We start from the raw sequence: 60,948 nt of genomic DNA on the forward strand, positions 1-60,948 counted from the left end.
AGGACCCTATCCGGAGGGTTTCACGCGTGGTGAGTGCACTCAACTTTTTCCACCTTTTGCGCACATATTCTCTGAGAGCTCTAACCTGTAGGAATTCCAATCTGTATTAGGTCGGCATTGGCTTAGGCGGACGCGCTGGCGGGCTGTCGACCCGGGGTCTTGAGGAGACGTCCCTTGCCCCTGCCTGGAGGACGGGGTCCTCACCTGTAAGGAGGGCCGGCTGCCAGCCCTTCGGGTTGCTTTCTGTTTTGTCTCTGCCGCCTTATTGGAACGTTTGTTACCGTGTTCTTGTTACCCGTTTTGCGTGCTGGTCTGTGTTACTATGTCCTTGTTAACTGTTTGTGCATTTGTCTGTGTTACTGTGTCTTGGTTAACTGTCATAACTGTTTACATAAGGAGATGGAGATTTCAAATTTATTGCATATCAGAATGGCCAACCTTTGGTGTGGGATGGCCCCGAGAAGGAACTTTCCACCTACCTATTATCTTACAGGTTAAGGCCGTGATCTTCAGGGACAAACCAGACGGCCACCCTGACCAGGTGCCCAACATCCTGGTCTGGCAGGACATGACCGGAAATTCCCCTCCTTGGCTAAAACTCTTTTTTACCCCCGAAAGCGCACAACTCGGCTGAAGGTAAGGAGAGACCCCGGGTCCACCGCCGGACTCTAGGGCAGGTCTCCAGGCTGCCGCGCGCAGCCGACCAATCTGGCCGAGGTATATGATGTGAGACAGGGTAAGGACGAGAGTCCAGCAGCCTTCTTAGAGAGAGTCATAGAGGCTTTTAGGCAGTACACCCCTATGAACCCAGAAGCCCCGGAAACAAAGACCGCAATTATCATGGCTTTTGTTAACCAGGCTGCTCCGGACATTAAAAAGAAATTGCAAAGAATAGAGACACTGGGAGAGAAGAGCTTGCAGGACGTAGTGATAGTAGCAGAACGAGTCTATAATAATATAATAAAGAAAGTCCAGAAGAACAACAAACCAAACTAAGTGACCGGCAGACCCGAAACCTGGCCATGGTCCTGCTGGCCACAACCATGGACAACCCACGGGAAAGACGGTGGCACCTCAAGAAGCTGGCTTCAGGGACAGGTAAGGAGGATGGCCCTGGTCCCCCTCAGGAGCGCCCTAAGCTGAACAAAAACCAATGTGCTTATTGCAAAGAGGGCCACTGGGTAAAAAGCTGCCCTAACAAAAGATCTAAGGCCCCTGCCAAGATCTTGAAAATGGAGGACCTGGACGACTAGGGGAGTCGGGGTTCGGCACCCCTCCCCAAGCCCAGGGTAACTCTTAAAGTGGAGGGGCAGCCTGTTGAATTCCTAGTGGACACTGGGGCACAACATTCGGTTTTATTACAACCCCAAGGGAAATTGGCAAACAAGACTTCATGGGTGCAAGGGGCCACGGGCACCAAACAGTACTCATGGACTACCCGAAGAACTGGGAATCTCAGCATGGGCCAGGTATCCCACTCCTTCATGGTCAACGCTGAGTGTCCCTACCCATTGTTAGGTCAGGATTTGCTCACCAAGATGGGGGCACAAATTTGTTTCCACCCCGAAGGGGCAAAAATCCTAAACAAGGAGGGGCACCCGATTCAGGTGCTTTTCCTGAGTTCAGAAGACAAATATTGTCTCCTCTAAATGCCCTCAGTCCCAATGACTGACATGGACTGTTGGCTGCGGGAATTTCCCGAAGCGTGGGCAGAACCTGAGGGAATTGGGCTGGCCCGGCACCCACCGGCCATAACTAAAGCCGGGGGCCGACCATGTCAGGGTGCGCCAATACCCCATGCCTCTCATCTCCCTAACCCAGACTGGGACTCCCCTCTGCATGACTGTCAAGAAATTTTGGCACAGGTGCATGGAATCAGAGCTGATCTCCAGGACCAGCCACTGTAGAATGCGGACACCACCTGGTACACAGAAGGCAGCCGTTTCATCTGAGAAGGAATCGGATGCGGGGGCTGTAACCATGGAAACGGAGACCCGATCGGGGGGGCACCGACCCTGCCGGACACCCCCAACTATACTGATGCTGATTTACACTGGATCAAATGCTTGCCCATGACCCAGTGCTTGCGTGGCTGGTGGAGGGCCGCAGACTCCAGCATCATCCTGCCAGAGGAAGTAGGATGGCGAGTCCTATCCAGAATGCATTGAAGTACTCACATGGGAACAAGGAAGATGAAAGACCTCATACGACATGCAAAGATCACTATTAAAGACTCTGGAGCAAAGATGGAGCAGATTGTGGCGAGCTGCCACCCATGCCAGTTAACTAATGCCACCGCCCATGGATCTAACCCTGCTCCGAGGTGACCGCCCAGGAGCCTACTGGGAAGTGGACTTCACTGAGGTAAAACCTGGAAAATACGGATACAGGTATTTACTAGTGTTTGTAGATACTTTTTCAGGATGGACAGAGGCATTTCCCACCAAACATGAAACAGCACAGACCGTGACCAAGAAACTGCTAGAAGACCTCTTGCCGAGGTATGGTTTTCCTGTTAAAATTGGATCAGACAACGGCCCAGGATTCGTCTCTAAGGTAACACGGGGAGTGGCACTAGTACTTGGGGCAGATTGGAAATTACATTGTGCACATAGGCCCCAGAGCTCAGGACAGGTAGAGGGGATGAACAGAACATTAGACCTTAACTAAACTAGCCCTGGAGACTGGCGGGGACTGGGTGACTCTTCCCCTTCGCCCTATATAGGGTGAGGAACTCCCCATATAAGAGGGGACTGACTCCGTACAAGATCATGTTCAATCGTCCTCTACCTATTATCCCCAATTTAAAACCTGAGGTACTTGCTGAATTTGATGATCACCAACTTCTTTTCTCCCTCCAAATGTTACAACGAACCCATGAGCAGGTGTGGCCTAAGATGAGGGCCCTTTATGAGACTGGGCCACCCCCGGACCCCCATCGATATCGACCAGGTGACTGGGTGTACGTGTGGAGATACCAACACCAGACACTTCAACCTCGCTGGAAGGGACCTTACATCATGATCCTGACCACTCCCACCGCTCTCAAGGTCGATGGGATTACTCCCCATGGGGAGTAATGGGTCCCCGTGGGTCCACTACACCCACGTCTGGCCAGCTGACCCACACGCCGTTCTCAAGGACTTTGTTCCAGAATGGAAAAACCAACCAGACAAGGACAATCCCCTAAAGCTAAGACTGGGCCGTTCTCACTTACTTCCCACCTCCAAGACTCCCTAGTCTGAGGTTGTCCTTCAACATAAAAGGGGATTAGACTTAGTCTTCTTACAACAAAGGGTGTGTGTGGGCGGTTATGTGCTGCCTTAAACGTAGGATGTTGCTTCTTCACTGGAATGTAAATGGGAGCGAGAACAGCAACAAGGTTGGTTAGAATCTTGGTTTAATCATTCCCCCTGGCTCACTCTGAGAGCACCCTGGACCCATGATTGGGTCCTTCCTTAGGTTCCTCTGAGAGGGGGAAATGTGGAGGCCGAGAAAATTAAGGCCATTCCACTTTAAGTTCAGGGTTAGCACAAGTACAGCCATCCCAGGCCCCTGTGAATAAGAGCTGAACTTTACCTTACTTCAGTTACAGAAAGAAAACAGTTTACAGCTTAATGTCCTAGAAAGCCCCATATTAGAATAAAAACAGAGCCCAAGCCAAGGGCAGGAAGCCCCATATTAGAATAAGAACAGAGCTCAATGCCCTTGAAGGCCCCATATCAAAATAAACAGAACTTGAGGAATTGCTCCACTCCTTCTGGAGGTCCCCTAGACCAGCCCTTTTTTTTTTTTTTTTAATATTTTATTTATTTATTTATTCATGAGAGACACACACACAGAGAGGCAGAGACACAGGCAGAGGGAGAAGCAGGCTCCATGCAAGGAGCCCGATGTGGGACTCGATCTCCAGGATCCTGGGTCTCCAGGATCACACCCTGGGCTGCAGGCGGCGCTAAACCGCTGCGTCACCGGGGCTGCCCCTAGACCAGCCCTTAAAACTAAGCTGAAACCCACCTTGGGGTCCAAGTCCCTGCTCCGCTGTGTCGGGTACACTTGGACCCAAGCTGGAGCTTGTGAATAAACCCTCGTGTGTTTGCATCGGTGTCAGCTCCTCGGTGGTTTCTCGGATTCACAATCTTGGGCACAACACTGGTATTTTTTTTTTTAAGATGTTATTTATTTATTCATAGAGACAGAAAAAGAGAGAGGCAGAGGGAGAAGCAGGCTCCATGCAGAGAGCCCGACATGGGACTCGATCCAGGGTCTCCAGGATCACGCCCTGGGCTGCAGGCGGCGCCAAACCGCTGTGCCACTGGGGCTGCCCACAACACTGGTATTTAAAGTAGGGACAGTATATGGGACCAAGTCCTTTAGCTTATGAGATCTGATGTTAACTCCAGGTAGATAGTGTTAGAACTGAATTGAATTGAATTGTTGGACATGTAGGTGGTGATAGAGAATTGGAGAATTAATGTGGAAAAACAACACATATTGGTGTTGGAAAAAAAACACATGGGAGTCAGGAAAAGAAACATGCATATAGAAATTGCGATTCATAAGGAAACATCATCAGCTTGGTTTAAAGAAGACAATTTACAAAGCAGCTCATGAACTTCACTTTGCTTATGACTAATGCAAAGACTTTTTGGCTTTAGACCCAACCTATGAGACAAACAGTCCACAAAACCTGGGCATCCCAGGAAAAACTCTATCTTCTCTTCATTTTATGGCAAGCTGGGAGGCTCAGATAGAGGCACTGCAGTACACAATGTCCCCCAATTCCTATCCTCTTTGTCCACCGGGCTGGTATCAGAGGAGGGCTCCTAGGGCTTCATGGCCTGGAAGCTCACTGAAGGCAGTTCCTTGTGGAAAGATGTGGAAGGAGGATGAAGGACCCCAGGCTCCAGACTTCTTTTCCACAGATGCCCTCCTTGCCTTTGAGCAAGTTGTTTCCATCTTGGCCTTCGTGTTTTCTCATCTGTAAAATGAAGAGTACTGGACTTGATGATTTGCTAAATTCCCCCCAGCACTAAGATTGGGATCCATGGCTCTAACCTATGGAGGATACCCAGAGATTGCTGGAGGACACCGGGAAGGAAAGGACATGGGATTTATCACATTGAATTGCAATGAGTGTTGAATAAAAGAATTCTTCAGAGAAGAACACAGCCCCAAATTATTCCCACCCCTGTCCTGAGCCATATGCCTTCCATGAAATAAAGAGAAACAGATAGGGTTCTGCCCCCAGGTCAGCAGAAGCTGTCCACTGAGTGATTAGAAGGGGGTGCCATCAAGCATCTTATCCTTTGGATCTTGGCTTCCCAGTGTGACCTTTCTCAGGAGGGGCACCAAGATCACCATTCATTACATTTTCAAAGGCCTGCTAGTCTGATGAACCATTAAGACATTGAAAACCCATTTGATATGCACATGACACAAAGGAGGGAGGGAGAGCTTCTATGCTGATGGTAGAGTTAGGATCCAAAAATATGTCTGCTGAGTGAAAGATGGGTTGAAGCTAACAAGATTATGTTTAATAGGGAGAAATGAGAATCCCAAGCTCAGATCTAAAAAAAACCAGCTAGATCAGGGGTTGGCAAACCATGGCCTGCATGCCAAATCCAGCCTGCAGCCGTTTTTGTAAAATTAGATTTATTGGAACACAGCCACGTTCATTTGTTTATATACTATCTGTGGCTGCTTTCACGCTACAGCAGCAGAGTTGAGTAGTTGTACAGGGATCGTATGGTCTACAATGTCTAAAATATTTGCTATCAGAGGTTACTGGAATTAGATAAGGAAGTCCAGTTGGAGAGATTTGAATTTATGACAGCTCAAGGGAAAAGGTTAAAAAAAAAAGAGTGTGTGATCATTTAGTCTGCATTAATAGCATTAAATGTGAAGACAAGGAATGTATTAGATAATTAGTCTCCTTTAGATGTATGTGACCAAAAGTAATACAGAATTAGCTCAGCACAGGAGAAACGTCCTGGAGGGACACTGTGGTTGTGGTATTGAGCAGAAAACAAGCCCTAGAGAAGGTGATGAGTATCAGGAGCAGTTTAATCTGGAACTTTCCCCATCTCTCCCCCTCCTGCCTGTGATTGCTTCTCTCAGTACAGACCAGCTTTCTGCACATGGCAAAGAAGCATGGCAACAGCAAGTTTCCTATCACAAGTTTGATAGTTTTCACCAATCTTTGTTTTTTCTCTTCTCCCTCAGTGCATAGAAAAATGATATCTCCCAGTCTCCCCTGCGGTTAGTTAAGTGAGACTTTAGACTGAAACCTCACTGGGTAATGTGGGTGGAAGATGTCCTCCCCCTACACTTCTATTCCCTTCACTTCCACCCATCTTTGCAGCTGGAAGTGAAAGACTTTTAAGAGGATAGAATTTCAAGATAGAAGGATTTTGGATCCCTGAATCATCACTTGGAGAAGAGTGTCCCAGGAGAAGTATCCAACCCCCATCAAACTTTGCATGGAAAGGAAATATATTTTCATTGGATTAAGGCACTAAATATCTCAGGATTGATTCTTTTCCATAGCATAGCCTACTCTGTCCAATCAATATAGCTGCCAATAGCTGCTGAGTTTTATATCTCACAGTTTTAGCCACCAGAGAAGCACTCATCCCCAAATCCCAAGAAATTAATTGATTGGAGCAGCTTAGATATAGTGCCAACCTCTTGGCCAATCAACTGGCCTTAGGGGCAGAATCATAGCTGAACATGACATCTCCTATTAGGACCACATGCATGGAGTTTTGTGGTGTGCAGTTTCCAGAAGAAAGGCTGGAGAGTTGGAGGGGGTGGAGAGAAGACATGGCAAAGAGAGACAATAGACATAGTCTCAGCCTACCAAGCACTGGAGTGTTGTGCTCTGAGAATAGTATTTTGAAAGGGATCTTGAATTGGGATTCCTGGAAAACCCATTAGGACAGATCGGGAAGAGAGGGAATAGTGTGGTGAGGAAAAAGCCTCAAAGAACTCTGACCTAAGAGGTAGAATGAAAGGAAATGGGGATGTTTAATCTAGAAAATAGAAGAGTTGGCAAGGACACAAGGACTCTCTTTAAGTTGATGGAGGACTGTCCCATGAGAGAGACCCTGCAATCTTCCAAAGGGCCACACTAGCTCCAGAAGATGGGCATGACAGAAAAGTCACACTGTAGCCCAACTTCAGGAAGAACTTCTGTTTGGGCCAACTAGGAGACTCCCCTAGCCCTAGCTTGAGGCCCATGTTAGGCTGAGCTGGCCATTACAAGGGCATGCCAGTCAGTGGGGTTAGAGCTGCTGAAGATGACACTCCTGCATTCCTGACCTAGCTGCCCATTCCCCTCCAATACTGAGATTCTCAGAATTACATTAAATTGGTCATGCAGTGTGACTAAGGAGCCCAGCAAACTTTGATGTGTGTGTAGGGGGGAGATGCAACTTATGGGCATGGTCCACACTGTCCAGAAGCCCACCTCTTTCCTCGCAGCACCCGGGAGCTCTGTAAGAGGGCTGCTATGGACACCCAGGAGACCCTGGGGAAGATGCTATTTCACTGCCCTGGTTGCTGATCCCTGAAGCCAAGGCTAAGAGGCAGGGTATGGCAACGTAGGGGGCAGTGAGGAGAGATCTCCGGACAACCATCCCAGCACGTTGTGGGTGTCTCTGATGAGCAGAGACAACACACTCTCAGAAACAATTTAGAGGCTACACTGTGTAGAATCAGAGGTCTTCTCCCCTCATTTTACAGATGAGGCCCAAGTGACATGTGACTTAAGTTACTGGTAGGGCCAGGATCAAAATTCTACTCTTTAGGTCTTACCAGAAGCAGGGCAGTATCAGGTGGTGGTTAGGAGCACAGACCAGAGGTAGGCCACCTGACTCTGACCTACCAGCTCTGTGACTTTGGGCAAGTTAACTTACCTCTTCGTAGCCCCGTTTCTCAATTATAAGATAATACTAGAAGGGTGCCTGGGTGGTTCAGTTGGTTAAACATCTGACTCCTGATCACAGCTCAGGTGCTGATCTCAGGGTCATGAGTTCAAGCCCCACACTGAGCCCCATTCTGGGTGTGGAGCCTACTTAAAAAAAAAAAAAAAAAAAAAAAAAGGTGTAACTAGAGATAGCACTTACCTCAGAGGATTTTCTTGAGGATTGGATTGGTTATGATTTCCAAGGCTCGGAGAACACATAGACAGGAAGAGGCAGATCCAGGATTTGAACCCAGATCTACCTGGTCCTGAAAACCAAGTGTCTCCTGACCCCTACCCTCACCAGGCTGCCTCCCTTGGCCCACAAAAGGAAGTCTTTTCAGTTCTGGTCTCAGGGAGGGCTCCCTTGGTCAAGCTTGTATGTGCTAGAAGCTTGAGAAGTTTCTGTTCTCATACATGGGGAAACCAAGGCACAGACTGTCACAGCAACATGTCACCTTAGGAAGGTGAACTGAATAGTGAAGCCTGCATCAGATGTTTTTTGAATCAGATTATTGAGGTGAAAAGCAACCACACCATGCAGAATAATAGGCCTGAGCTATCAACTTGGCCCCAGGACTGTATCAAAGAGCCTGGATTGGGTCCACCTGTCCTTTTGCCCCGATTCAGGTACACCATGAGCCTGCCTGCAAAGGGAGCCCCTGAGGGATGGAGCAGGAAAGCAGGGGTAGGGCAGCCTAGGACAAGCACTCTGGCAGCCAACTGGTAAGACAGCAAGTCTCCTTGGGGCTCCAAGCCCTGCCTGGAATGTTTCATATCAGCTTTGCAGGTCCCTTCGATGCTGACTTGCTGAATCCTTAACCAACTTCCCTAGGCTGTTGTCTTCCCATCAGAGTTATATAAATAGATTTCATCTGCACTTATTTTTTCCCCAAAAAGTTGCTGATGGATTTAGCTGTTCCTAATCCCGTGCCAGGTTGGCATCTCTGTTGTGGCAGGTTAGAGGCTCGGAGTTAGGGTGAGCAGCCAGGGAGTAGAGAAGGGGTTGCCGAGTCAGCAATGTGCATGGGGTACGGCCACCTGCCGGGCTTTGGCTGAGGTTCCCAAGTTGCCAAGAGAGTAGCACCGGAGATGACTCAGGTGTAGAGCTCAGCCGAGAGCACTGAGGAAATAAGAGAGGCAGTGAGGACGTCATCATAGATCCTGGCTCTGTCACTTACCAGCTGGCTGATTTTTGGCAAATTAATGTCTTTGAGCCTCAGTTTTCTTATCTGCAAAATGGGGAAGGATACCTCCTTCTCAGGAGGATCTCTGAAAAGATACCAAATCATCAGGTATACCAGCAGCAGAGCGAGGGCTGGCTTCAGAGCAGCATGGGATGGGAGTTAAGAGCCTGGCTTCCAGGTCAAAGTGCTTGGGTTCAGAGCTTGGCTCTATCACTTCCTGGCTGCTTGGCTCCAGAGGTAGGGTGGAGGGTAAGGAGGAGTACTCTTTGTTCCACCTATAAAATAGAGTCATAGGGGATCCTTGGGTGGCTCAGCGGTTTAGTGCCACCTTCACGCCCAGGGTGAAGGTGGAAACCCAGGATCGAGTCCTATGTCAGGCACCCTGCATGGAGCCTGCTTCTCCTTCTGCCTGTGTCTCTGCCTGTGTGTGTGTGTGTGTGTGTGTGTGTCTCATGAATAAATAAATAAAAACTTTAAAAAAATAAAAAATAAAATAGAGTCAGTTACTTGCTCCATGCAATCATTATGAGGATTTAAATGGCATAATAACTTACAAAAACACTTAGAACAGTGCTCGGCACATAATACATGAGAATCTGTTAAATATCAGTTGATATTCTCTTTCATCCTTATAATCTCATGCAACTTTACCTGTTGAAATTTCTTTTCAGCATCTGGTAAACAAATCCTCCTTGATACTGTCTGCCCTCCTTTCTATTAAGGATTGTTTTATAAATCCTTCTTTCCTTCATGTAACACTAACTGCATAGCATCCCCCAACCTTTCCCTGTTCCAGCCTTCTGGTTCCATTCTCCTCCAAAAATCAGCATAGACCACTATCCCCTCTTTCCTGTTTGCAGCACAGGACTCAGCGGGGGGCTTCCTGAGAAGGCAGAGATTCAAAGACATATCCAATGTGCTCTGTGATCTGAGGGCTCTCCATGCATTCATTCGTCAAACGGTAATGGAGACACCATCATGTCCTTGACATTGTGTCAGGTATGCATGCATAAGATGAATAGCCAAGAGATGAGGAAGCCAAAAAGTAAGAAAACAGATCATTGAAGTAAACTTTGATAAGTTAAATAATTATGGGAAGCCCTCAATCCCACTGGAATACAAAGGAGGGCCCTAACGTAGACTGGGGGGTTGGAAACAGTCTCCTGGAGCAGATGATACCTCCTAAAGGGCACCCTGCCCTGGCCCACGGCACCTATCGAGCACATCTGGATGCTACTGAATATCTGCTGCTTCTCTGTCCCCTCCAAGGTGGCTGACTCAGTCTTATTCCCTTACTCCTTACTCCCCAGCTGACCCTCAGTTTCTCCTCCTTGCACATTCCCTTCTGCCACTGGGCCTTTCACATGGCATCTCCTCTTTCTCCAGTATTCTGTGGCTCCCAGTTAATGACTTTCTTTGTTTGGATCTTGGCTCAAATGAACTTCCTCCAAGTAGCTTCTGCTGACCTCCCTGATTAGGTCAAATCTCCCCAGCAGAGACACTCATAGAAGTTTATGCCCCTGTCTGATAGCCCTGACTACATTATACGACTATTTAATTCTTAGCTCCTACAGATCAAACACAAGGTTATATGAATAGCTGAATGACTACATAATCAATGAGTAAGGCAGGACAGTGTATATGTTAATCCTGAAAGACTATGTAAATTACCTCTTCTTTTTTAAAGTTATTTCTAATAATCACATATTTATAATAACTATCATTTATTATAATAAACATTGCAAAAAGTCCATTTGTTCACTCACAAATATTAATGAAGCACCTGCTTTGGGGCAGACACAGTTCCTAGCCCTGGAATGAGAAAGCCGTGAGAGAGTTAGCCATGTGCCTTGCCCTCTGGATCTTGTTTTGGGTGGAGAGCAAATACAGAGACAAAGGCATGAGGAAAGAAATCAGGCTTTGGAAAGTGACGAGTTGTCACAATCCCACAGCTGTAGATCTTCACAGCTCATCCTGTCCTCTCAGATATCACAATGAGAAAGATGGCATTGACTCAAGAAATGCAGGAAAGCTCCTTGGGAAAGTCCAGCCAGTGGGCCAGGCTTGAGTCACTTTGAACTGGCTCCCTAGTTCAGGCCAGCCAGGGGGATGGTCTCTGCTGTTGGTACCGAATGCTCAGGAGCAGCAGCCTGGCTGGTCTAGGAGATGATAGAGCACCTGAGGTCCCAGCTGGAGGTAGATCAGGGCACAGCTGTTGTCTGGTACCAGGTGTCCTCCACTGGCCCAAGGGCTGCTGTTGGCTGCTGACACAATGGCCTCGCATTCCCCTGCTTCAGCAGCCAGGAGCGGGAAATGAGGGCTGAGCTGGCCAGTCCCTTGTGGCAGTGAGTCCTGCAGCCCTTGAAACCTGAGGAGATTGGCCTGTGGTCGGTGCTTGCCTCTGCTCCTCCACTGGGGATAAACTTTAGGCTTTGAATCTCTGCTGCCCTGAATGTAGAACTTCTTGTAGTAGATACAGGGGTGATAGGTTGGGGACTGCACTAGGGAGGATGGATATGGAGGTGCAGCTGGAGTGGAGGGAGCCACCCCCTCAAGGCTCTGAGTTGATGGAATGATGTGGGGTTCTCTGCCCTTTAAGGACTCATGGTAATATGTGCCATTTCCCTTGTACACTCAGCAAATATTTATTGAGCTCCTACCGTGTGCCAGACCCGCGCTGTCCTGGGTGCTTGAATGAGATGTGGTCCCAGCCTCCCTCCTTCAGACTATCTACGCAACATTTTGTTCTTTCTAAAGCACTTGTCAGGATCTCAAGCAATCCTTGTTATAGTCTTGTGAGTCCCATGAGACTATTACTGTTGTTCCCATTTGATAAGATGGGCAAGAGAGGCAGAGAGAGGTTAAGTAATTTGTTTAAGGGGAAGTAAGATAAACCTAGCAACCAGGTCCTGTTTATCCTTTTGCCGAGCCCCACCAAGGGGAGTCAGGGAAGTGGTACTTTATATTGATTTTTAATGTTGACCCTCACCATTAGAGTCTGAAAGTAAAATGTGACAAATTAGGGAAGGCTTCATGGAACCCTGACCTTGTTTTTCCTACTCACTCTATCATTTTTAGCATCTTCTTCCTGAATAGAACTAACACCCTTGACAGGCAAAAGAATAAATCAGAGATCTATTTAAAGTTCTTGCTATTCACCACTACCGTCACATTCTGGTCCCACCTCGACCAGTTCTGCTTAGAAGACCTTACTGGCTGAACTCAAACCCAACTTGGTTTGAAGTTGTAATGCCTGCTTGGTTACATGTACACTTCCTAAGATTCAGAGAATATCGTGCTTCTATGCTTATGCTTCTTCGCTTCCTCCAGCACCAGAGAGCACCCTGTTCCCCACACAGGCACTCAATAAACCCTAATTGATTAGTTGATTGGGAACAACAAATATATAGCTGAAGTGTCTGGAAATACAATCTCCCAAAGGCTGCCAGTCAGCCAGGGGCTCGGGGGATAGGTGTTTTCAGATCCACGTGCTTGTTCATCCCCAAGGCAAAGTTTAAAGTGAGTGTGCATTATTTTAGAACAGCGTAAAACTGGAAACATGCAAATTCTCAATGATAGGGGAATAGCTAAACTATCTGGGTTATATTAATATTCTGGAAGACTCTATAGTTTTTAAAAGTGACAATATGATGCCACACAGAGAAATATGTACCAGGTACCAAAGTGAAAAAAAGCAGAATATGAAAAGAGTGTTGAAATATATATACATACATGTAGAAAGATGAGAAGAAAATTTAGTAGGCCCTTTGTGTGTTTATGTGTATGGATTAAGTTCATTAAGCAAAGAGAATGGTTGTAGGGTCGAGTCTGTCACACTGTGTGGTGTAATGGAGAGAGTCCCTGGGACTCACATGACCCAAGGATCCTCATGCTGTCAATTCTGGACCGTGTGATCTTGAACAGTCCACTATTGTGATCTTTAGTTTGTTATCTGTCATTTTATACTTGCCCTGTCTGTTTCACAAGGTAAGGATTGTATGGCCATTTAGAGTTTTCTATTTACCCCCACTTGATATGATATTCTAGATTTCCTTTTTTTTTTTATTCTAGATTTCCATGTGGAAGTAATGTGTTTGACTATGAGGTACTGACTCACACCTGGCTCAGAAGCTACAAAATATACAGCATATAAATATATTATTTTTATGAAATCCAAAAAGCTTTGCAAAATCCCATGGGTTTTTAAATTTTTTATTTTTATTATTATTGTTTAATATCTTATTTATTTATTAATGAGAGACACACAGAGAAAAAGAACATCAGAGGGAGAAGCAGGCTCCATGCAGGGAGCCCAACACGGGACTCGATCCTAGGTCTTCAGGATCAGGCCCTGGGCCCAAGGTGGTGCTAAACTGCTGGGCCACCCAGGCTGCCCAAAATTTTATTATTTTTTTAAATTGAAGTTCGATTTGCCAACATATAGTATAACATCCAGTGCTCATTCCATCAAGTCCCCTCCTTGGTGCCTGTCACCCAGTTACCCCAAACCCCCGCCCACCTCCCCTCCTGCAACCCTTTGTTTGTTTCCCAGAGTTAGTTGGTTTGTCTCCCTCTCTAATTCTTTCCACTCAGTTTCCCTCCTTTCCCGTATAATCCCTTTCACTATTTCGTATATTCCCCATATGAGTGAAGCCATATGATGATTGTCCTTCTCTGACTGACTTACTTCACTCAGCATAATACCCTCCAGTTCCATCCACGTCAAAGCAAATGGTGGGTCTTCGTCCTTTCTGATGACTGAGTAATATTCCATTGTATGTATAGACCACATCTTCTTCATCCGTTCATCTTTCGATGGACACTGAGGCTCCTTCCACAGTTTGGCTATTGTGGGTATTGCTGCTATAAACATCGGGGTGCAGGTGTCCCGGGGTTTCACTACATCTGTATATTTGGGGTAAATCCCCAGCAGTGCAATTGTTGGGTTGTAGGGTAGCTCTATTTTTAACTCTTTGAGGAGGGCAGCCTCAGTGGTGCAGTGGTTTAGCGCCGCCTGCAGCCCAGGGTGTGATCCTGGAGACCCAGGATTGAGTCCCACGTCGGGCTTCCTGCGTGGAGCCTGCTTCTCCCTCTGCCTGTGTCTCTGCCTCTCTCTCTCTGTCTCTCATGAATAAATAAATAAAATCTTAAAAAAAAAAAAAAAACTCTTTGAGGAACCTCCACACAATTTTCCAGAATGGCTGTACCAGTTCACATTCCCACCAACAGTGCAAGAGGATTCCCCTTTCTCCACATCCTCTCCGACATTTGTTGTTTCCTATCTTGTTCATTTTCACCATTCTCACTGGTGTGAGGTGGTATCTCATTGTGGTTTTGATTTGTATTTCCCTGATGGCCAGTGATGCGGAGCATTTTTTCATACACTTGTTGGCTATGCGTGTCTTCTTTGGTGAAATTTCTCTTCATGTCTTCTGCCCATTTCATGATTGGGTTTTTTGTTTCTCGGGTGTTAAGTTTAATAAGTTCTTTATAGATCTTGGATATTAGCCCTTTATCTGATATGTCATTTGCAAAAATCTTCTCCCATTCTGTACATCATCTTTTAGTTTTGTTGACTGTTTCTTTTGCTGTGCAGAAGCTTTTTATCCTGTTTAAGTCCCAATAGTTCATTTTTGCTTTTGTTTCCTTTGCCTTCATGGATGTATCTTGTAAGAAGTTACTGTGGCCAAGTTCAAAAAAGGTGTTGCCTGTGTTCTGCTCTAGGATTTTGATGGATTCTTGTCTCACATTTAGATCTTTCATCCATTTTGAGTTTATCTTATGGTGTAAGAGAATGGTCTAGTTTCACTCTTCTGCATGTGGCTGTCCAATTTTCCCAACACCATTTATTGAAGAGACTGTCCTTTTTCCAGTGGATGTTCTTTCCTGCTTTGCTGAATATTAGTTGAGGGCACATTTCTGGGTTCTCTATTCTGTCCCATTGACCTATGTGTCTGTTTTTGTGCTAGTACCACACTGTCTTGATGATCACAGCTTTGTAATACAGCATGAAATCTGGCATTGTGATGCCCCCGGCATTGGTTTTCTTTTTCAATATTCCCTTGGCTATTCAGGGTCAAAATCCCATAGGTTTTCAATAAGGAATTGTGGACCTGTACTGAGCATGTTAGACATATTATTTTATTTATTTATTTATTTATTTTTTATTTATTTTTATTTTTTTATTTTTATTTATTTTTTTTTTTATTGGTGTTCAATTTACTAACATACAGAATAACACCCAGTGCCCGTCACCCATTCACTCCCACCCCCCGCCCTCCTCCCCTTCTACCACCCCTAGTTCATTTCCCAGAGTTAGGAGTCTTTATGTTCTGTCTCCCTTTCTGATATTTCCCACACATTTCTTCTCCCTTCCCTTATTTTCCCTTTCACTATTATTTATATTCCCCAAATGAATGAGAACATATAACGTTTGTCCTTCTCCGACTGACTTACTTCACTCAGCATAATACCCTCCAGTTCCATCCACGTTGAAGCAAATGGTGGGTATTTGTCATTTCTAATAGCTGAGTAATATTCCATTGTATACATAAACCACATCTTCTTTATCCATTCATCTTTTGTTGGACACCGAGGCTCCTTCCACAGTTTGGCTATCGTGGCCATTGCTGCTAGAAACATCGGGGTGCAGGTGTCCCGGCGTTTCATTGCATTTGTATCTTTGGGGTAAATCCCCAACAGTGCAATTGCTGGGTCGTAGGGATATTATTTTATTTAACTTAACCTTCACAATAATCCCACAGAATAAGCTTTCTCATTCCCATTTTACAGATGAGAAAACTTGTGGTCTGGAGATGAAGTAATTTGTTTCCCTATTAAAAACAAGTAGACCAGTTCAGATCAGAAGCATTCAAAGCCAGTGATTTTGGCCACCATGACCACATCCAGAGGAGTCCAGAAATGCTTACTGGAGTGACAGCTGCTTGTATTTGACTTGTGAGACTAACGAAGGAGAATATTTCTCCTAATATCTGACACTGAGTGCATGCCAAGTACTTATTGAACATTGTCTCATCTGATTTCCACAACTCTGAGGGGTTTGGACTAGTATTAGCCCCATTTTTAGATGAAGAAACTGAGGCTTAGGTTACATAACACTCCCAAGAAAGTCAGGGACCTGGGATCCAATCTCAGGTATAACGATTTCAAGGCCTGGGATGTTGCATTTTTCATTAGGCAATCAGGAAGTTCTCAGGGCAACTCAGAGTGTAGAAGGCCATGTTCCAGAAAGACCGAGAAAGGGGCTGGTGGCAAAAGAGAATCATGAATGGAGAGCAATCTGGCTCCTTCCATTTCCTGGTCCTTCCCCTTCCCTTCCTCTCCCTTCCCCTTGCCCTTCTCCTTCTGTGCAATAAGGTCAGCCATCATCTCAAGGACTTGAAGTGTAAGTTAGGATTGAGTGCCAAGTGTCTTTGGCCAGGTTATAAAAAGGAAAAATATATGAAAAATATATCTGATATACAGATACGTCAATCCAAAGAAGGAAACGAGTTGTTTCTTAGGATGTTCAGGGCCTATACAAAGGTGGAAATGATGAGATAGTCCTGCAAAAGGCGCCATCTGGTCCTGCTGGTCAGCAGGCCTAAACCCTGGGGGAACAGATTGAGTGAAAGTCAGCAAAATAACACCTAATGTCATTTCGAGTTCATTTCTAAAGCAATCCAAGGAGGAGTCTTGGCTTTTTTTGGTATTGAAGAGGTCCAGACAAGATTCTGCCCCGTCTTGACCCTCAGCTTTTGTTCAGCAAAAAGGAGGGTCTGTGAGCAAACCAAGGAAGAAGTGAGCACTAGATGATCTTGACTGTCCACCCAGAGGTGGTTGGCAGGCTACCTACCTCTGAAGGACTCCTAAGGACCCTACTGCAGAGAAGGGCAGCTCCTAAATCAGATTAATCTCAACTGGATTAGAACTGAATCCTGGGGTATATACAAAACTTGAAAGGTCATGATCTGCACTTCTGGGTGCTTTACCATTTATGAGAGAAGAGCTTGGGTTGGGGTGCTCCCATGTCAGAACTTCCTCCAGGTTTCAGCAGTCAACCTAAGACTCAATGACAAGTGCAGGAGTGTCAAGCTTAGACTGTAACAGGCAAGATCTCCTGGAGGTGGAGTGGGAATGAGACAGGAGGTGTTAGTTCAAGGCATGAGCGGCATCTTGTGAAGGTTAGGGAGAGGGAGTGTGAGGGCTAAAGATCTGATCACAGGTGACAAATGTTTAAAAGAAGTCAAGTGTATAGCAGGGATCTGTATTGTCAACCTGCACAAGATTCTCACTACTGTGCAGAGAGTAGGGGAGGGGTTGGTTATAAGCAACAGAATCAACCAACTAAATAAACCAAAAAGGAATTAATTGGAGAACTGTGAGGAGCACCCCAAGGAGTTAAAGCAAAGGCCAAAGAACATGCTAAGAAAACAAAAGAAACCTAAATGGTAGGATGTTTTAAAATCCTACCAGCTAGGGTTACCAATTTGCCCTGGTTGCATGAGACTTTCCCAGTTTTGGTACAGAAAGCCCCATATCCTAGGAAACCCTGTAGTCCCAGACAAATCAGGATGGGTGGTCACCCTACGACCAGCAGGGTGGTGGGCCAGAGTTGACCAGTGAAAAATCCCCTAGGGGCAATGCCCCAAAACATTTATTTTAATTTTTTTTAATTTTTAAATATATATTTATTAATTTTAGGGAGAGAGAGAGCGTGAGCAAGCAGGGGGAGGGGCAGAGGGAGAATCCAAAGCTGACTCCCTGCTGAGCCCGACAACTTGGGGCTCAATCTCAGGACCCTGAGATCATGACCTGAGCTGAAATCAAGAGTCAAGTGCTTAACCCACTGAGCCACCCAGGTACACCCCCATCCCCCCCAAAAAAACTTAAAAACAGGAATGTCTAATATTCCATTTAAAAATATTTGCCACAACAACAACAAAAAAATGTTTGCTGCGCTGCACTGGAATCTAATGCCCCCTCTGGTTGTTCTAAGCCTTCAATGCAGTTGCTTTTATTTTATATTTTAAATTTTTATTTATTCATTTGATAGAATGAGAGAGAGAGAGCATAAGCCGGGGGGTAGCAGCAGGCAGAGGGAGAAGGAGAAACAGACTTCCCGATGAGCAGGGAGCCTGATGCAGGGCTGGATCCCAGATCCCTGGACCCCAGGATAGTGACCTGAGCTGAAGGCAGACAGATACTTAGCCAACTGAGCCACCAGGCACCCCCAAAGTTGCTTTTACACTCAGTCTTAAAGAGGAAGCTAGAATGTGCTCCCAGTGAGTTAAACTAAACTGACTATATTTGAACTGCATCCACTGAGCTAAATCTCAGAGGGGCTCAGTGTCTCGTCAAAAGCTGTACAGATAAAAAGTGGCAGAGCCAAGGTTAGACTTTAGTCTGTCTGATTCAATAGCTGTGTTGTTTCCCCACCATTGTCCTACTCCAGGGTGTCCTAATACTGCCAGACCCTAGAGACTCCCAGGTCTGTGGGTAGGATGGGGACTTGAGCTTCCAGGTAGCTTCAGGAGGGCCTCTGCAGGCCCATCTCACAAAGGTTAGAGCATGTGAGGTGAGGTGAGGTGAGGTGAGGTGAGGTGAGTGTGTGAGAGAGAGGGAGACAGAGAGAGACAGAGACAGAGACAGCTTTAGTTTGTAGAGCCCTGCAGGACCCAGCCTGGTGCAATCTTCCCCAGGGCAAGAATGTTTATGTAACAGGTAGAGAGAAGGGTTTGCAGAAACCAAACAGACCCCCCTTTCAGTTATGCTAACTCAACCCATGACCCAGCCTCTAGGAGGACAGAACACATGCTGAGGGTATGAGGGACCCCAGCCTCTGCCTGCTGTCCTCCTCTTCAGGAGGGGCTCCCTGGGGGACTGAGCCAGGTCTCACAATTCTCCATCCTTAAAAATTCCTTCTCTCTTTCCCATCCCCTCCCCCTGACAAGGCCTCCGAGGGCCTCCACACTCTGACCTCCATACCTGTCCTGCACTCCTCCTTACCCCCATCCTCTCCAGCACCAGCCACAGGGGCCTTTTATCCGTTTCACGGACTATCTGAACTCATTCCCAGCTTCGGGCCTTCATACTAGCTGTCTCCTCTGCACAATATCTTCCCCATCTTCACAGGCTGACCCTCCTCATTATCCAGAATTCAGGCTAGGTATCATCTCTCCCCAAAGACCTCTCAGGGCTGCCCAGTCTAAAGGAGCTGCTTGTTCATTGGCCTACCCCTCTGTTTTAATGTATTACAACCTGTAATTTTCTTGTTTATCATCCATCTCTCCCTGCCTTGGTTTATAAGACCATTTCATGATCTAGGCCCGGCTTCCTGCAAATGCCACTGTTCACCCCTGGGAGCTAATGCAGACCGTCAGAGACCCTGCTCTCTCTGAGTTCCCAGCCTCTGCGCATGGCTTCCTTTCTACCTGGAGCCTGCTCTTCACTCCACCTCCCACTTCACCCCCTCCCCTGGTTATATCAGACATAGAAATAGTTGCCAACCCCTACATCGAGTTCATTCCTTTTCCCCTCCATCAACCCATCAGGGTTCTCAGCACCCTATAATTCAGGTGAAGCCATCACGCAGGGCGGGGAGAGATGAGTCCGCCTTGCTCACTGCTGTGCCGTGGGCCAAGCACAGGACCTGGTGCGCAGCAGGGTGGGTGGACGAATGAAATCCACTGCCACTGGCAGGCTGTCATACGGAGCGTTTCCAGGGAGACAGCTCCCACCCTGAGCTGCGGTAGATGGAGACCATGCTGCCTGCTGCCAGAGGAGTAAGAGTGATCCAGTGAGAGGCAGGGGCAGGGGGCAGGGGCTGCGGGGAAGTTACATGCTGTTCTCTCCAGATTGCACGGGACTGATGAGGAGATGAGGGATGAGGCCAAACCACAAGAGGGCTGTATAAACCTGGAGGAGGCAGAGAGCTTGATACTAAAGATAATGGGAGATCATTAAAGAGTCTGGAGTAGGTAGTGAAATGGTCAGATCTGCATCTAAACAGAAAAACCACAGCAGGTGGATGTGTTTTGGGAGGGGGAGCTCCATCCCCAACCTAAATCCTTGAATTCTCTCACAGATTACTCCACACGATACTTCTAGCACTCGCTCTTAATCGGTATAGGAGGCAAGGGCTTCAGTAGAAATCTCCCCTCAATCCCTATAGTAGGTTGAACAGTGCCCCCAACCCCCCACCTCAAAAAGGTTTAGTCACATTTTGGAACCATGTGAACGTGACTTTATTTGGAAAAAGGGTCTTTGCAGATGTAACTAAGGGCCTTGAGATGAGATCCTGGATCGGTGTGATGGGCTCTAAACTCATTGAAAAGTGACCTTGAAAGAGGCAGAAAAGGAGAAGACCCAGACAGAAGAGGAGCAGGCCGTGAGGCCAGAAAGTGGAGTGCTGCCGCCACAAGCTGAGGAAGCCAAGACATGCCAAAAGCCACCAGAAGCTAGAAGAGGCAAAGAAAGAGTCTCCCCTAGAGTCTCCAGAGGGAAAGCCCAGTTAATACCTTAATTTTAGATTTCTGACTTCTGAACTATGAGAGAGTAAATCTGTGCTGTTTTAAACAACACACCTAGTTTATGGCAATCTGTTATGGCAGCCCTAGGAAACTAACACAGTTCTGTACTCAAACTAAGAAGATTCAGCCTCAGAACCCTTCACCACTGGTGGACTCTTATAAATCAGGAAGCTTCTTTTCTGTTTGGAAGATATGATTGTGACAGAAGCATGGAGCCAGTCCAGCCTTTCAATGGACCCTCCTCTGTAGCTCTTGGCACTGAAAGACATCTCTGCCCACATCAAGAAATGTATCCGCAGAATGAAGCAATGGGCAAATTAGTGGAGCTGGGTCTTGGGCCAAGCTCCAAAGACTCTGAGAGTGAAACTGGCAGGGCTCTGTGGGGACTAATGGTTTGGAAAAAGAGGGTAGAACAGCGGGTTGCTCAATGGTGGTAGGCACAGATATGGTAGGAATGGTCATTGTTCAAAGAGGATACATAGCTTCAGGTTCCCAAAAGGGACTGTGGGGCCCTGGAATGTTCAGCCTGGTCTTCAGGGTGGGCTTATTAGGGCCAACACACTGTCAGACTTCATTCATCAAAGGTTCCTTAAAATATCCACTGTGTACTGGCTTTCTTCTCCACTGTACCCATCTAGGCACCTCCCACAGCACAGTCAATGTCTGCATTTGCAGTGAGCAGAGAGCCCACCAGTGGAAACACCAGTATTCAACCTGAGGGTCTGCCCTGCGTGTGTGAGTGTGTGTGAGTTTGTTTGTGTGTTTGTCTCCTCCCTCCTTCCCTGGGGAATCCTCAACTACTCCTGTAGATGAGTCAGCTTCCTCTGTTAGAAGTTTCTCTTTTGGAGGACTAGTCAACATTGCAGTGACGTAACTTATCTATGTGAGTATCCATCCAGCGTCTTTCTCCCTGGCTAGCTGTAAGCGCCCCCATGACTCCCCCTGGCTCACTGTAGGTGTCCCATGAGAAATTGAACAAAACAGGCCAATTCTCATGTACACTCGAGAAAGATTTCATCCAGTTGTTTCAAACCCTCAGAGAGTGCCAAAAGCTAGGGGCTCAGGCTTAATCTTAAGAGATGGAGAAGCAAAGGGAAAGGCCAAGGGCAAAAATAAAGCCACATGTGGGAGGGTAAGAAGATTTCAGTCCCAAACCCAGGGCTGCCAGAAGCCAAAAATTTTACAGCCCTCTCTCCACAGGAGGGATCCTTGTGATCCTTGTGCCCATTTTTTTAGGTCTTGGCTAAGATGGCATCCTATACCTTCTTCCTTATAACCCAAACCCCCCACTCCCAACTCTTCCCCTCCTAAAGATTAATTTCTCTTTGTGAATAGAATTCAGATGGGCTGGACTCTAATGACATCCAGAATCTCATCAAAGTAATCTCATCACAGATTCTCCTGAAAGAGTCTTCTGCTTACACTGAAACAAAAAGGGACTTGCAGAGAAATGTGGTAAATCCGTGTTGCAGACTGGTTGCCACCAGATTTCCTCTATTAACGATCAAGAGAACAGTACCCATCTTGAGTGGGAGAACACTTGAGATCATGCATGCACACTCAGCACTGTGCCCAGTTGCAGTCCCCATGGTCAGTACAAGTCTTGATGTTAACAGTGGTAAGAACCGCGGCTGTTATTAAAATTATTACGACCAGTCCCTCTAACTTGTGGTGTGATCAGTCAGTTGCTACCTTTTTCCGTACCTGTTTCCCTCATCAAATACAGACAGCCCAGCCATCCCCAGCTGCAGCAGGGGTGTGGACCAAGCTACCCTACTGAGATGGGCACCTCAGAAGGAAAGGCAAGGTTATGGACATTCATTCCTTGTTATTAATGAAAGATTAGGCTCTTGTGAAGGGTGGGCAGATGTCAGAAGATCAGCCAATGTCCTTGGCATTTGCTTTTCCGGGGCATTTCTCTCAATGTAGCATCATCAGATGGTCCCTTTGATTGAATGAGGTGGGGCAGAGGAGATGAAAAAGGAAAGTATCAATAAAGGAAGGCATCCATTGAGTAGAGTACAGAAGGAACTGGCCAATTAAGAAGGGCCTTGGGTCTCCTCAGACTTCTTGTTCTGAGCCCTACCTCTTGCTTTTTCTCTGAAGCTCCATAAAGTATGCCCTGTTTCATGACACTTGACTCTTTCTCTAAAGACCTGCTCTAAGGCAAAGCCTTATATATTTGTTTATACTAACATGTAAATGGCTATTGGGGCTTTATGCTTCCTTGTTTTTTTTCTTAAGATTTTATTTATTTATTCATGAGAGACACAGAGAGAGAGAGGCAGAGACATAGGCAGAGGGAGAAGCAGGCTCCCTGTGGGAAGCCCGATATAGGACTCGATTTCAGGACCCCTAGATCATGCCAAAGGCAGATGCTCAAGCACTGAGCCACCCAGGTGTCCCGCTTGCTTGTTTGTGTAAGGGAAGAAGGTTTCAGTCGAAGAAATGAATACTTTCAAGTGAGTGGGGGGAGGCAGAGGGCCTTCACAATGACTCAGAGAGCACACTTGCCTGTTCTATCCAGAAAATCAGTGGCTGTGGTGGGGTGGCGGGGGGGTGGGGGGGCTAGGGAGAGACAAACCATTTGGGTTTAGTTGAATTGACTGAACAATTTCTGAACCCAACGTTCTATCTGGAAGTAGGAAAGTAGGCAGGAGCATGGTGGGAGGAAAGGAGGACGAGGGACACTAGACAGAGCAGAAGTACCCAGAGTAGGAAGGGATTGCTCCCTCTAAATGCACCTCTCAGGGAATGAAGAGTTGCCAGGGAGGAATGCAGAGCTCTGTTACTTCAAAGCATCACTTCTGATGTAATGAAAAGTAGGGGGCTAAGGTGGCTTAGCCCTTTGGAGTACCCTCAGCCTCCTCCCTTGGCCCCTCTTGGCTTGTGAGATACCCCAGGTCATGGCTGGAATGTTTCAAGAGGAGCTCATCTCCAGAGCCGATGCAGCCAACCTGGATATCTGCCTAGGCCTCCCTGGGCGGCCTAGGACCAAAGTAAGATTATGGGCCAGGTTTATGCTACTGGTGAGGAGTAGGGGGGGTTAGGTGGAGAATTCTGGTTACCAGGAGGATCAGAGCAGAGGTAGGGAAAAAGACAGTCAGGAAGTGCCACTTGCCCTCCCCAGCAGCCCTCTTGGTTTAGGACAGCAGCATGACTCGGTGTAAGGGGCTTGGCCTCCAGCAGCCCCTAGAAAAGGGACTCCAAAATAGAAAAAAATAGAGATGGATCAGAGCCAGTCCTGGAACACAAACACCAATATATTTGATGTGCATGAAGGCGAAAAGGAAGAGACAAAGAGACCAATGGAGACAGAGCAGGCAATGGGCACAAACCAGTCCTGTGTCCTGAAGAGCTGCTGAAGTTGGGAGACAGTCCCCCCCACCACCACCACTTTAAAGTGGGAGAGCCGGGACTTGCAGCAGCTCTGGGTCTGTGGTAGCCTCAAGGTGGAAGGTACTATCCCCGCCTTAGCCATAGCTGGTGGGCCAGGCCTCTCTGCTTTCTGCATCCCCGCCGCCCCTGATGAAGTCTACACAGCCCAGAGCTTCATATATGCAGGTTCTCAGGAACTGACCCACTCAACACTACCTCCCCAAGGAGACCCATGCAGAGAGTGAGGGACTAAGACAAGGGGATTTCGTGGGCACTCTCTATGTATTATTGCTGTAGATAAGCATAGGCCATTGTGACTTACTGGCAACAGAGGGGACAGGGGGCAAGGTACAGGATGCCTAGCAGACATCAGAAGCATTTCAACCATGCAGGGCAGCACGTGGCAATCTGTCACTCAGAAATGCTGCCATGTCCAGTGGAGAGAGACCCAGGACACTGGAGGTTCACAAACAGTAAGCAGACTCTTCCCGCCAGCACCCCCACCGCTTGGCAGAGCTGGGGTGCCTGAGCACTAGGGGATGAGGGCCCTGAAGATACCCCGAAAAGCTAGAGTTGAAGTCTGGGCTACCTCTGGTGGATTATGAGCTTGCAGACCCTGAGCTCAAGACCTGGATGGTTGCCTCCCTCTGCTAGGGACTCTGTGCCCTATGAGGGACAGCAAGAGCCATGGGGTACGTGGATGAAGCAGACAGACAATGCTCTGCACCTATCAGGCAGTCAGGTTTACTTTGGAACCTCCTGTACTTGAGAGTTTGTAGGGCCCAGAGAAAAGATGGTGCCAGGTAATGCCCACTGGGCAACATCTGGAGTAGCCAGACCTGATGCGCCATATGAGGGCTTGCTCTGTCTGAGATCACGGAGGCCCTGTGCTGGCAGACATCAAACAAGCTGACCACAGATTCGGTCATGGTAGAGGAGGGCAAAGGTGGGTAGTGTGGTCTGGGGGTCCCCATGAGGGGCCTGGAAGGGTGTTGGGAGTCCAGATGACTGAGATACCACAGAGTTAGGGGACAAATCCAAGGAAATAATTTCCTAGAGGGGACAGGGAATCCAGACAATATTTTTTCCTCTGGAATCCCTTCCACCTGTAGATGGAAACCTGAATCCCTGGATGCCCCAAAGCCCTGGAATTGGGACCACAGTAAATTCGAAGGTAGGTCTGGGCCCTGCAGAATGTAGTTCATGCCTGGATTTAAAGAGCCTGGCCAGGAAACAGAGGCTGGGAAATGCCCTTCACCCTGTCCCAGACAGGCCAGCTGCACAACACAACCATGTCAAAGGCAGAGTCTCCCAGCCTCTCTCCCAATCCCAGGATACCACTCCTGCCCATCCCCAGCCCACCAGCCCTGGCTCACACCCTGGCTGGTGCTATGTACACAGTCTAGGCGAAGCAGGAGAGCAAGGAAGAGGAGATTCTCTCCACAGGTGGTATTATCATTTTTTTAATGATCTATAAAAAGGGAAAGGCTAATTCTAAGAGTCCTAGTGTGGTCAAGAAGAGACCATGTACCATGGCATAGGTTGCATTCTGATGGACCTCTCCCTCAGGGAGTGGGGACAGAGCCAGAAGTGGGCTGGAGTGAGGATTTCACCTGTCCACTGCCAGCAATGGACCTGTCCCAGAGGACAGGTGGGGGCAACCAAGGTTACAATGCCCATGAGCATGGCAGGGTCAATACTGTTTAAGGAGTAAGCTCAAAGGGTCAGCCTTGCTGGGAGGGGTGGGACAGGGGTCACCCTGAAGAGGTTTTGCTGCAGGGCTCGGACTACGGCACAACTAGCTGACTCCTTCCCACTAATGATGCTCCAAAGACCTTCCCAAAGCTCAAAGGCTGTCTTCTTTTCTCCTTCCCTTATTCTCCATGGGTCTCCAACACTGGATACCCGCTTCTTCCTCCTCTAGAAAGCTCTGTTGACTCCAACTGGCTTGAAAAGAAACCATATGCTTTCTTCCCTCCCACCCCCCAGCTCCCCTAAACTGATTTGTCTCTAGGTCCCACTGTGGGTCTGGGGAGGCCCATCTTGGCCTGTGTGTTGGGAAGGGTATTCTTCAGTTTTAGCTGGGCCACTGCCGGAAGGGGGTGCAGGGAGCAGGGGGCGCTGCCACAGCCCACCAGACAGGTGGGGAGGTGTAAAAGCGAACTTCCCAGTCATTGGAGGGAAGACGGCAAGAGGGTGGGCAGGGTCCCTCTCAGGGATCTATCTCTGGCAGCTGCTGTGTTGGCCAGGGAGCTGGGGAACAGAGCCGGCGTGGTGACTGACACGGAAAAAGGGCTGCTAGTGGTAAAGGCCTTGAGAATAAGAGAGGAAAGGGGGAAACGCCACCGAACACACAGGGATTGAGACCTCCAAAAGCCCAAGGTTGGTGGGAATCCAGCACCAGGGGGGGGCCCCCAGAAGGCCAAGGGAGCAGCGGCGCCCTGGGGGAGGGGAGGGGAGCCAAGGGAAGGCCTCCAGCCCTTGCACACCAGCACTGCTGCCAAGCAGCCTCCTGGCTGCCCAGTCTCTCCTTAGGCTGCAGCTCAGCAGGCCCCCGGGGGAGGTATTGGTTGCAAGCAAGCACCTGAATATTGCCTAACGGAACCAGCCAAAGCCCAACGAAACCAGGTGAGAGGGAGGAGGCCACGCAGCAGCCCAAAGCCTCCTCGGGCCTTGCCTCCCACCTTCTGCCCAGTTCTCAGAGCCTCTTAGCCAGGACAGGGCCTGCTGCTTCCAAAGTCACCCGGGGGGGGGCGGGGGGTGGCGGGGGGTGTCCAGTCGCTGCTCAGCCACAGGCCTGAGGCCGCCAGCCTCTGAGCTGGGCGGGGCCTCCCAGAGTCGCTCTGCTACCTCCGCCCCGCCCCTGGCCCCGCCCCCGCCGCTGGCCCCGCCCCCAGCGGAGGGCGCCGCGGGGCGGGGGCCGGGCCCGGGCCAGGGCTTGTGCTGCTCGGGAGATGTAACCCCGCCGGCTGGGAACCTCCGTCCACCCGGTCCGTGAGCGCCCCCCGCCCCCCAACACCAGCCCCATTCAGTCTGTCTTGACGTGGCCGTTGGCCAGGGCCAGGGCGCCCCCGGGCTCCCCGGGCTCGGCGTCCTTGTCAAAGCGGAGGCGGAGGGTGTTGCGGATGATGAACTGCTCCACGATGAGGGCCCCGCAGAACCAGGGCACGGCGTACTCCAGGGTGATGAGGCCCATGAAGTCAAAGTCGAACTGGGAATAGTCCCAGGGGCAGGCGTTGAACTGGCGCAGGATGAAGCCGGTGGTGAACTCCCACAGGTAGGTCCAGAGCGTGTAGATGAGGCAGCGCAGCAGCAGCGGGCAGCGGCCGCGCAGGCGCAGGTACATGCGCTCCACGATGAGGATGGAGGTGCCGTAGATGAAGAGCGCCCACACGCTCGTGACCCCCGGGAACTTCCAGTTAAAGTTCACCACGAACTCCCAGGCCGCCGTGAACATCACCTCACAGAAGTAGCCGTGGATGGCATACAGGTACCAGCGGGACAGCGCCGTCAGAGGCTCGGCCGAGGATGCCATGCTGCCGAGGGGGGCTGGCTGCTGGGACACAGAGGTGACAGGTGAGGGGGGCAGGGAGGGAAGGAGGAAACCCCTCCTCCCGCCCTCCCATGCCCAGCCCAAGTCTTGGCATGACCAGGCTGGAAGGGATTCCAAACCTGCCTCTACTTTCTCTTTGGTTACCAGATTCTTGGCCCTATTTCATGTCCCTTACTTTGTTCCCCATTCCTTACCTTGGCCAGGTGGGCATGAGAAAGGAAGGGAAGACACTTAAAAGTCCCACTGGTTTCCTCTGACCAACTCTATTCAAATGATACTCGGAAGGAGGTGTCTGCTACACTCCCTAGGCTTTTTTTTTTTCTTGGATTATCTGTGGTCAGTGGAAGAGCTGGCTGTCCAGGCCCACCAGTTACCTCCACTGCTAGCTGATTTCTCATCAGGCCCATCCACTGAGATCACCATTTCTTCCTCCACTTCTTCTCAAACAACTCCACATCACTCATATTTCTGAGATCTTTTTTTTTTTTTTAAGATTTTACTTATTTATTCATAAGAGACACATAGAGAGAGGCAGAGACATAGGCAGAAGGAGAAGCAGGGGGGCAGCCCAGGTGGCTCAGCGGTTTAGCGCTGCCTTCAGCCCAGGGCCTGATCCTGGACACCTGGGATCAAGTCCCACATCAGGCTCCCTGCATGGAGCCTACTTCTCCCTCTGCCTGTGTCTCTGCCTCTCTCTCTCTTTTTGTGTGTGTCTCTCATGAATGAATTAATAAAATTAAAAAAAAAAAAAAAGAAGCAGGCTCTCTGTGGGAAGTGCAATGAGGCACTCGATCCTGGGACTCCAGGATCATGCCCTGAGCCAAAGGCTCAACCACTGAACCACCCAGGCATCCCTTTCTGAGATCTTTCTAAGCAACCTATCACATGTCTTTTGTGTATGTGTGTGTGTTAACATGTACACAACACTTACCATGTCAGCCATTTTTAAAGTAGATAGTTCAGTGGCATTAAGTACATTCACACTATTGTGCAACTGTCACCACCATCCATCTCTAAAACTTCATCATCCCAAACTGAAATTCCATACCCATTAAACCCTAACTCCCCAACCCCTCCCCAGCCCATGGCAACCACCATTCTACTTTCTAGCTCTGTGAATTTGATTACTCTAGTTACTTCTTTTAAGTGGGACCATACACCATTTGTCTGTTTGTGACTGGCTTATTTCACTTAGCATAGTGTCTGCAAGGCTCATCCATGCTGTAGCATGTGTCAGAATATCCTTCACTTTTAAAGGCTGAATAATATTCATTCCTTTGTGATCTATCTATCTAGATACATCACATTGTACTATCCGTCTGTCCATGCATTAATGGTTTGCTTCCACCTTTTGGCTATTGTGAACACTGCTGCTATGAACATGGGTATACAAATACCTGTTCTAGTCTCTGCTTTCAAGTCTTTTGGATTTATATCCAGGAGTAGAATTACTGGATCTATGTTTATTTTCTAAGGAACGGCTTGCTGTTTTCCACAGCAGCCGTACCATTTTACATTCCCACCAGCAATGCACAAGGCTTCCAATTTCTCCACATCCTTGCCAGCGCTTATTATTTTCTGTATTTTTGATGATGACCATCCTGATGGGTGTAAAGCAGCAGCTCCTTGTGGTCACATTTGTCTTTAACTGCTCCATTAAGTGGGTTTTGGTGTTTAGTTTCCATGTTGAGAGGAAACCAGTGGGCTGACAGGAGAGAGTCCTCCTCTCTACTTCTTATTCCCTTCCCCTCCTCTCTTTTAATAAGCCCCATCAGGCTTTAAGGCCCCATCCTGTTTCCATGAAGATTGGCCTGGCCCACAGACCTCTCTGCTTTCCCTTGCCCTCCATCAATGACTGTCTGGGTGACTCACTTGGCCCTTTATCTCATGCTACCCTGCTTCCTGTTAGAAGGCATTTGCTGTCTTGATCCAACTCGCTAGCCTGCATACTCCCCGAGGGCAATGGCTCTTGTGCACAGGCCTTGGCACAGGCCTCTCGGGGGCAGGCACTGTCTAAATAATGCAGGCTTATGTGGGGGCAGGGAGGGGGCAATGGGGGGAGAATTCAGGGCTGCATCAGGAATAGGAAGGCAGAGCATGAAAACGGGAATCCCAGCTCTGCCAGCTGCCAGTGGACCCCAGGCTTGACACCTCTGCCAAGGTGGGAGAGGGGACAGAGGTTAACAAGACACATCTGCAATCTGCCTGGTTGTCTGGGAATCCCAGCCTCATTTTTCAGCTAAAGCAGACCTAGTCACAGTAATACCTAGCGCACCCCAGCCCTGCCCTGGGCATTGCTTTGTGTTCTTCCAAGCACTTTCATTCACATTTTTGTTGTTGTTTCTTACAAAATTAAGATCATGAGAAGGGCAAGTAGTTTAACTCCCATTTTTTAAAGAGAGACAGTTGGGGCTCAGAGAGGTCGTTTGTCCCATATCCCAGGGCCAGTGAATGGAAAGGCTGGGATGAGAATCCACATCTCCTGATTTCTACTTTAGTACTCATCCCACTACACACTACTGATCATCTCCTAAACATGTGTGCCTAGTGTCACTCCCCTCCCCCGGAACATTTAGTGGACCCCCCCATTTCCCAATGAAACACCACAGTACCCTTGGCCTGGGACCCAAGACTCTCTAGGATCTCACTCCAGCTTCCTTTTTCAGCCTTATTCTCACAGGTTGGCTCTCCTGGGCTTCCCTCCTGCCTCTGCAGATCCTATCTGAGTGTTTCCTATGCCTTTCTCCTCTCACCATCCACAAGTACAAACCCAACTTCCAGGTGACCTTCAGAATAAAATTGTCTTCATCCCCACTGCCGCAGGCCTCTCTTCCTCCCCTGAATAGCCACAGCACTTACTCTGTCTCTTTCCGGTCCAGATGATTTCCTTATTTTTTATTATGTTGGTAACTTCCAGTCCCCATCCAGACATCTTTCCCATGTTCTGCACCTATGTATCCCACTCCTTCCTGAACACCTCCCCCTAAGCATCCTATAGACATTTCCAACTCCTTTCCTAAATCAAACTCATCTTTCCCCCAAAACTTGTCTTCCTCCTGCGACCCCACTCTGTACTTAGCTAGCAGCCAGAGGCCCTGGGGTCATTCCAGCTTTCTCTGCTACATCCTTACCCGAACATGAGCTCCCTGAGAATAAGGACTTTGTCTGGTTCAGCACCACATCCCCAGTGCCTAGAACAGTGCCTGGCACACAGCATTCAACTAAAAAAGACCTTTCTCAATCAGTTCGTAATTGCTACATAGCAAAGCATTTCAAAACTCAACTCTTAAATCAACTCTCATTTATTATTACAGCTTGCACGTCTCTGGGTTGGTAGATCTTGGCTGGCCTCAATCATGAGACTGCTGGTCATCTGGGGCCTGTGTCCTATCCTTACCTGGGGTGGCTCTGATTCACTTGTCTCTCATCCCTGGCATGCTTTCTCATGGCAAGCACAGAGGCACAGGGACAAGCAAGCCCTACTGCACCACACTTTTCATAACTCTGGTTAAGTTATGCCCACATCTTATTTGTCAAAGCAAGTCACATGGCAAAGCTGCCAAGTCAGCCATTACCTCCTGTCCTTACTACCACTTAAATATCTTTGAAATCATCTTTTCTTCTTGACTCCCCTTTCTCACTGCTGCTGCTCTGCTTCAAGCTGTCACCATCACTCACCTGGATGCCCCCAATCATCTGCCAGCTGGTCTCCCCTCTTGCCTTTTCCTTTCCAATTCAGCTATCACTAAGAAAGAATATATGGAAATAGCTGTCTTTCTAAAACACAAATCTGATGCTTCTCCCCAAGTAAGGCCCATTAGTGTATCTTTATCCACCTACACAGTGAGGCTTGAGCCCCTAGGGATGGCTGGCAAAGCCCTTTGTGAGACACTTCTGCCTCAGATCTTACTGCTTTTGCTACCTGAGGTGCCCTTCTGAGCTGCTACTGCCACCACCACCCCCCAACCCTTGGCCCATGACCCATAATCTTCCTTCAAGGCTCAGCTCCTCCTCCACTGCCTCATTCGTCTACCTCTGGACCCAGTTCACTTCTGTGACAACAGTTAGCACTGCGCTTTGCACTAATGGCTGCTTGATGGATATCTAATATAATGTTAAGAGGAAAAAAAAGCAGCATTCAAAACTGAATAACTAACATGATTTTGATTTTCCAAAAGCATACATTCATGTAAATGTACAAAAAAACTAATCATAATCATCTCTGAATGGTGACATCACAAGTGATTTTTATTTCCTTCTTTAAGCTTCTCTCTGTGTAATCTAAAATGTCTAACAAATAGGTATGCATTTTTATAAAAATAAAATTTTATCTTAGAAACATTTGTTGTATGACCACGTATTAATTGTCTTTGTGCCTTGTATATAGAAGATGTTCAACAAATTTGCCAAGCAAATGAACCTCAGGAAACTTGATGTCCTATAAAGTTCATGTGGGTTCCTCCCTCCTGAGCCATCACCAACAATAAACCATGATTCATGGTTTAAATAGCATGAAGTGGTTAAGCCTGGGGGTCCCAGATCCTAACTTCCTGGTCTCCCTCTTGCCCTTTCCTTTCCAATTTCCTGGTACCCTTCACCTGTGGGATGTAGGGCATGTTCCCTGACATTTCTGTGCCTCGGTTTTCTTACAGGGAAAGAGAGAATAATAGGAGTAACTACTTTTGGGGGTATTGTAAGGATGAATGAGCTAATAGATAGACACTACTAAGATTACAGCAAATGCTCAGGAAAAGGTGGCTGTCACTTCTGCCACAGAGCTAGGCTTCCTGGTCAGCTTCTCCAGCTCTGAGTGCCACTTCCTACCTGAGGCAGGGTCATTCTGCCCCTGCTTTTAGTAGCTGTTGGGCAACCTTCCTTGCCAAGCAGGTCAGGTCTTCACCTCCACCCAGAGCACAACCCAGCAGCCAAGCAACCTTGTGAAACCAATAATCGCCTACACAGCCCATGGGAGAACAAAGACTGAGCTGAGGAGAGGCAAGGTGAGCTTCCAGCTTCTGTGCAGCTCAGGAGTTTTACTGAGGGGGTGGGAAGGGGTCTCAGAACTAACTCTCTGAGGTCCAGGCTTGACAAGAAGGGTGAAATGAAAGGGCTAGTGTTCCTTGCACACCTTCTCACACCATCATTTTATCCTGCAACTCCAATAGGTTGTTAGCCTTCCAGAGTGGGAGAGAACAGACCCAGGCTCCAGGGAAACTCACTGAGAATGAAGAAGAACCATGACTGGAGGTAGGTGGGGCTGTGGTGGCCTGGAGACCACTCTACCTGCCGCCCAGCTCTGACTCCTCTGGCCCACAGCAGCCAGGGGAAAGGGCTCCCTGTTCATCAGACGCAGCAGCCTAACAAAACTAGTGGATTTCTCAGGTCTGCCCCCACCTTAATGCTGACTTTAAAACCCTGCTCTCCTTGCCTCATGAACTCATCTTTAGACATGGTCAAGGATGTCCCAGCCAGTAACAACTCAGGGGCTCCGGTCACGCCTCCCTCTCCCCCGTCCCCCAGAGCAGATGATTTGGAAGAGGTGGACTTCCAAACCCTTCGAGCAGAAGTAAGATGGAAGGAGCAGCTGTTAAAGGGTGAAAGAGGGCAAGCCGTTGAACAGAAGAGAAGATGGGGGCAAAAGAACAGGGTGAGCCCGAGGACGAGATTCCATTTCTGGAATCTTCCATACTTCGAAGAACAGGGGTAGGCGGAGGGGAAGCATACCTAGGCAAGGTCAGGCCACGTCCGAGGGATTGTGCCAGAAGAACACGCCTACTCCACACGAGACAAACAGGGAAGCTGGAAGTCCTGACTGGGGCCAGGAGATGGGGGTGAAGACAGAGAAATGGGATATGAGACAGTGTCATCAGCTGGGATGGCCACTCACACTGTGGTGGCACAGGCACTAACATTCGGGGCAGCGTTGGTTTGACTGGATTTTCAAAACTCCACTCCCTGAACCCATTGTTAATACTTGCAAGAGTGCTTAAACGTTGAGTTAGGACAAGATCCCCCACCCTGTGCTGGCCCAACAGACCCCCATCCTCCCCCCACCTAAACTCCTTTGCCCCAGACTCTCCCAGTACCTCCTGGCTCAGCACTGGGACCAAAGCCCTGCGAAGGCCTGCATCAGGAAGAACCAGCAGCTCACTGGACGTTGGCCTCTCTTTCTCCTGGTGACAGACACAACCATCCTGAGGACCGTGGCACAGAGACAGGACAGCCGGGGAAACAAAACTCAAAGTGAAGTAAAGGGGAGAGCATGGGCAAGGATAGAAACAGGAGAAAAGAATTTGGAGAGCTGAGGATGGTTTTGCAAGCAGGATACTGGGGAACAAACAGCACCCAAGTATAAGAGTCTACTTGTTGATAAAAGGGCCTGTGAACCAGTAAAGGGCCAGAACTCAAGGTAACTTGACAGAGCAGGGCACTGCCCCACTAAGGGGACAGCTTATAGGTGCTTTGCAGGGGAGGAGTTCAGAGTCTTACTCCCTAAGAGTATCTCCCCAGCTCCTGGAACCTGCTGAGCTATTCCTGAGAAAGAGAGCAGAGCAAGTTGAGAGGGACAAAGAGAATGCCATAAAAGTCCAAGATAGGCTGGAGGCAAAACCAAAGGAGATGACTGCCTTTGGTTTTACCCCAAACTCCCATCTTATTCCAGGGAGCTAAGGTGCCACAACACAATGACTCTGGGAATTTCTGTCCAGAGGAGGATCTTGCTAGAAAATTGGGATTCCTCTTCCATGCAATTAGACTAGGCAGGACTTCCTCTTTCATCTCATTTACTTCTTCATTCCCAGGTGCCACCATTGCTACAGTTCTGTGTACTGGGGAGCTACATAGCTCCCCTGGGGGCCCCTGAGAACAAGGCAGTGGGGGACGCTGAGTCCAGTTCCCTGGCAGGCTCTGTGCTCAGAGTGAGTGGAATCAAAGAGGAGTGGGCAGCTGCCCTAACATCTGGGTGAAAGATGCAAGGTCTGAAACCATCCTGAGCATCCTCTGTGGTTATCAAGTTGAGGGTGGGGTGGGGTGGGAAGAACACATGGGCTTGCTCTAGGGCCAAAAGGGAAGCAAGTGGAGCTAAATACCTGTGGTCACTGGCTAACCCAGATGCCATAGAGTTCCACCCCTCCTTGCTATGGGCATCCCCCAGGAAATTCCCCTGGGATGGTCCTCCCTCCACCTCCCATGTCACAGGAATAATCAGGCACTCTTCTCTACACTTACCATGTATTAACTCACATAATACTCAAGCCTATTTTATAGATAGGGCAATTGAGAAAGAGAAAGCTAAATAATTACAGCTATAAAAGGCAGAACTCAGATTCAAAGCCAGCAAGTCTGGCTCCAGATCCTTCTCAGCACACTGCATTGCCCTTGAAGCTGACTACAGGCTCCTCGGTGGGTGACACCATTTTCTGAGTTTCTACTTCTGGAAGGCTAGAATGGTATATGGAGAGGCAATAGGAAGCAAGAAGGATGTGAGCATCTAGATAGATCATTAGTGAAGCTCAGAACTGGTGTCAGAGCAATTGAAGGCTTCCAGCACATTCTGAGAGGCCAAGTTCTGGTCTAAGGCCAAGTTCTGGTAAGATCCAACTGACGATCCTCCAGAGTCATAGCTGACCCTCAGAGGACCACAGTGGCAGCCACCTCTGAGGGCCTCAAGGCACGTGCCATTCAAAGACCTTTTACGAGGACACAAAGTTTCCCTGACTGCCAGCCCACCCCCGTGTGGCTGGACATCTCAGATGGCCCAACCCAGCCATGCAAATACCAGCCAAGAGCAGTGACCAGCATCACACTGCCCAGAAAAACCCAGTGCCTGGAGCAGCAGCAGACCACTCCACACAAGGCAGCAGCCTGGGGAGGATTTTAGAAGGCCTCAGATGCTAAGCAAATCCTAGCTGGCAGGCATGATGGGGCAATCGGACTTGGAGAACAGAGTCAGCTTGGCACAGAAGTTCACGAGGGCTCAGGCAGGGATGGACACCCTGTGGTGGATGGGGGCCTCAGGCTGGGCATCCTGTGTGTTGTCCACAAGGCTCTTCCCAGACCTCATGCAGCTGCCTCTCTCGTTATTCAGATTTCAGCTCAACTGTCACCCCTGAAACCTTCTCTAGTCTCCAATCCAAAATAGCCTCCCCAGCACTGACATCATCCTGTTTCAGTTCTCATACCGCTTTCACTTTCTGCTATTTTCCTACTCCTTTGTTGTCTACCTCCCCCAGTTAGAACAAATGCTCCACCAGGCTCTGTCTCGTTCAGTACTGGATGCCCAGTGCCTACAACAGTGCCTGGCAATAAAACTTAACTATTATCTGTGTCATGAATGAATGAACAAATGAATGCATGGATGGGCCCACACAGGGCAAGTATAAACACTGATGAGGGCAGGGATAAACAACTAGCTGCCTCAGCCTTCCTCTCTTCTCTTTCTTGGGAAATACAGTCTTTTTAAAATTTCAGTTCTAACATTTTTAAACATCCTTATTATTTTTTCCCCAATTGTAAAAGTCACATGTGTTCATACCTAAAATTTAAATATCACAGAAAGGAATGGCCTAGAGAGCAAAAGTCCCGCATCACCCTACATCTTAGAGAAAGTCACTATTAATGGTATGTTGTGTATTCATTCAGATTACATTCAGTTTTACAGGAAGCAAATCCATGTATCATAGAAAAGGAATTCATAATCCCACCAGGCTAGCCACCACTATCATTTTTCCCTGGCAATCTCTCTCATGTGTTTATTTTACAAGTTACCTTAATGTACTTATTCTCTAACCTGACATTTTCACTTAGTATATCATAATAATTTTTCCAAGTTGCTATATTGCCTATATTCTCACTATTACAATGGTGCTGTGATATTCCACCAGGTGGAAAACTATAATTTCCTTAACCAGGTATTCAGTAGAGAGAGGGCAATTGTTTCCCATTCCCAATATTACCATGACACCACAAGAAATATCTTTTTTATGCCTGTAACAAAAGTATTCAGTCCTTTTCTTCTCTGGGACTATTTCTTTCTTTTTTTTTTTAATTTTTATTTATTTATGATAGTCAGAGAGAGAGAGAGAGAGAGGCAGAGACATAGGCAGAGGGAGAAGCAGGCTCCATGCACCAGGAGCCCGACATGGGATTCGATCCCGGGTCTCCAGGATTGCGCCCTGGGCCAAAGGCAGGCGCCAAACCGCTGCGCCACCCAGGGATTTCTGGGACTATTTCTTTTTTTTGGGGGGGGAGGGGGGGACTATTTCTTAAAGAAAGATTTCTTAACGAGTATCTCTAGAAGTGGGATCACTGGGCCAAAGGGTACAGCAGTCTTAAGACTGATATTGTTGGCTGCCCTGGGGAATTCTGCATTATGTGGAGAGTAGTCTCTGGTCTGAGTCACCGTGTTGCTGCCGTGGCCTCTGTGGTCATCTCTGTTCCTCCCCCTGACTCCCGCAGTTCAGGTACACACCACCCTGGCTACAAACCAACTCAAACACATGCTTCCTGCAAGGCCCTCCAACCACAAACTGATTTTGCAAGCCTAGGCTGAGAGAAGAAATACATGCCAGCCCTGAGTTTTTAATTGTCAACTGACTGGGTCCCCTGGGGAGCTCAGTTGGGTGAATGTCTCAGCCTTCAGCTCAGGTCCTGGGATGAAGCCCCACATTGAGCTCTCTGTTCAGCGGGGAGCCTGCTTCTCCCTCTGCTTGTGTGCTTTCTCTCTCTCTCTCTCTGTGTTAAGTAAATAAATAAAATCTTAAACAAGACAAAACAAAAATCTGTCAAATGGCAAGATCTACCTAAAGCTGAGAAATTCCTAGTTCCCCTTTTCTTTCCCTGCAAGCTCCTGCATGGAATCTAAGGCTCCGGGCTCCCATGGACCAGCCCAACAGCTCCCGAACAGCCTGTCCTGTCAGGACTGCAAGAGCACCAGCTCTCCCTGCCCTGTGTTTCAGGGGAGTTCTCTCCCTGACCCACAGTGGGACTGTTTGCATGAGACCGACAACAGCCTTTAGACTAGACAGGCCTCTGGAGCTTGGGAAAGTGGCCAATCATCATTTTTTAAAGCACCATCAAGGAAAAGCCAGAGGTCAAGACCAGAAAGAAAGGTCAGGGGGTTCTCGCTCTACACACAGCTTGTCTGGACTTAGGAGGAGACCCTCAACAGGCCAAAAGCAGCGGAAGACTTTGTCCTCTTTCTTGGTGGCCACTTTCATAGAGGCTAAAGCACCACAAATCCTGTGCCTCCCAGTGCCCTGGATGCTCTACCCAAGGCCAATGTGAGCCACTCAATGGTTCTGGAATCCCAGATGAGGTAGTTCTCACTACACAAGGGTAAAGCCTGAGGCCCAAAGCATCCATGAGCCTACAGATAAGAAAGAGAATTTAGGAAGACGTCTTCTCCCATGTGCTGGGTGTCTGACATCACTCACGTCAGCCAATCTGGGTCTGGCCCATATTTTAGAGGCCATGTGGCTATAAGATGGCTCCAGCATGTGGCATGACCTGACACTGCTGGGCACTCTGTTCCTATCCAGAACTACAGCCCTGTGACAGGCCCTCGGACAGAACACAGGCTCAGAACTGGAAACCCCAGGGATCACGGCCTTCCCTGTCTCACCAGCATAGACAAAGGCCTATAACATACTCACTTGTCAGACCTTTAAGTGCACGGCTCAGAACAGACATCAGGATCACTGTCCAGGAGTGTCCCGGGTTAACCTTTGTCCTGGTGCCTGGCTGGGCCTTGGTGCCATTCTCAGCAGTGTAGGCAAGCATCAGCCCCAGGGCTCAGCTGATCCTTGGCTGGTAGGCTGGAGGCTTCCATGTGTCCCTGGGAATAAAAGAGGAGGTGTTCATTACTTTATACTGCCCCAGCTCTGAGCCACCAGGCCAGTGGGAGAGGCAGCATCAAGGCAAACACTACAATTGCCTAGGCTCCGGGCTCAGCACCGGGCAGTCATCCCACCGTGCCCACTGGGCTCCTCTCTTGGAACCTACTACCTCCTTTATGCTGTCCTGTTTGCTCAGGTCTGGTTAATCCAGCAATGACAGCCTGGGATGGGTCCCAGGCGATTCACACATGGGGCTAGGACTTAGGGCTTCTTGCCCTGTGAGTAAATGTGTACACATTTGTAAATCTGAGAGGGGGTATAATTTTAGACTCCAGTGCCTTTCTCATTTAGCTTCAAATTACACTTGCACCTTCGCCCTGCAGTGCCTACATCTGTTCTCAAGGGCGGTCAAGAACCTCATAGAATGCAGACAGCACAGGACATTTGTTGTAGCATTTGGGGAGTCCAGCACAACCATACACAGGAAAACGAGCACCCCAACAAAATGTATGCAAGACCCCCTCCCCACAATCCCACCACCCTTATATCCCACTTTATTTTACCACTCTTCTTGTTAAGGCCCTTCCTATGAGCATCAATAACCGGCTACAAGCTGATACAAACCTGATGTTAGGATGCCCCTGGCCACATACACATTTTTAATATATCCCTAAGAGTCGACCATTTGATAAAGATCCTGATTTTAATGTGAAGGTCCTGCAGCTTCTCTGAAAACCCCTTGGATGCAGCCCCATCTGCATGAGCCTGAGGACAGAGCTCAGGTCCAGTGCACCCCTACAGCAGGATGAGGTGGAAGCTGGCACCATCCCCCCGCCCCCTGCTATGTGGATGGCCAAGCAGGGTCATCCGTGGAGGTGCCACCTGAGCTGGTGCCCACAGCCGGCTTCCCCCCTCACCTTACCTCCCAGGCTCTCTGAGCTGGGGTGACTCTGCCTCTGCCCTTTGGAGGCAGCAGGGGAGTTGGAGGAGAAGTGAAAGGGTAGGAGTTGGGACCAAAATTCACTGTATCCATATATGCTTGTGGCCCGGGAGGGTGTGCACCCACACCCGCCACCCCCGCTCCAGAGGCCTCCGCACTGAGACAAGGACGCACTGAGACAAGGACAAGAGCAGAGTGCAGTAGGCTGCCCTGCTCGGCTCAGCCCTCTCAGGCTCCTCCGCACACAGGAGCCTCCACCTGCCCCACCTGTCCATCCTCCCCCTTCTCCCAGCCTGCCTGGCATATACCCATTACCTGGAGGAAAGGGCTTTGATGGGGCATGTCCGACATCCCCTCTACCCCCAGCACCACCATGACCTGTGCCTGGGGAGTTCAATCCCACCCACGGCACTTCCCCTTCCCTGAGCCCTAAGCAGGCTGCATCAGCAAGCACAAGACAAAAGAGAAAGAGAAACCAACGTCCACATCCTCATAGCACAGCCTGCTGGTTGCTGCAGTCAGCCCAGGAGCCTGCTGCTGGCTGAAGTGCCCCCCTGGCAGATGAAGCCGCTGCGGTCCGAACAGGCTCCCTTCCGAGATGGGCCTGGCACAGGACGCGTCCTGCTTCCTGGTCTGCAGGCTCTTTCCGCCAGGGAGCTGGTGGGGGCTGGATGAGGAGGCGATAGTCTAGCAGGAGTCCCACCTCTGTCTCTATGTGCACGAGCTGTCCCCAACCCCCTCTGACACTCCCTGGTCCCCTAGAGGAAGTCCCTGGTGTAGATGGCATGAGGCTCCTTTGTGGAGTGCAGGGCCTGAGCTCTAAGTTTCTGGAGAACATGAATGTGTGAAGAGCCCTTATAGCAACTAACGTGGGCAGAACTTAAGACTTTTTTGAGTATATCATCTCTCACGATTCTCTCAAGACTCCTGCAGGGAGGGCAGGAATCATCACCGCCCACCCCACCCCCCAGCCCCATTTTAGAGATGAAAACTCTGAATCTTGGGACATTAAGAGATTAGGCCAAATCTACATATTTGACTCAAACCCTGGTCCTTGGGCTCCAGAGTCAGCCCTCTCGCCATACAGCGTGCCTTCGAGCTGCTTCCCGTGCCTCTGCATGCACTTTTCATTCACTATAATCTACTTAGTCCTTTCTGTAAGCTGCTTATTTGTAAACATACAGCCCTGAGTCTGTCCATCCAGCTTCATCAACATGCCCAGGTGCTCCTGTGAGACCCAGCTCCCTCCTCATTCCTTTGTGATGCCATCCTCCTAAGCCCTCAGCTATTGCATCACTAATGTGGCCATAGGACTTTGAACATCCTTATCCTGAAACATAATGTCCCATCTCAAAGTTATTATTGTCAAAAAAAAAAAAAAGTTATTATTCTCTGTTTCCCCCTTCACATGGTGAATTCCTCAAGACCAAGGAATTTCTTTTGGATGGATGGACAAGCAAGCTCCAGAAGGGCCCAGCTTAATTCTTGGGTGATTGCACTATCCAGTGTTATTAACTAAACAGCGACATCTCGTATTCTTCTCTAATTTCAAGGCCACTGTCATGAAAGGCCAGTCTCCCACAAAGCACCATAAATGTTGGTTTACAGTGGCAGGGCTGTCTCTGCAAATGAGGGAAGAAAGGAGGATGCTCACTCTCTTTCTCCCACCTCCAAGAGCTATCACCTAGACCAAGAGGTGAGGACAGACGAGTGGGTGCCTTGGGTCTGGGCAATACAGAAGACATGTCACACGAAGAAGGCTGGGGGCAGGAACCAAGCGTCCCACGCATCCTGGGAGAAAGTGCAGGCTCCTACGTGGGCAAGGGGCCAAGTTCAGGCTCAGGTCAGAGAATAACAATGCCTATTCTGTTATTTTTACAATGTGCTGGCACTCTCCAAAGGCACATCCAGTTTTCATGTGCATAGCATTCATATCCAAAGAGGTTTAACCAGCAGCTCCTGCATCATTCTCTCCCCTCCCCTATAACTATTTAGGGTAAGCTGGGCTTGCGGGATTCAATCTCTACTTCTCTGGCCAGGACCTAACAACCAAACCTACCCCCTCTCCACCCTGTCCGTCCTGTCTGTCTGGTCTCCGTCTCTGTCTCCATGGCTCAGAATCTATGAGACTGGAGGCAGGAAAAGGCAGGAAAACACCATCCCTTCTTCCCTCTCCCTCTCTCCTCTTCCCCAAACCTTCCCCACCCCAGGTGCCCACAGAGTAAAGAGAAAATGCCCCAAAAACCCACTGGGGGAGCTCAAAGGGCCCTGGTTCTTCCCACATGCCCCCGAACCATGAACCACGGCTTTCACTTGTCCTGTAGTAAGACCAGTCCTGAAATGCAAGTGGGTTCAGTAACTTCCCATGCTAAAGTACACATGCAACAGGAATTCCAAATGCCCCAGGGGAAAGGCTGTGTCTGCTCAGCTCCCTTGGGAAGCAAGGAGACCCAGGGCCTCGGGCCTGACTGGCAGAGGTAAGGTTGCTGGAGACAGGAGACAGAGTGTCCACACACTCCATTTGACCCTGTCCTTCCACACCATGTCCCCTCATTTGGGGATCTGGGTTCCTTGGAATCTGGGTTTCTCTGCCAGCCAGACATCTCAGCACTCTGTTTTCTGTCTCACCTGCAGACCACTCTCTGTCCTGTCACCTTCCTCTCCTTCCTTCCTTCTCCCCATCCAGCCCCTCTTACTTTATGTGCTTTTCTCAATGTCCTCTTCTTAACAAACCCATACCACCCGTCCCCTACACCTTGGAGGGTGGTCTCTGACCCCAACCCCTTCCCTTACCCCCCCATCCCACCCCCTGGCACAGGGTAGCTGCTGCTCGCTGCCTGAAAGGCTGGACAGCTGCTGGGCTCTCTAATTAGCTGCCTGGCTGCCGTCCCAGAGCAAGGCATGTGTTACAGTAAAGAGCCGCCTCACCTCCCCTTCATCAATAATCCCTTATGCAGATCCCATCAGGCAGCAGCTGAGGGGCCCTGGAATCCTGGTCACATGAGACCAGCAAGGCTCCTCCTGTCAGCTAGCTAGAAAGGGACAGACAGCAGCCTTGCAGCCTCACGGACTAAGTGACCAGAAATTTATTTATCCAGGCTCTCCCTATTACTGCCCATGTCCTTAGGATGTCTCACAGGTTCCCTCACCACCCCACACCTTTGGAGCCCCGGGAACCCCTGCCTCTTTGTAGCCTCACCAGTGGAAGCAGAAAGAAGTCCACTGGGACTTTTGGAGGATAAGCCTGGGCCCCCCAAATGACAACCAGTGCCCTGCTTTTCACAGCTTTCTACAGCCAAGCCACCCCAGAGATTTCTAAACAACCAGAGACCTAGTCCAAGAAGTCCTGTTGAGGCTAATTTGTTTATTCAAGGTGTTCCATTCCAGTGGTCAACAAATATTTATGGAGCACCTGCTGAAGGCCACACGCTGAACTGAGTGTGAACCAGACAGTGTTCCTGCCCCCTTGGAGCCTGCAGCTCTGTGGGGAGACAGAAAATAAAGAAGCTAGTTGACACACTGTAATGTCTGACAGTTGGCCACAAAGAAGGAGAAAGGCCTGGTGAGGACAGAGAAACTGGATGCTGGAGGGCAAGCCTTAAGCTTCTCTAAGGAGGTAGCTGTTGGGCTGGTGAGACTGGGGACCTCAGAATGGCCCATCGGAGGCCAGCAGCCTCCCAATAACGCCGCCTTGCCGCCCTACCTAACTCAGTTTACAAAGACCTGTAACCCTGGCCCTAATCGGAATGCCGCCCTGCCCCCATCCTGCCCCTGCGGTTTGCCTGGGGGCGACTTCCCTGACTTGGGCCTCCTCTCCAAGTCACTGAACCTTGCCCGGGAGTACTCCCCATTAAAGCACTCTCGAACCTACCCCCTGGCTCTGCTGTCTTTAATTTTCTCCGCCAATCATTAAAAGAAAACCTAACAGTGGCACTTGGGAATAGATCAGGATGATGCAAAGAAGCCTTTCAAAGAGCTTTGGGAAAAGCATTCCAGGAAGAGAGAACTGTAACTGAAAAGACCCTGAGGGAGGAACAAGCTAAAAAAGCAAGTTTGAGGGGCGCCTGAGTGGCTCATTCAGTTAGGTGCCCAACTCTTGATCTCAGCTCAGGCCTTAATCTCGGGCTCTAGTTCAAGCCCCACATTGGGCTCCATGCTGGGTATGGAGCTTACTTAAAAACAAACAGGGCAGCCCGGATGGCTCAGTGGTTTAGAGCCGCCTTCAGCCCAGGGTCTAATCTTGGAGACCAGAGATTGAGTCCCACATCAGGCTCCCTGCATGGAGCCTGCTTCTCCCTCTGCCTGTGTCTCTGCCTCTCTCTCTCTCTCTCTCTCTGTCACTCATGAATAAATAAATAAAATATTAAAAAAAAAACAAGTTTGAGAAATAGCCTGGCCAGAGCATCTAAAGTTAGTGTAATGAGGGGGTCAAACATTGCCTGCCCCTGATTGCAAAGTCACTTGGTGGTCCCTACGGTGTCAGCTGGGCCAGAACAAAGCCCCAATTCCCGATTCCCAGGGAAACATGCCCAGCACAACTGAAGGCTCCCCCTGTGGGAAGGGCTTGGAAATGGCAGGTCCTAGTCAGTCATTTGGCAATGCACTTATCTACAAATAAAGGGAAAGTGAAATCTTTTGACTGATGGCCTGACATTTCCATCTGCTTCTCATCCAAAGAATTTAAGTAACTTTACTAGGCCTTCTCTGGCCTGAGTGCTTCACTTTAACAAGGAAGTCACTATTCCTTTTTAACTCCAGCTAGCTTGTTAAGGCTTCTGTCATTTGGAATCAAGAAAATCCTAACACATGTGATTGCCCCCCATTTGGACCATACCTCTTTGGCATAAGAATCACATACCTGAGCACCACCTGCCCACCACTGTTGCCATGCACACCAGTGGCTCTGCTCTTGCAGACAGTGAGGGTCAGAGCTGAGAATAAGAGAAGTCGGATGCCTTGCAAGGTGTGTCCACCTCAGCAGGACGTATATAGCTTTGGAGGCTCCAAGTCTCCCTTCCGGACACTGTTCAGACTTTGTTATTTCTCCTTGATTCATGTGACCCTTGCCAGCAACCTAACAACCTTGACAATCTTCTAGGAAGAGGACATGTGAAAACTAGAAAACCCTGGAGGAAAAGTCTAAGCCAAGAACTAGTACACACCTACCTTGTTTTTCTACAAATTACAGAACAGCACTGTCCAGTTTGATAGACACTAGCTACATGTGGCTATTTAAATTTCAATTTTAGGGGTGCCTGGTGACTTAGCTAAGCATCCAACTTGATCTCAGCTCAGGTCTTGATCTCAGGGTCATGAGTTTTGGCCATGTGTTGGGCTCCATGCTGGACCCTGTGTTGGGTCATGCTGTGCTCCATGCTAAATTTAAATAAAACTAAAATTCAAAAAATTCCATCCCTCATTGTATACTAGCCACATTTCAAGTGTTCAGTAGCGACATGTGGCTAGTGTCTACCATACTGGACAGTGCAGATATAAAGCATTTCCATCATCAAATAAAATTCTATTGAATTGCACTACTTTAGAGCTTACCCAGGGTAACCAGAAGGCTGCCAAATACACAGACCTAAAATTCAGCTACATTTTCTTGCTCTTGAAAATCCTTTTCTTCTGAATGGACACCCCCTGCCCTTCCTCTCTTCCTCAGGCTCAGGCCTAGTTAACCATGGTGAGATGGAGCCCAGGGGAACCATGAACCCTTGTTCCATGAAAGTCTCTGTCCAGTGCCTGAACAGTGACTTTTATCCAAGAGCCAAGATAGGGCTCATGGTGAATGAGGTCAGCACTGGGTCTTTGGCCATAACTCAGTTTAGGGGTGCTGCCTGGAGTTGTTTAAAAAGTCCAGACCATTTATTAGATACCTCTTGTAAGCCAGGCAGCTTCCACACAGGCCATCACCTCGAACCCCCTCCACAAGTCAGTGAGGCAGACATTAACTTGGATTTCCTCAGGAGGCAAGCAAAGCTCAAAAGAAGTTAAATGACAACTAGAAAATGGGAGGGCCAAGAGTTTTCACCAGCACTTTTTTCTCTTACACCAGTCATGAGAGATGGAGATGTAGGGACCTTCATTTACCCAGGGCAATGAGCCACCTACAGTTGGCAATGGGTTCTCATGGTGGAAGTCTTATGTGAGCCTCCCCTCCCAGCCTACTCAAGTCCACCCAGGGGCTTGGAAGAGCTGCCTCCAAGGGTCTGCCCATGAAGGCACCATTACTGAAAGACATCACAGCAAAACCACAGGAAAGCCAAATACAGAAGACAAATCTGAGAAGGTGGTAGGGGTCAGAACACAGACATAAGGCATTTCTCCTGGGCAAAGAAGGGAAGGGCATGATAAAATTTTGTTCTAGAAGGCTATACAAACCATGAGTTCCTTATCTTCGCATCCCCATGTCCTGGATAAAACATACAGTAGGGACTCAATATCCAAGTGCTGAACAGGCGAAGCGGCAAGGTGCAGGTCCTCCCTGAGTGATGCGGCCTGGCCAAGCAGAGCCTGAAAGGTGAGGGAATGAGGTGCTCTGAAGGAGCTGTGACGGTCTCCATCTGGTCTGCTCAACATAGGACCCAATCCGAATGCCCCTTTCACTTAAATAATGGCCCAGAGGGAAGGCCCTCAACCACCGGGCTGGGCACTGAAGGCAGCCAGGCACTTCCACCTTGAGCTTGAGCTCAGCAGCCCCAGCCCCTCACTCAGGCTCTCGCTGGACAGCTCCATCTACTGTGAAAGCACCAACTCTTGCAACACTTTCAAAATAATGGCTCCAAACAGCAGTTAGGCAAGAGTAATTAAAGGGATGTTATCGCAGTCAGTCTCTCATTAGCCACGTAATTAGACTGCTGAAAATAATTAACATTCCTTTTGACAAAGGAAACAGAGGAACCATTACGTTCATTAGAACAGCCTCAAACTAGCTTGAGGAAGGCTGAGAAGTCATCCCCTCCTGGTCCTGCACAGGCCAGAGTCAGCATCCGGTAACCCAGACCTGGTGGCGAGTCCTGCCCTGGCCCGGATGCCCCGAAGTATGTATTATGGGTAACAATAACACAATCGCATATCCTCAGAGAAAAAGCACTTGAAGTAAATGCATGACTGTATCAAGACAGCAAGGCCGGGGCATGTGCCTGTCTCCCCCAAGGCCCAAGAACATGATGAAAGAGACATTTTCTAGGAAGAATAAATCCATTACAGCACCAGAAAACAAGAAGGAATGATATGGGATCCCTGCAGATGGAAAGTAAAAGGGAAGAAACTGATAGAGAAATCACAACCCGCCCAAAGTAAAACCATGAAAATAAGTAATAACAATAATAACAGTAACTGGCACTCATACAGCACATATCCATGACAGACACTAGTCTAAGAACTTTACATGTATGATTTCATGTAACCTTCACAAAAATCCTTGACATACAGACTATTAGCCTCACTTTATAAGACCCAGAGTTACACAGCTTTCCCAAAGTCATAGTACTAATAAGTGCCGGGTTAGCATCTGAACCCAAGCAAGTGTGGCTGAGGGTTCTATGCCAGGATGTTGGGCTGGGGTGGGGGTGCAGCCACAAGAAGCCTGGAGTGGTTAGTGATTGGATCTGGAGCAGCCGGGCAAGTGGGCCCCTACTCACCCTCCCACCCATGCTGTACCCTGGACACTGGGGCAGGGAGGCAAAGGTGACATCTAGACAGCAGTCCCTAGTAGGCACATCCCACTTCCCTGTCCACAACCGGAGATTGGCACAGAATTGGAGTTCACAGAGCCGTGATTGAAAAACCTCACAATACAGGGCAGCCTGGGTGGTTCAGCGGTTTAGCGCTGCCTTCAGCCCAGGGCCTGGTCCTGGAGACCCGGGATCGAGTCCTACATCAGGCTCCCCCTCTGCCTGTGTCTCTGCCTCTCTCATGAATAAATAAATAAAATCTTTAAAAGAAAAAAACCTCACAATACAAAGAGAGGAACACATGACCAAGACTCACTAAATATTTGACAAAAACCAAAACCACCAAAGCAGCACTAAATTTGAGAACAGAAGTTATAGGTAGAAAACAAAATAAAGTCGACAGAATGAAACATTTTTAAAAGTACAATTACTATCCTCTGAAGGATCAGAAGGGCTACTGGATCCATGAACCAAAACAAGTCTGATATCAGAGGAATGTTAAAGACCTAACAAGTGAAGGAAATACACCACAGTGAACCAGTTATCTCTGGATGAAAGAATAATCTCATTAGAATTTTTCTTTTTATATGTCTGTTTTTCTAAACTTCCTATACTGAATATGTATTATTTTGAGAGCTGGAAAAGCTCCCTTTTAAAATGCCTGGCATGAGGTAGGAGCTCAGTAAGATTTGGTTACAGAGTAGGTCCTGCCTACTGCGTCAACTCTTAGCCCTACCCAGGCCGGCTGGTAATTCATCACACCAGAATCACACCACCCACACCCCATCCCCCCACTTCTGTGCACACAGCTCCCCTCCTGGAGTGCCCTCATCCCTCCTCCGTTTACCCATATTTGCCTGTTCTTGGGTGCCCAAAGACGACCTTCATCAAAGAAAGGTCGCTGCATTCCCCTTAACTCACTCATCCCTCTTCTCCAAACTTCTAAGGGCACCTGATTCTCCAGGGACATGGAACAGCTCTGGTTGAACTGCCCAGTGGGGTCACAGCGTTGACAACTTATCTGCCCTTTACCTTTCAGTGGGTCCAAGTTTGGTATCCCGACTCTATCGTAGGCTCCTTAACGATACCAAGAGGGCACGAGCCTTCTTTTTTATGCCCCACTGTGTCCAAGTAAAGCAGAGAAGTTTTTGCAAGAATCCGCTTGCTTATGTATCAGTTAAGTGAATGAGGAAGGAGCTGCTCCTCCTGGTGGGAGTAAAAGAGGCAGATTATTATGGAAATGCAGTTACTCACCGGGCTGGACCCCAGGCACCTGGACACCTGGGCGAGGCCGTAATTGGGTCACTTGGTCTGGTCCCAGACACCTTTAAACTCCTACTACTTGCATAGGATCCAGAAATACCTGAAAACCCAGAGGGTCTGGCTGGTAAATCTAGAAGCAAAATGTTGATGAGCAGGATATTCATGAGGTCTTAGGATGTCTCCCCACAGAGTGCTTACTAGTAGCAAGGAAAAACGAATAAACACACAGTGAAGGAATTGGATAACACCTTGGCCAACAGCTCAAATGTAACATCACATGTAAGGGGCGAATGGCCACCCAGCGCCTCAGGTTGTAATATGCTGAAAAGGACACAACACCACTCACGGAAATCCCAGTCAGGATCATGTAACCCAGAGTCTGAACATGAGGCAACGTCAGACCAAATCCAAAGGGAAAAATATTCCTTTTTTTTTAAAGGGGGAGGAGAAGGCTATATTCTTCAAAAATGTCAATGTCCTAAAAGACAAAGACAGGCTCAGGAATCATTCTAGATGGCAAGGGGACGAAAGGGACACGACAACTAAATGCAGTATGGGATTCCAGACCAGATGGTGTACTGGCAGGGATCATGGGGAGGTCAGAGGGTGGAGCCATAAAGGACATTATTAAGTCAGTTAACAAAACTGGAATACTGCTAGCAGGTTAAAGTATCGTCTCAACGTTCAATTTGCTGAAAGTTATATAAAACGACATTCTTATCCTTAGAAAATCCTCACTGAAGGGTTTACAAATAAAGGGCCATGATGTAGGCAACTTTCTCTTAAACAGTCCAGAAAAAACTTGAGAGAGAGAGAGGGAACATAAATGGGACCAAATGTCAAAAAGACTGAATCTGGATAGAGTATATGGGTGTTTTGTACTATTCTGTAATAGTATTCTGCAGCTTTTCTGTAAGTTTGAAATGACTTCCAAATAAAAAGTTTGGAGGAAAAAACAACAACCAGAGGGGCCCCTTCCACCAGGCAGGGTGTGGGGCAGGGGTGCAGCAGACATAGAGGGTGAATCCAGGGAGGACACTGGTCATCACACATCTGTATTGAGCACAAAAAATTCTAGCTTTGCCAAAATAATACACGTGGACATATTTCCTTTCCCAGTTTTGACTTCCCCTGTTCTTAGGTCTCCATCAGGTTACTCTTTCCTCTCCCCATGATCAGCAATCTTCTAGGAGGCCTCCCTATTAATACCAGAGAATAAGACTGATTAACCTTTTGGGTGTATTCTTATTATATGTAGTTAATATTTTCTGGAGATATTTTGAGATCTCTTTTGTCCACAAGGCCATCAGAACTAGTCGGTTATATTTGTTAAGCCAAGTCTCCTAGGTGTTATATGATATATGCCCCCTCCCCCCCCCCCCCCCCCCCCCCCCGCCAAATTTTGTAGCTAGTCCTATTCATACAGCTTGACTTCAGGCCTTTAGGCCCTATTCCTCCCTTTGGAGATATGCAGACTTCCTAGGGTGTGCACCCCATTTCCCACCCCCCACTTCCCTCACCACCACCTGACTATGAAGTAAACTTCACTCCTACCACAAACACCCTGGGTACAGCCTCCCTCCCCAGGTGCCCTGCCTGTTGCCATTGGGTGTGGTCACAACACACAGTTGACACAATCTCTTTAAGCAGCCTCCCTGTGGGCTAAAGGGAATCAAGCAAGCCATCACATTGTACAAATTCATTTATTAATTCAGAAGTCCTCATATGCATCTTTTATGTGCAGACTACTCAGTGCTAAGGAGGCTAGAGTATGAAAGCTTAAGCACAAGAGTGGGGCGGTTGTTTTTAAAACACTGGAAATATAAAATTTTGAAAATTCTACTGTAACATCAAACACCAGAAAATGAGTAGCAATAGTAACGTACCCTCTCACAGTGCTTTTCACTCAAATGAGCCTTTTTAAGTTCATCTCATTATTCATGAATTCATTCCCATCTTCAATAGCCAATTACTCATAATCTGTGTTGTGCCACCAGGAACATGCAAAGCCCATTGAGGCAAAGGCTCCACCTGGACCACAGGAAGCTGCCATTCTCTGTGGCCCTGGATTGCCCAACCAGCCTGTACATAGATGCTTAGGGTTCTGGCCATGATGGGGCACCAAAGAAAATTATTTAAAAGGAGAGAAAATTAGAGTCAGAAAGAAGCTCTTGTGGCTTCAGGGAACCAATAAATTTTGCTGTTTCTGAAAACATGACTCTATCTTGTAACTTAGAATTACATTAATTTATGTTTAATTATTTATAGGACCATAAACCCATCAGTTCTGACGGCCTCTAAAGATCTTAAACCAGCCCAAACAGTAAGTATAGGTTGCAGTCCTGAATGCTGACAAGAGTCAAGCAGGCAACTCAAATTAAGACTCAAGAGCTATTAAGAAAGCAGGACTAGGGGCTCCTGGGTGGTTCAGGTGGTTAAACGTCCAACTCTTGATTTCTTTGGCTCAGGTCATGACCTCAGGGTGATGAGATAGAGCCCTGCATCGGGCTCCTCACTGAGCATGCAACCAGCATACTTAAGCTTCTTTCTCCCTCTCCCACTCCTCGCCCACCTTGCATTCTGTCTCTCACAAAAATAAATAAAGCAAGCAGGACTGACAGGACTTGGCAGGGCTTTCTGGGGAGGGTGTCAGAGGGAGGGAGGATTCAAGGGTGACACCCAGACTTCTGACTTGGGCAACAGCATGTCATTCTCTGAGAGAAGAGGATACAGGGACAGGGGAAGAGACAACCCACTACAAGCTGCCTTTCAGATGCTCCAAGTCTGAGCTGCTCACAGACTCTGGCCGGAGGGAGGTCTGGGCCACCAGGTGGATAAAGCAATAAAGAGGGGAACCTGCTGGGGAGAAGGGGAGGGGGGTGGTATCGGGGCTGGCTGAGGACAGGGCATTGAGAAAGGGCCAAGAAGGCAGGAGGACCCCCAGCAAGGAGGGGGCTAGGGAGTGTCAGGGGTCATGGTCAACTGCAGAGGCAAGTCAAATAGGGGCTGGAGGGGGCACCTGGGTGGCTCAATCAGTTAAGCATCTGCCCTCGGCTCAGGTCACGATCTTAGGGTCCTGGGATCTAGTCCTGCATCGGGCTCCCCACTTGGTGGGGAGTCTGCTTCTCCCTCTGCCTCTCTTCCCTCCAACTCCCTGCTTGTGCTCTCTGTTCTCTCTCTCTAAAATAAATAAAATCTTTAAAAAAAAAAAAAAAGATAGGGGCTGGAGAGACTTAGCAGCACAGAGGTCACTGGGGGCCATTCAGTAAGGAGGAGCCCCCACAAGAGGTGACTGAGACAGTGTGTCCTGATGACCCTTGAGGATAACTCTTTTGAGAAGTTTGCCTGTGAAGGGATGGAGATAGAAAAGCTGCTGGAGAAGCAGCAATGAGGGGGTGTCCTTTCTCCCTGCCATCTTCCCTCTTTCCTAGATAGAGACCTAAGGAGGTTTAAATGCTAAGAAAAAAGCCACAGCAAGGGAACACTTATAGATAGGAACTATGTTGTGGGGTACACATGGATGCTCTGGCTGTGGTGGAGAGCACAGTGAGCCACAATCCCAAATGCCAGCAGGACACATGCAGCATCATAACCCCCTTCACAGAGAGCCAGGCATCTGAAGTTAAGGTCATGCAAGTAGTGAGGTACTATAGCCCAGACCTGGAACACAGATAGGTCTCCGGTTCCTGGTCCTGGTGCTGGTCCTACTTCCAGGATTCCAGACTAGTAGTTCTCAATGGGGCCACCCTAGGGTTGGAGGGACCCTCTGTCAGCACCATGGTGGATGGGAGTGCTTATAGGTACTCAGAGGTGAGGACCTGGAATTCCCACCATGGTCCACAAACAAATTCTCCCACATGATGTTAGAACATCCCACTGGATATTCACAGAAGTGAAAAGCCCATTTATAATCATCTACATCTAGAACCAAACTCCCTTTCTGAAATAATCACAGAACATTTTGCATGGTTTTAACATATAGTGAATTGTCTGGGAATACCTTCATAGTGTAATTCGAGGGGATACTATATTTCATATCCTTTGGAACTTTACCAAGAGTGGTTGATCATCTGGGATAATCACGTCAACCTCAGCAGTGCTCTCTGGTATCAGAGTCACCCACACACACACCTGTATCCTGTGGGTATTTGTGACTTTCATGTTCTCAGTGATTCTATGTACAGGTTCAAGCATCTGACTTCTTCCTTCTGTTTTCTGTGTAGTCATGCCCAAGCAATTACATACTAGAACACACGATATTGTATTATAAGTAACCTTTCCTTTCTATTTTATGTTACAGTTAGGGCATTATATTGATTTTTTGAAACATGTACATATGTAGGTCATATTACTTAGGAATTTTATGTAGCATAATCAGGAGGCATTACAAATAGTTAGGTAAAAAGGGGGCACCATTCCAGATCATGTGCCCCTAGAATCAAGAGAAATTGCAGTGTCAAGGGGAATCAAGGGGTGAACAGGATTAGGAGGGCTTCCAAAGATCAATCCCACGGAAGAAATTCAGTGGTCTGTTATGGATATCAGCATGAGGCTCCTGAATGATGGGTGTACAGACAATGTGGTTCAACCTATGAGGTGTAAGAAAACTATTAAACTGGACACCTTTGGGAAATTTCATCTCCAAGATTAATTTAAATTATACTATATCTCAGCGTTTTCCAGCATAATGATGATAGGGATCAGGGAAATGATAAACGGTCCAATGTCTGGAGGCAAAGATGTGTTTAGAAGAAGTCAAAGAAATAGGTGCCAAGCTAGGTCTGGGGAATATCTTCTTAGTGGATGAGAAGATGAGTAAACAGTATGTAAGAGGATGCTTACGGATATTTATGGAAAATGCTATATCGTGAGGAATCACAGACAGGAATAGGGATAGAGAAATGATCTCAGAGGACCTCCACTAGGTTAAAAGGCAGGCCAGAATACTTAGGGCTCAGATTCTGAGAGGATAGTTACTTAATGGCGGGAGAAAGGTGCCCTGAATTTCCATGAGCATGCCCATTACTGCCAAATAAGGACAAAGGGCTGAAAAAAAACATTTTTTTAAAGGTATCTTTCAGTCAAGACAGGATAGCCAACTGATTCATGAGTTCTCTTCAGTCTGGGAGGGAAGGGCCTGGAAAGAAAGGAAGAGAGAAGCCTGCCAGCTTGGAGTGCCAGTGGAAGGTTCAGAACAAGACTTCGGAGCCTGGTTCTTCTACAAACACTTGCAACCTCTGTTTCCTCATCAAAGGATGAATAAAACACAATGGAGGGGTGCCTGGCTGGCTCAGTTGGTAAAGCACACAACTCTTGATCTCAGGGTCATGAGTTCAAGTTCCACATTGGGCATAGAGATTACTTTTTTAAAAAACACACAATAGAACACTTTAGATTCCATTATCATACATTTTTCTATTGTTTTCATGTTTCCCCAGGAGCATCTGTACATACATATATATTTTTTTAATTTTAAAATGTCAGGCAGGGCAGCCCAGGTGGCTCAGCAGTTTAGCGCCTCCTTCAACGCAGGGTGTGATCCTGGGGTCCAGGGATCAAGTCCCATGTCCCTGCATGGAGCCTGCTTCTCCCTCTGCCTGTGTCTCTGTCTCTGTCTCTGTCTCTCTCTCTCTCTGTCTCTCATGAATATATAAATAAAATCTTAAATAAAAAAAAGAAAAAATCTTAAATAAAATAAAATGTCAGATCAAAGCAGCTGTGGGGTTATCAAGCAGATTGACTCTCACATGAGTAGCTACATCACTTCCTAGAAGGAAGTAAACGAACCAGGCTCCCTTGGGCTCCAAAGAAACACCCAGATGTAGGAAATGCCTCCAGGCATTATTTACAAGATGCAGAACTGATTCAGCCAAGGAGCCAACAGGGCCCCACACGTTGAACTGAACTGCAGAATATCCAGCAGGTAGCTCCCACTCTGAGGACACACCAGTTCATCCCAGAAACAGGGAAGTGGGAAGAAGAAAGCCTTATTGGTTCAGGAGTCATGCAAGGCTGGGGCTAGGTAAGGAAGGTGAGGCAGGAGCGGCACAAACTTTAAGGAGGCGCCACAAATCAAGATAAACAATCTCGTAATGCAATATTTCTAAAAAATCAAATTGGTACACGAAGGCATGAGCTGTCATGTTGCAATCAGAGCTGGGATTAGGGCAAGGCCAATGAGGCAAGGGCAATGTGAGGTTCTCTGATATTAGATGCATCCTGCTTAACAAAGGCTAGTCCCACTCGCAATGCCAATGGCACCTCTGTAGACAAATACCACCCAACACCAAAATCCCTTTCCCAAATTCAGAATTTCTTAGATTTTTTTAAGAGGTGATGCAGAACACATCCCGTAGATTACATAATCCCCCCCCCAGCAGGGTCTGAGGCAGCACACTCAATTTAACACATTAACATTTCTGCAGTCAGACCTATGAATAGTCACACTCTGCATAGCAGCTAAGTCTGGATTAGGTTTTGTCATTACGTGAGTTAAAGAAAAGTTTTCGGTTGTAGAATGTTTTGGATTTTGAAATTGCAGATAAAGGTGTGTGGGCCTTAACAGCATTACATTAGATCTCTCAAAGATAATAAGGCTAGCAGATTGGACCTAAACTTTTGTTAAAACTTGGGACACCTGGGTGGCTCAGCAGTTGAGCCTCTGCCTTCGGCAGCTCAGGGCATGATCCTAGTGTCTGGGGATGGAGTCCCACATCGGGCTCCCTGTGAGGCTCCTGCTTTCCCTCTGAACTACGTACCTGCCTCCTCTCTCTCTCTCTCTCTCTCTCTCCCTCTCTCTCTCTCTCTCTCTCTGTGTGTGTGTGTGTGTGTCTCATGAATAAATAAATATAATCTTAAAAAAAAAACTTATGTGGAAAGGAAAACTGCAAAGCCCTCACTAGTGATCACCCAGAAAAAAGTGATTTGTAAAAGTTAGTCAAGTTCAGGGCAGACTTACAGAGGCATTTCCGAACAGTCAGCCAACTAACAGTCAATCCATCTTGTTTGTAAAAACCTTGTGCAGAGTCCTGGGAGGCAGAAGATAGGCAAGACACAAGTTCCAGCCCTCAAGAGCTTAGACATTAGTGGAGACAAGAAGATAAACATAAATCCTGGTATACTGAAAACTGAAGGGAGCTAATCCTCACTCACGCTTTCTAAACATTGAAATAAATGTTGAAATCATTGAAATAAATGTTGAAATCGTTACTGGAGGAGAGGCAGGGGGAAGGGTAAATGGGTGATGAGTGCTGGGTGTCGCATGTAAGTGATAAGTCACTAAATTCTACACCTGAAACTAATATTACACTGTATGTTCACTAATGGGCATTTAAGTAAAAACTTGGAGAAAAAAAATATTGAAACTAAGGTTTGGAGGGGTCTGCGATCTTGCGTAAGTTAGCAAACAGGCAGTGAATCGCATAGATCAAAATCTGGGTTTGCTAACCGCCCTTCACTGCTCTCTGCAGAAAAGCACATAATAATCACGAACATAGTAACGAAATTCTAGGAGGAGTAGGAGATCCCAGCCCAAGAGGTTTTGGTCAAAAACACCTTTACAGCAAAGATGAGGTCTGACATTGAAAAAGGACTTTGAACTGGGGAGGCAGAAAAGCAGAGGAGGGCCCTCTGGGAAGAGAAACAATATATGGGGCAGGGCGTGTGCCTTGCAGGATCATCAGACAACGGGGTGAGGCTCCTGTAAAGGGCACAGAAGGAACCACAGAAAGCCAATGCATGGAGAGCTTGAACGCCAGCCTGAAGATCCTACAGTTACGTCCTTAAGGCAGCATTTGCCAACCACCTACTTTCCACCTGATGACTTACAGCCACCCACCACCCTTGTGGACAGAGACAATGTGGAGTGGGTTAAAAGAGCATGCTCTGGGCTCAGATTCTTTCCATCAGAATCCGGGCTCTGATGCCAACTGAACAAGCTGCTCAAACTCTTTTTGCTCAGTTTACTCCTTTGTAGGATGGAAGTCATAAAAGTATCTCCTCCATGAGGGTTAAATGGAAGAGCATGTTTATGGGATTGTAAACAGTACCTGGCATTATGAGTACTCAGCTAAGTGTTAGCCATTGTTAACCTTTACACTGAAGTTTTTAGTTAAATATATACTGTAGCTTTATCCTGAGCAATAGTATTCATGACATCAGGAGCTTCTTGTGACAGTTATGGTTTTGATAAACATTTATCTGGAGGTTAAATCAAAAGTCCTAACTAAGGCACTGAGGATAACAGGTCTGACACTGCCAAGCCGGTGAGAGGGGCTTCAACGGGATGGCTCTGGAAACTTGATGTCTGACCCTGCAGCTGGGAGGACATCTGACTGGCATCTGACTGGCACAGGACCAGCATCTGCCCCCCACCTGAGGCACCCAAGGTGGGAGACACAGACTGGCCATCTGCTATCAAAGGAGCCAAGGCAGACGGCTGAGTTGTCTTGGTCAGCCTGCGTTCCCAGGTTCACTGCACCAAAGGACGCATGATTGTTTCCTCTGGCTAATGGAGCCACATGCAAGAGAAGGCTGGCAGGAGACCAGAACAGGTCTTGTCCAAGAGGGCCACTCAGACAGACTGCAGGGCCTTAGCTGGAAGAGACTGGAGGTAAATCACTGGGTTTTAGGGGCTGATGAAAGAACAATGATCTAAAGTAGAGGATAATTTGCTCTTCTCAAGACAATTGGAAGTGAATGATCCCAAGCAACTGGTAGGGGAGGAGTCTCTGAGAAAGCCATGAACATGGCCACAAGAGAGAATCAGCATCAAATACCTGCTAGGCCCAGGAAGCTGGAAACCTGCAGACAACAGCGCTGGCCAAGGAAGCCGTTTCCTGTCCCTCCCAGTCCAGTGACAAAGGACAGATTAAGTACTGAATTGAGACTATGTTTTGTGACTTAAAGAGACTACAGGACCTTCTACTACCTAAGAATCACCCAAACAGTTATGGGGCCTGCTTTTCATCCCAGGGCAGGGAAAGAATGAATCCCACTGAATAAGTATAAGGAGATAGTGGAAGACAAAATTAAATCACTTTATGAGTGCAACCCAATGAGTCTTGTTTCTTTATACTTATTAGAAATGTAGCTACTACAATGAAATGTTTTGTCCCCATGCTAACTAAAATCATCTCTCATACTCCCAGTGGTTTGGTAACCACCCCTGGAAATCACTGGTTTAAGGGCAAGAAGGACTAAAAGGAAAAGTAAGGCAGGCAGCGCCAGAAAAGATTGGTTTGGTGGATTCAGTGGGAATTCACTTGCTCCTCAACCTTGAATACAATGGAATGAAAATCAATGATGTACCGACAGACAGCAGAATCCAAGGGTCCTTGGGCAAATCGCTTTGTTTGAAGAGAAACTGAGATGACCCAATCCCATGAACAGAAAAGCTGTACCTCCCTGAGTTCCTAGGCTGAGCCTCCCCGGGAGAGTGAGGGCAGCAAGAGGAGGCATGTTCTCATTAACACTGGTCTCCAGGAAAGTATCCGCCAAAGTCCCCAGGTCCTGGAGCCCTGGGTGGGCGGGGTGGGGGGTGGGGCTGAAAACTGGGTTAAACCAAGCCCTGGAGTCTGCTAAATCCAAGTGCAGAATGTAAAACATAAACCAATAAACAACTTCCCTGCTGCCTTCAGTTGGGGACAGCTGGAGGATGAAGGAAGTGAAGTTTAAGTTTTAAGACAAGGTACAAGGGATGCTCCTCGCCAGTTAGGAGATGGTGCTTACAAGGTAAACAGATGCCACCTCTCAGCTGCCTCACTTAAACAAAGGAGGAATGGCCTGATCCCGTTCCCCTTCACAAGAAGGGACTTACTGCCACTCTGACTTTGTCCTTAATTCCCAGTTTGGCTTCTTTCCCCTTCAACCCCACCTCTGTCCTCCCAGCTGTGACTTCCTATAATTCTAGACCAGCTCAATTATTCCCTGAGAAAGGACAAAATCATCCAGACTCTGCTAGGTCAGCCAGCATTATTGCTGGAGGAGATATTACAGAACCTCTCTTTCAATGTTCTCATCTTACATATAAGGAAATGAAAGGCCAAAGCACTCATGTCACATGGCCAGAGTCACTGAGCTGAGGGAACCCAAATCTCGCTGCTCCCCTAGAATGATGCTCCATTATACCCATCACACTAACTCTCAAAGCAGGGTCGGCTTACCTCCCCAGGCCACCACCTCAACCTTCATTCATCTTCCACAAACACCTCAAAATGGCAGAAGTGCCTTAGAGTTAACTTGCCTGGAAAAAATAAGGATGAAAATTATGAGAATCATCTCAATGAACTAGCTGGTCACTTTGAAGGCAGTATTCAGTGGCCACAAATACTTTCTCAGAAGAAAAGGATAGTCCAATGCTTGGTACCCTTTGCAGAGCGTTCCTGGGACCCCAGAGTCAGAATCAGGTCTCTACACCTGGACTATAATAATGAGCAGAAACTAGGTTGGAGGATGAGGTGTAGAGTCAAGAATCTGCAAAGATAAGCCATTATGACTAGTGGCAGTAGAGTGACAGAAAGAAAAGTGCTGCCCAGAGAGTCTGTTCAGTGAGAGAAAAATTTTGGCGTCAAAATGAAATGGGGTTTATGAGATACATTCCTATGCCAAGCAGAAAGTCTGTTCCCCTTATAGTAACTCCCAGGCCATCTGGTCTACTTCCTCAGTGCAGGGTACCAACCTCTCTCTCTTCATTGGGATGTTGTTTTCCAAATAAGAATCTGTACTTCCATCTCCTCTTAACTAGCTGTGTTTCATCCACATCAGCTCTCTTTCTCTTTCTTATATCTTACTAACACTCTCTCCACGTTTACCTTCTCCTCAACATCTGTTCCATCCCCTGGCCCAAGGTTATAGAACACAGCCGAATCAGACAGATCTCAGTTCAAATCTCAGGTTGGACACTTGCTAGCCATGCGACATATGCAATCACCTTATCTTTCAGAACCTCAGTTTTTCCAGCTTTAAAATGGGGATAATTAATAGCAGCTATCTCATTGCTGGGAGAGAAAGAGAACATATGTCAAGTGCTTAGCCCAATGCCTGGCATACAGGAAGTCTTTAATAAATGATGGCTGTCACTGTTATCATTGTTATGATCACTGAAGCCAGCCAAAGCTCCATTTGTGGAATTAAGGCTCCGAGGGCTGAAATCAGCTGTCCAAGGTCACACAAGTGAATCAGGGAGGATCCAAGATTTCCTGATTCTGGAGGCCTTTGCCAACCATCGGCTCCTGCAGAAATGATGCCCAATGACCTAGAAATCTGAGTATCTGATCACATCCAAGTACCACAGCTGATGATTTAACGAGTACTCACCATGTGCTAGAAACTGTGCAGGCTGTATGAAAGCTCTAAGGCACCCAATAAGTCAGTGTAAGAAAGTCATCCCCTTGTTCATCGCAGGCAAAAACACAGTCATGAAACAAAAATCTGGAGCTGCTCCTTGTGTCACCCAGTGCTGACAATATTTCTCATCCACATTTGTTTTAAGAAGAAGCTGAAAGTAAGACCAGTGCCCTGGCTGCCTTATTCATGGCTTTCCAAAGGCTTCTTGGACTGGGAATGAGAAGGAGGGGGAACCTACAGACTACAATGGGATCTGGCCAAGGATGGCTATAAAAAAAAAAAAAAAAAAAAAAAAAACGTAGGGTTCGGCAGTAGGCTAAAAATAGGTCCCTACCATTGCTCCAAAGTACAGTGATTATTGTCTATAAGGTGGGCTTCTGGCTGCACCAGGGCCTGCCCTTCCACCGACCATGCCAGCACTGAAACCATGGAGCCCAGGAAGCACATTTTATCTCGAAGCATGAATCACCCCTCAGAGGTCCAGAAAAGAATCCTCTCTTTGTGGCTCTTCAATCTCCTTCTTGGCTGGCATCCCTAGATCCTCAGGGCTGGTATCGAGGCCTTAACGAAAACTCAGGGTGAGTGACCTTTCTGATGGAAACGGACCATTCCAGAAACTCATGTGATGGGGTGCCTCTTAAAAACTGAAAGGAAACAGTAAATGAATGAACCAGCTAGAAAGCATTTATCATTCAAGCCCAACTGCGGAAGCGGTCAGAAATGGCTAATCCAGTGTATTCTGAACGTGGGGCTTCCGAAATAGAAAGGAATGGCAGAAAATGCTCTCAGATTATGCTCCCCCTCACACACACCAATCTATTAGATCTCCCTACATGAGTTTGGGATTTGACAATGCTAGTCCCTTTTTTTTTTTTTTTTTTTTTAACCGTATGCTTCTTAAGGATGGAGCAGCAAGAAGGAGCAATGTGAGACCCAAGTCCTGTCTGTATACTGTTGGCCCTAATTTCAAGGATGCTGTCCCTTCTACAATACCAGTCACATTAGAGCCAAGAGCCCTGAAAGGATATCAAGCTCTCTGTTGGGGAGTCAGCAGAGTGAAGGATAATGGGCAGCTGGCTCTTCAGAAACAGAAACTGGCAATGACTTTCGTTACTCCTCACACTGCCAGACAGGACTGTGACCAACCCCAAAGACAGAAGCACCAACATCAGAGGAGGGTAGAAAGTTACCTTGCAGAACCATCCTTTCAAAGAGCAGAGGACCAATACGACTCTGCTTCAACCCCACTAAACTTATACATAGGAGAATT

The 60,948-nt window shown here is 47.9% G+C and overlaps 1 protein-coding gene and 1 long non-coding RNA gene across 7 annotated transcripts in view; one reads left to right on the plus strand and one right to left on the minus strand.

Moving 5' to 3' along the window:
- The window catches only part of LOC144320130 (uncharacterized), a 3,291-nt gene extending 228 nt beyond the window's left edge, over positions 1 to 3,063 (plus strand). The window contains exons 1-5 of one of the 2 annotated variants that reach the window (XR_013385709.1): positions 1 to 29; positions 111 to 206; positions 494 to 636; positions 859 to 2,556; positions 2,886 to 3,063. The exon at positions 1 to 29 is cut by the window's left edge and continues 228 nt beyond it. This is a non-coding gene — a long non-coding RNA (uncharacterized LOC144320130). Of the gene's footprint in view, positions 30 to 110; positions 207 to 493; positions 2,557 to 2,885 lie in introns of both variants that reach the window. The other variant, XR_013385708.1, reaches the window with a different exon arrangement.
- Positions 3,064 to 23,926: 20,863 nt separating this feature from the next.
- TMEM229B (transmembrane protein 229B) lies at positions 23,927 to 60,297 on the minus strand. Of its 5 annotated transcripts, XM_077909714.1 has the most exons (5): positions 59,649 to 60,297; positions 58,496 to 58,575; positions 48,102 to 48,275; positions 38,268 to 38,449; positions 23,927 to 27,611 (listed from the first exon to the last, which is right to left on the minus strand). In XM_077909714.1, the coding sequence occupies exons 4-5, from the start codon at positions 38,392 to 38,394 to the stop codon at positions 27,091 to 27,093; spliced, it is 648 nt and encodes a 215-aa protein (XP_077765840.1). In that variant the 5' UTR covers positions 38,395 to 38,449; positions 48,102 to 48,275; positions 58,496 to 58,575; positions 59,649 to 60,297; the 3' UTR covers positions 23,927 to 27,090. The 5 variants fall into 5 exon arrangements, with proteins under 5 accessions (XP_077765840.1, XP_077765836.1, XP_077765839.1 ...); XM_077909710.1 differs by lacking the exons at positions 38,268 to 38,449; positions 48,102 to 48,275; positions 58,496 to 58,575; positions 59,649 to 60,297 and adding exons at positions 33,340 to 33,427; positions 33,702 to 33,766 and having other exon boundaries at positions 23,927 to 27,615; XM_077909713.1 differs by lacking the exons at positions 38,268 to 38,449; positions 48,102 to 48,275; positions 58,496 to 58,575; positions 59,649 to 60,297 and adding exons at positions 33,340 to 33,427; positions 33,702 to 33,754 and having other exon boundaries at positions 23,927 to 27,618.
- Positions 60,298 to 60,948: the final 651 nt, after the last annotated feature.

The sequence above is a fragment of the Canis aureus genome, chromosome 9 (genome assembly GCF_053574225.1).
Source record: "Canis aureus isolate CA01 chromosome 9, VMU_Caureus_v.1.0, whole genome shotgun sequence".
In the NCBI taxonomy this organism is placed as follows: Eukaryota; Metazoa; Chordata; class Mammalia; order Carnivora; family Canidae; genus Canis; species Canis aureus.

Excerpts from the sequence above, each read along its gene's own strand:
- TMEM229B (XM_077909714.1), bottom strand. The coding sequence starts at position 38,394 with ATGCTTGCCTACACTGCTGAGAATGGCACCAAGGCCCAGCCAGGCACC. Across the intron at positions 27,612-38,267 it reads TGCACTTAAAGGTCTGACAA|CCCCCCTCGGCAGCATGGCA; the intron begins GTGAGTATGTTA and ends CCCAGCAGCCAG.